Genomic DNA, 72,089 nt, shown 5'->3' on the forward strand with positions numbered 1-72,089 from the left:
AAAGTACATAACTGGACTCCACCACAACCCAAACGGTGCGCTAGCTAAGACTTTTTAAGTTTTTATCCTTGAGCCACATTTGAGAGTTCTTGCAATGTTCGTCCACGTACGATTCTAACCCGGAGAAGAGTACTTCGTAGTCAATAAGTAGGGCCCACGTGGGCATGGAAGAACCAAAGCCCAGAGGAACATGTGGAACTAAATTTTGATTGCACCATTAAGGTATCTGAAATATGTGTGATGATGTTATGGCCACATTCCATCTCAACACTGTTGGAAAGGCACTCCTCGAGTTCCTTACAATGAACCTGTGCCCTTTAAGCTTATCAGGTCACCACAGTCACGTGGTCACCATTTTTTGGATTACCACAATAACACATAATAACACCGTTTATTTGTTAATTTTGGTCCTGTGTTTTTCTAATAATGATGATCCATAAATTTAAAAAAAATACTTATTTTAAACTTTAAAATTATTATGGTACATCACATTGATTCTTAATTTATGGAACATAATAAATTGGTTTTTTTAAATGATAAATTGATATCATCTTAAAAATTACTACTATTATTTTTTATATAAACCACATATACTTTTTTTATGAAAAATAATCTTATTCTTCAACTTATATGTGATTATTTCATTTTAATCGGTAGTTTCCAAGAGATTGATCTGACATTTTTGTATGTGAATGTAAATTATTTTCCTCAAAACTATTCATTAAACTAAAATAAACACTTACAAATTAATTATACAATTAATATTTTACGAGTTAATAAAAAAAACAAACTTAGTGACACTCTATTTTTATAAAGGGCAACAAAGTTTAATTATATAACACACAAATAAACAATATAAATATAAATATTTAATATTTTATATTAGCAGTTGAATAAGTCTCCCCTCTCGCGGTGGACCTCTTTCCTTTCATCCCCTGTCATGACGAAAGGGGATCCATTCCACTTTTTGTACAATATTTTATGCATTAAATACTTAGAATTATATACATAATAACAGTATATTATATATATATATATATATATATATATATATATATATATATATATATATATATTGACAGACCTATATGCGTTAGAGGTGGATAAATGTATCTCTTTATTTTAATAAAATTACATATATTTATCTTAAAATTATATAATTTATACCACTAATGGATGTTTGAACTTGTTATTGTTAGAACAAATCTCTTTTAACCTGTGATATTACAAACTACAAAGAAACACAGGTTATTAATAAAATGCGAAAATTACAGATCAAAACATACCTCCAGCCATTGCTATGAAGAGTTTCTTGTTTTGGTTCTTCCAAGCTCTCTCTCTTCCACTCTCTAGATGGTGTATAAGACTGAATTCGAAGGGATGAGCTCAGGGACCAAATTCATGTGCTTATATAGGCATTCTACCATCAAGAATGCATTTATCAGCCATTACCACTCATTATTGGCTGTTACAATTCTTTATTGGCCATTATCATCCATTAACAACCATTCAAAATGGCTTTCAAAACTGATGAGCGTTACAAAATTTCAAAATGTTATGACCAGGAATTATTACATTCTCCCACTTGGTCCAAACATTTTGACTTAATGCTCAATCTTCTTAAGAAATGAATATATGAATCATAGTGATAGTTCCTCTTATAACGAGTAATATCATCTATGTATTACAATATACTCAATTTCCCAAGCAGTATACTTAAAGTGGTAATAAAACTTCATGAATAAACCCAATGTTTATTCTTGGTCCAAAACATAATTTTTCTCAAATAAATCAATGTGCACCAAAATATGAGAAAATATCATAATATAAAAGTTTCAATTTTTACATATATGTATACAATCATAAATTGGAACCAAGTCCCATTCTTTCTACATGATCCTTAAATTTAAACGGTGGCATGCCTTTAGTTAAAGGATCAGCGATCATCAACTCAGTGCTTATATGCTCAATGACCACTTTCTTGTCTTTTACTCTTTCTCTAATGGCTAAGTACTTAATGTCGATGTGCTTACTTCGACTTCCACTTTTGTTATTCTTAGCCATAAAGACAGCAGCTGAGTTATCGCAAAAAATTCTTAAAGGCCTTGAAATAGTATCAATTATCTTCAGCCCAGAAATGAAACTTTTAAGCCATACACCATGTGATGTAGCCTCAAAACAAGAGACAAACTCAGCTTCCATGGTAGAAGTAGCAGTCAAAGACTGCTTAACACTCCTCCATGAAATAGCTCCACCAGCCATCATGAAAATGTACCCAGATGTTGATCTACGAGAGTCAACACAACCAGCAAAGTCTGAGTCTGAATAACCAATCGCATCTAGATTGTCTGTCTGTCTATACATAAGCATGTAATCTTTGGTCCCTTGAAGGTACCTCAACACTTTCTTAGCAGCTCTCCAGTGGTCAATACCTGGATTACTCTGATATCTTCCTAACATTCCAACTGCAAAAGCAATGTCAGGCCTTGTGCATACTTGAGTATACATGAGGCTTCCAACAACTGAAGCATAAGGAATGTTTTTCATTTGTTCCCTCTCAAAGTCATTCTTTGGACATTGGTTCAAATTAAACCTATCACCCTTCACAATGGGAGCAACACTTGGTGAACAATCTTTCATCCGAAATCTCTCTAGAATTTTGTTAATATAGGTTTCCTGTGATAGACCCAAAATACCTCGAGATCTATCTCTATGAATCTTAATGCCGATGACATAAGATGCATCACCCATATCCTTCATGTCAAAATTCTTAGAGAGAAATTGTTTCACCTCATGTAGCAAACCCCGATCATTGGCTGCAAGTAAAATATCATCTACATATAAAACAAGAAAACATATTTTACTCCCACTAACCTTGTGGTATATGCATTGATCCATGGGGTTTTCATCAAAACCAAATGAAGAAATTATCCCATGAAACTTAAGGTACCACTGACGGGAAGCTTGTTTTAAACCATATATAGATTTATTAAGCTTGCAAACCAAATGCTCACCACTATTAGAGGAGAAACCTTCAGGTTGTTTCATATAAACCTCCTCCTCTAAATCACCATTAAGAAAAGCTGTTTTCACATCCATTTGTTGCAACTCAAGGTCAAAATGAGCAACTAATGCCAAGATTATACGAAGAGAATCTTTCTTAGATACTGGAGAAAAAGTCTCTTTATAATCTATTCCTTCCTTTTGAGTAAATCCCTTAGCAACAAGTCTTGCCTTGTATCTCTCAATGTTGCCTAATGAATCCTTTTTGGTCTTAAAGACCCATTTACATCCAATGGCCTTCGCCCCATTAGGCAACTCTACAAGGTTCCAAACTTTGTTACTCTGCATGGAACTCATCTCATCCTTCATGGCATCATACCATAAATTTGACTCTTTACAACTCATGGCTTGATCAAAAGTTTCAGGATCATTTTCAGCTCCAATATTATAGTCAGATTCTTGCAAATATACAATATAATCACTAGGAATAGCTGATTTTCTTACTCTAGTAGACCTCCTTAATGTTGCATCAACATTTTCTTGGGGATCATGTTGTTCAACTGGTTGTTCATCATTTTCATGAATTTGATGATCAACTTGATCTACTGGATTATCAACAACAGTTTGTGGAATGCCAATCATGTGTTGTTCATCATCCCTTTGAACTTGAGGGGTATGAATTACAACCAATCTTTCATTTGACGTGGAAGGTTGAGATTCTATATAATCAATTTCAGAACCTAAGTCCCTCAATTGATCACTCCCACTGATCAAATCATTTTCAATAAATTTGGCATTTCTTGATTCCACAATCCTAGTAATATGATGTGGACAATAAAACCTATAACCTTTAGACCTTTCGGCATATCCAATGAAATACCCACTAATGGTCCTCGGGTCAAGTTTCTTCTCTTGTGGGTTATATATTCTCACCTCAGACAGACAACCCCAAACGCGCATATGTTTCAAACTCGGTTTCCAACCTTTAAATAACTCAAAAGGTGTCTTTGGGACAGCCTTGGTTGGAACACGATTTAATATATACGCTGCCGTCTTTAGTGCTTCAGCCCACAAGGATTTAGGAAGATTGGAGTTGCTAAGCATACTCCGCACCATGTCCAATAATGTTCGGTTCCTTCTTTCTGCCACACCATTCTGATTCGGAGAACCAGGCATAGTGTATTGGGCAACAATCCCATGTTCTTGAAGGAACTTTGCAAAGGGACCAGGTGCTTGTCCATTCTCAGTATACCTGCCATAGTATTCTCCACCTCTATCTGATCTCACTATTTTTATTTGCTTGCCACATTGGTTCTCAACTTCAGCCTTAAAGACTTTGAAGACATCCAATGCTTCGTATTTGTTATGAAGCAAATAAACATTCATATATCGTGAATAATCATCTATAAAGGTGATAAAATATTTCTGACCATGTGCATCCATATCTGGACAACAAATATCAGTATGAATTATTTCTAATATGCTTGAACTCCTATTAGCACCTTTCTTAGACATGTTGGTCTGCTTACCCTTAATGCAGTCCATACAAGTCTTAAAGTCAGCAAAATCTAGAGTATTGAGTACCCCATCTTTCACTAACCTTTTAATCCTCTCAATGGAGATATGTCCTAATCTCCGGTGCCATAACATAGAGGAATTCTCATTAATATTACACCTTTTAATACCAGTTTGAACATGCATAGAACTATAAGTGGCATTATTTTGTAAACCAAGAAGATAAAGACCATCAGACAATATACCATTCCCAACACATTCAGAATTATAAAATAACTCAAATGATGTGTCTTTGAAATTAAAGGAATATCCAAACGGTACAAGCCTTGAAATAGAAATCAAGTTTCGGGAAAAACTTGGTACATAAAAAGTCCTTTCTAATTTTAAAATAAAGCCACTACTTAAAGTCAAAATGCAAGTTCCAATGGCCTCCACATGTGAGCCTAGCTTATTGCCTGATAAAATGCTTTGCTCACTTCCCACTGGTTTCCTTAGGTTTTGCATACCCTGTAAAGAATTTGCAATATGAATAGTAGATCCAGAATCAATCCACCAGGTGTTAATATTAACACTAACCATATTAGATTCATAACATACTAATGAGATTGATTTACCTTTCTTCTCAAGCCATTTCTGGAATCCGGGGCAATTCTTTTTCATGTGTCCCTTCTTCTTGCAAAAGAAACACTTTGCCACCTTCTTAATATCAGCTTGAGGTGGTATTTTACCATTCCCCTTCTGATAAGCTTGAGACTTAATTGCTTTGTTCTTCCCATAAGCAGTAGTCAGTAGTGCACTCTCACCCATCTCCATTACAAGCCTTTCTTCTTCCTGAACACACATGGTCATTAATTCATTGATAGACCATTTATCTTTATGTGTGTTGTAGGAAATCTTAAATGGCCCATATTCATGCGGAAGGGTGTTCAAAATGAAATGCACTAGGAAGGACTCAGACATATCAACCTCTAGTTTCTTAAGTTGAGCTGAAATATCTCGCATTTTCATGATGTACTCACGCACACCTTTCACACTGGTGAGCCGAAGAGAAGAAAACTTCATGATCAAGGTGCTTGCTAAAGTCTTATCTGAAGTGATGAACTGGTCATCAATAGCCTTAAGCAAGTCTCGGACCTTTTCATGCTGGTCAACAGAACCACGTATCCCAGCCGAGATTTTAGTCTTAATGAACATCACGCTGAGCCGGTTGGATCGTTCCCACCGCTCATATAGCGCAACGTCAGCTGGGCTACTTTCATTTGTGATTGCAGGTGGTTCGTCTTTCCTTATAGCATAATCTATGTCCATCCACCCCAATTGTAAAAGAATTCTCTCCTTCCATATCTTATAGTTATCTCCTTTGAGTTCGGGAACATCACATTGAATATCAGAAAAATTAATAGTTTGAGAAGCTGCAAAATTCAAAGGCTTATGTCAAAATTTGAGGCATACTAATCTTAATTGTATCTTTTACCAATGTAAACATACCATAAAATTGAATCTTGTGACATAAAAATTGCCTGTGGGCTAAATTTTTAATTCAATAAGAAACAATTAAACCTTATGATAGAATAATCAAATTATTTGCTTAATATTCATGCTTTACGGGTACAATATGAAAATAATTTAATTTCTATCGTAAATTTTTACTTTATGATAAAATCGACAAATTATCCATACATCATGATGCCTGTGGGTAAATCATGAAAAATAATACGTCATTTTATCCCAATTAATTATACAGATATAATAAAAATTCTTGTGAGATAAAATTCATTATATAAGTATAATTAATTACAATATTATGTCTAATTCCTTATATGATCTTTAACCAACTTAATATATAATTTTAATCAAATATAGATGCTGTGGCTAATCCATAATTAATCAAAATCATAAAGATCACTTAGACATAAAAATTTATTATATGAGAATAAATAGTATTTTGCATTTCAAAATCAAGATACAATATAATTATGAATAAGATTCTCATATAATTTTATAATTGAAATATAATATTATGCATTTGATTTCATATATATATGCATAGAATAAAATGTTCTAGAATATATTCATGCATAAATTAAATCAAAATTCAAAAAACTGTAAAGCACAATGTGTATATAACGTATTAAAAACGACAACATATCAGAAAAGCCTTATTGGTTTAGTGGTCTGCACATACATTAGTGTTTTCGGAGTCAAGGGTTCGATACCCAGCTAGCACAAAACGTAGGAGTTTTTGTCTTTTTTTTTTTTTTTTTTTAAAACACTGTTCATCATCTTCAACCTTTAGCGGGTCAAACCCGACCCATACGCAGACCCGTTCGTTTTTCATTCATTCGGACACCATTTTTCACGATTCAAAAGCCAAAATTAAGGAAATCAAACGAAATACATATTTCTAATTTTATTTTTTAAGAAACAAGGCCCTTCATACCATAAACAAAATCAAATCGGAAAATACCGAAAAACGAAAATGGACAAGGCAGAGGCAATTCTTGCTCTGATACCAAATGTTAGAACAAATCTCTTTTAACCTGTGATATTACAAACTACAAAGAAACACAGGTTATTAATAAAATGCGAAAATTACAGATCAAAACATACCTCCAGCCATTGCTATGAAGAGTTTCTTGTTTTGGTTCTTCCAAGCTCTCTCTCTTCCACTCTCTAGATGGTGTATAAGACTGAATTCGAAGGGATGAGCTCAGAGACCAAATTCATGTGCTTATATAGGCATTCTACCATCAAGAATGCATTTATCAGCCATTACCACTCATTATTGGCTGTTACAATTCTTTATTGGCCATTATCATCCATTAACAACCATTCAAAATGGCTTTCAAAACTGATGAGCGTTACAAAATTTCAAAATGTTATGACCATGAATTATTACAGTTATTAGGGGTATTTTTATTTTTGAGACAATTTATATGGCGGTGACAGTATGAATTTGCCTAGGGCTTTTTTATTCGATTTTGAGTATTTCAATCTATTATGAGTTTCAATTAGACATTTCAATAAAAAGTTATGATTATCTGAATTTTTTTCAGACTTCATTGTTTTTATTTCAAGCGTTTTGTGTGAGAATAAATAAACACACCCATTTATTTTAATAAAATTATATATATATATATATATAATGCTAGAATTACTAGGGACTTAGTCCAATTTAATTACTAATAGTTTTTACTTGTCTCGAACTTGCATTGAGATCATTAATATGATATTCCAATAAGCAATCCATTAGACTAGATTGAAGACAAGCATTATAAAAATTGATTAAACTTTTGTTGTTGATATCTATCTACAAAAAGTTTACAGTAATTTACTGAAGCAAAAATCTATTGCAATTCTCTCTGTAAATGGTTAGTAACGACTCCATATATAAGCCTAGTAAAAAAAGCGACTATATATAATAAAAAAATTGTAATTTTATAATAGATTTTTTATCCATTGAAAAGCTTAATGTAATATGAAAAGCCCTGTAATGCCTTTATAATTCTGATGGAAAAGTTATATGCAATGTACTTGTGTAAAGATTATTGCAATCCATTTGTATTATGTAAGGCTAGGGATCTTAAAGTAGGTTAATTTTGGCGAATCAATATGTTTAGTACATGTCTTTTTCACATCCACATAAAATTTCATGTGTTAACTGAAAGCTAGCTAGACATTGTAGCTTATGCATAAAACATTCAATTTTACCTGATTTTTTCACGAGATATGTTAACCCACAAAAATTAGTTGGGTGATTTAACTCGCATAACGCAACCTACATATATAATTCTGCCAGTAGACAGTTTGGATTTTTTTTTTTTTACATTTTTTTATAAATTATTTAGTGAAATATATTTTTATTAGACATTATTTTACAAAGTGTTGTTGATTCATGTTATTTTTGTTATTTTACCTTATACTTACTAGTTGAAAGAGAGGCAGTGCCTTTGTCTTTATTTTTAAAAATAAACATAAAAAATAAAAAGTAGCTAAAGAAAGTAATTGTAATAGTTTTTTTTTAAGAAAAATGATCACTGTTGCATTTTTGAAGTTTATGAAGAAAATAAAAATAATTATATATATTAAAATGATAATTTAGGAATAAAAAATGTCAACATCAAAGAAGATTATGGTCTTTATTAGTAATTATAGATTTAACTCATAATAACAATTTCTAAAAAGAATTTGTGCTAAGAAAATGTAAGACAATATTTTTGCAAATGTGACGTTATATTTAAATTATTTATATAGATACCTATATATTTGATTGATCAACGAGTCATTTATTTTTTTCTTTTTTCCTTTAAAAAAAAAAAGAATTTAGGTGAGTCAATCCAACTTAACCCACAATCCACCATGGGTGACTTGGGTTGAGACTCTTAAAAGTTAAAACAAATTCACTCCAACTTAACCTATTTTTTGTCTGGCTAAAGGCAGTTCAATTGAGTTTGTTATTAGTTGAATCATTTGACATTCATAGATATACGGTATCAAGGCTTAATATAATTAGACATTATAATAATAGTAAAAAGTATGTACATGCAAGCCTGATTCAGTGATGAATGAAATCTGGAAAGATTTTTTTTTACTTTTAAATGAGAAAGTTATATTTTGGACATTTGGGTCAACATATAACATTTTTACTTTATAAAAAATCACAATAAATATTTATTTTTTATTGGTAGATTTAAAGCATAAATTTTAATAACCTTGTTCTTGAGCCGGTCCATGTATACAGATATAATCTAGAAGTTGCATCTTATCTCGACGTAAACAGTTTGAAGTGACATTTAACATCTTGAATAGAATGTTTGGCTTAAAATATATCAAGTTATCAACAATAATGATGTAACTGTGTGAAACTCTTAATTTTGGGATATCTCATGAGACCAATAACAAAAAACGTGGAACGACACTAATCACACTATGTAGGCATAGTCAACTAGAGCGTGAGGGATAGGGTAAGCAAATGGTTACAAAGGATTTTTGAGAAGGGCATCTGGTAGGGTGCACTTTATGATCGATTTCTGTTTTCTATCCGGTTTTTAGTAGTACATCCACGTTACATCATTTTCATTGTCGCTCATGATCACTTGCGTGAAGCTTTGTGATGAAAATGGATAAATATGCAAAATAATAAGCATGGTTTCAAGTTAAGGGCGTTTCAAAGGCCTCATCGCAACCCCTCACAACCACAAGTTCATGTTGCGCCAACAACAGTTATTGGCGTGATCAATTGATCATCTCTTGCCTCTTGTCAACTTTCATAGGTCATTGCCTCAAAATGTAGGCAAGTTCTTTCCTACCCGTAACAAAGAAAGTGAATGCTTTTGTTGGCTTTTCCACTAAAAGGAAAAACATGTTTTGCATTTAGTCTTTACTACTCTAGCTACTAATAAATCAAAACCACATATGCAAGTATGATTGTAGATGGAATCAATCTTAATTAGCTTAAAGATTAAGAAGAAAGCTGTGGCTTATATTGCAATTGGTTAGAGAAAACTATTGTCTTATGTTTGATTTAGGAAATTCTAATTATGTAGTTATCCCATAATCAACCCTTGTTTATCCAAAATAGAGTGGTGGGTTTCTATTAGACACAAATACTTGGCATATAATGAGTCCAAAAACTTAGGATTAGGGGATCGATCGAGAAATCAACATAGTTGCAATTATAGGTAGTATATCAGCGTACTACGATAGCATAGAATGAAAATATTTTGTCCAGTTTCTATTTCTTTCCTTTTCCAACAGTATTTTTTCTCTTAATTACTACAACGTACCCTGCAAGAAAAACTTTTCTTTCACGTGCCAATATATATATATATATATATATATATATATATATATTGGATTTGTTTTTTTCTGAAATGAAATAAATGCACTTTAATTAAAAAAATTAAGTGTAGCCAAAAAAATTAGAAAATTAAGGATATATTATAATTAACTTGAGATTTTGTTATATATATATATATATATATATATATATATATATATATATATATATATATTATAATTTTATCAATAATAATAAATTTACTTTATTACTCTTTATAATACAACTCCCTGTAAAAGAGTCAAATCATTATATGCTTTCTACACTTACCAATTCATCTAGTTTAATTACCACCTATTAAATAGTTAAAGGGTATCAATCTTATGTGCAAAAATAAGGAGAATATTGCATGATTCCATTCGTATTAAAAATTCATACAACATTAATGTATTAAACAGGTAAAATACTACCAAAATTTATGAATGTTTTTGAAGGAAAATATAAATACAAATTTTACTTGGAAATATCTATTTCCATTTTGCAATCCATCTCCATTAGTGCTTTACAGCTTTTTTATACATAGTGAAAATTCTGATGAAGCAACTATGTTATATATAATTGCTTGTTTGGGACAAAATGGTTAGTAAGAGAATAAACGTAGTGAATGAAAACAAAAGGAAATGAAAATTGACAGAAACAAAATGCTGGTCTACAATACAGATTCTATCTTGTGCATAGTCGGAAGGGTAGCTTGATGAAGTAAAAGGAGAATAATCCTTCCTTCATATTTAACGTAAAAATATAATTACAGGCAATAAAATCATGTTCTTATGCGTGGTTTAGCTTGGCATACATATGGCCTCATGGGACACGTACTTGATCTCCATAAGTTTTAGATAAGGCCGAAGAAGAACTTTTGTATAGTCTTAATTATTACGTGATGAAACAACTAGTGGTAATACATCGTTATGGAATTCTAGTGGTTCGTCGGTTTCCTCAATATAAGATTATAAGATTTAATTAATTTGATTATTAATTATAAGATTTTTTCAGCTAATTTACGAATCTTAAAAAGAAAAATACTTTTTCCAATCCTAATTGAAAGACTTTTTTTTTTTCAAAATTTATTCTTTTTTATAAGATTTTTTTTTCTAATTTCTGGGTACATTAATTATTTTTTCTACATATTCTTACTTAATTATTATTTCTCCAAATATTAATAAAAAATAATTAAGTGAATAAAAAGATAAAAAAAAATGATAATTTTAGAATGATAGTATAATTAATTGACAGATTTAATGTAATTAATTAAATTAATTACTTTATTTGTTCCTATTCATAAGATTCTTTCAACTAATTCATATTTTTTAAAAAAGAAAATAATTAATTTAGTTAATCACATTAAATATGTCAATTATTTCTATTATCATTTCAAAATCATTTTTTTCTTATCTCTCTATTCATTAATTATTTTTTATTAATGTTTAGAGAGAGAATAATTAAATAAAAATATATAGGAAAAAATTAATACATCTAGAAATTAAAAAAAAAGCCTTATACAAAGAGAAAAATAAATTTCTAAAAATAGTCTTATAATTATAATTAAGGAGAGAGGGAGAGGAAGTAGATTAATCCATGCTATTTTTTTTATAATTGCCACAACCGAGATTTAAACCTAAATTAAACGATTCTACAATATTGATAAGAAATTATTATTTTTTTCTAAAATAAGCAACTTACTTTTCAAGATAAAGTAAATAATGTAAGAATATAATTAATGGTCAACATTAATTACATGTGTACATGTATAATACATTATGAATATATAAAAAATAATAACTGTTCATTTTTTTATCAACATTTTATATTATATTAAACTATTACTTACATGGACAGATTTATGTTGACATTTGATTTGTTCTAATTTTAAAACTTTTAATTTTAAAGTTTAAAATATGTATGATATAGCCTTTTTCTATCCATTTCACTCACAATATGCTTAAAGTTTTCAAGATTTTTTCCTTTGATACGAGTTTCCTCCCTCCAACGAGGTTATGATACCAAAAGTTTCATCAGTTTCCAATATTCAGGGTTCCATAAACACGAAACATTATTGTCCCTTTTATACTCCATAAATGCAGATTCACCCATAAAATATCATAAATCTCCATTTGAGTTTAGAATTGAGGCATATACTTGATTGGAACTTCAGGATCGTTCTTATCACGCACACATTTTATTTCTAAAAGATGCCCTTTAAGGTTGTGCCATAGATTCCCCATTGGGCTGGCTGTTAAGCCATGATACCGTAGCGCTAAATTGGATCGGTTAAGACACACCAGTTTTCTCCGAATAATTTTCCATTTTTGTCAGCTCCATGTAGCCATTAAAAGTTTTAGATTGTTTAATTATAAATGTTCCAATAATCTTTAGGAGACAACGAATTTGTCTTAACTTTCTTTTGCCAAAGTTTATAGATCTTACATGCTTTCTAACGGGCTTCTAAATGATCATGGAGCTCAAGAACGATAGAAACTTCACTTAACTCTAGTCAGAATGACAACTAATCCCAATCTTTTTGGGCTTCACATTAAAATTTCCAACGTAAGTCCAAAAGCCTCCTTGAATCCAAAAGAAAACCCTAAGCATTCAAATTTAGTATGTAAATCTTCTTTCTAACTACTCCTTGATAACTACTTTTCTGCATAATTCTTTCTGAAAATCAATCCATCATATTATTGGGTAATTAACGCTCCCATAAATAAAATTATTCACACTCACAAAAGATCGTGAGAACATAACAAAAATTACACCGTAGTAAAAATAATAACAAATACAAAAATTTAATGTGGTCGACATCTCTTGCCTATGTCCATGAAATCGTCTCAAAAAAGTATTTTATTATCACAAAAATGATTACAAGATTGTTAATTATCTCAAATAGTGTATCACTCTACAAACACGAGTACCCTCACTTAATGGTTACAAGAAATGATAACACTCTCACACAAAGACACTTTTCTCTCAACAAAGTGACTTTTTTTCTCACACATTCTCTTCATGTGTTATGTTTTTCCACTAATTCTCTTTTATGTTTATAGTGAAGATTTCACCAACTATAATAAATAAGCTCTCTTGGAAGTTGAAACAAAAATAATTTCCATTCTATCTATTCAAATAATCTTCATCTAGTAAAATATAATATTTCACTTTGCATTTAAGTCACGTAAATGTTAGTGATAAAAATCTAATTCCTAATATGCATGCACCTTATCTTTTACCTTGAAACTCTACACATATTTCTATAACTATTTTCACAACATGTAGCCAACAAGTAAAATATAAGAAAAAGTATTGATACCAGAAGTAATGTAGGCATTCTTCAATCGTTTTCCAATAGTTGGGGTCCTGATGGACACAAAAGCACTATTTATCCATTTTTCGTCCAACAATGTACATCAAGCCACTGACATTCATAGGTTTCCTGTTGGGTCTTAATCTGCACATATTTTTGTAGGGCACTCGTTCGGGAGCCATTGCCTTTGTAGGATATCATTATTCGAAGTCCATAGACACTTTATTTCTACGAATTCCCCTATAGGGTTTTACCATATAATCTCCTCCTGGTGAGCATTCAACAACTGATATTTGTTGGTAGTGCTCAACTAGACTAACCAATTTTCTTTATATATTCCATCATAGCGATCATCTCTATAGGGATAAGTGTTTTGATAAATTATTAATCTAATAAAAGTTTTATTTGATGCACATGTATTTATTGGATGAACATTAACTTTCAAAGTTTTCCCCTTCATCCATCTTTGACTCCATTGTTATTGATAGAGTAAAATTCGATAGATACAAAATCATGAGCTTTAAAATACTTTGGGTCTATTTGAGTTGTTAAAAAATATGTTGCATAACAACACTATTATAACTGTTCTATGTTTTATTTGTAAAAAATCATTGGACAAGACAAATAAAATAACGATGGATAGAAAAAAAATTGTTACTCAAAAAATTATAGGACAACTTTTGGTCCCAAAAACAAAACACTCAAAACACAAAAGTAATTCATTTTTCACTTAATAATTATATTTTCTCAATTTTGTCTCTTACTCACCACTAATGTTGTTACCATGACTACCAGTATCATCATTGTCATTGTCATCATTATCACAACCACCATAATTTTTGTTTCGTAACCACAATTACCATAGGAAGTTCACCACTATTACCATTTCATTATTGTCATTGTCGTCACTCCAACACCATTGATATCATATTACTACAAATATTATGGTATTAAGATAATTAATATAAATTGTATTAATATAATATTAAAAGTTATTATGGATTGTCCACCAAACAATGTATACAATAAAAAATTATTTTGTAATTTAACCATTTGTCATATTATTCTTATAATACAATACTATATATTAGGGGTGGAGGCAGGTCAAAGGTGACAAGGGGATGCCATGGTCACCCTCAAAATTTGTAAACTCCTTTAAAATTCTTATACAAAATATATTAATTATGGCACCCCTAAAAAAAGAAAAAAAAAGGTTTGATCTTGGCCCCCCTAATCCAAATGTTGCCTCTGCCACTATTGTGTACTGTATATTAAATGTAAATTATTTTTGGGCGCCGAGGGTTTATTATGATATTGGTGTGAAATATTTTATGAGTTTTTCTATTGTTAACCTTTGTTGAAAAACTTAGTTGATCGATCATCTTTAGTTAAATATTCCTTAATTATATTTTTCTTTTCATTCACAGGACTCATATAAAATTTTGCTTAAAGAATTTGAGTCCAATGCTACTCAAATCAATAACATGTTAATAACCCTTTGTTTCTGCATGTGAAACAAGAGATATATCTATTTATTTTCATGCGTCACAATGGAAAATTAGTTATGAAATTTCAAAATATTTGTTATGATAATATGTTCTTGGACATAATATAACATATAAGGATTTGTCACTCAAAATTAAATCATCCTATCCAATCCAAATTGTATTTTTATTAAATAAGATTGAATCAATTTTTTTTAAGAAATCAATCCAAACCAAATTGTTCTAGATTGGTTGGGTCTGTTTGGTGAACAAAAAAGAAAAAATGAAACATTATTTTTTTATAAGTTGAAATCAATTTATGCATAAGTTAGAAAAATGAAAAAACTAATATGAAACAACTTCCACATATTAAATTAGCTTCTCCAATCTTTTGTTTTTTAACTTAAGGATAAACTAATTTTAATTTATAGATAAATTTTTTTTCTTTTTATTTTATTTTCCTATAAGTATTTGTAGAAAATTTTATCTAAAGGTACATCTTTTGATCAAATAGTTTTTTTTGTTTGTTTGGAAACGAATAAAAACAAATCCATGAACACCTCCACCACGATCCCTTTCAATTGCGTGCGTGACCAGAAATCAGAATGCATTTCTATATTAATATAAATATCAGTCTAGATATTTTTTTTGGATGTTAAGAATAGACTAAAATTATCCACACCACTGTTACTCTTATGCTGGGGGACATAGCATCAATCACTATTCTGAAGAATAAAAGACCAAAAGCTTCTTCAGAAACACTAAAAAAAGTTGTTAGTAACTTCAGATAGTTTGTTTGGGCAAGAATGAATCAAAATTAAAATTAAAAAAAAAAAGGATTTCTTGCGATTAAAAAGTGGGTTGTTTAGGAATCTAATCATTAGGGATTAGGGGTGAGTTTGTTTAAGATTAAAAAAAGTACTTAAAAAAGTGATTTATTTTTAAGTGATTTTTATATAAGCAAAAATTGTTTTATGTTTGGTTATAATTATAAAAAGTATTTTTTAATTAAAAGTGATTTTTAACTTGTTTGTGTGTGACTGTTGTATAAGTGAATTTTTCATCTCAAATTTACATAAAAGACCTTATAAGCATCCAATACATTGTACATCCAAAAGAATAGAACATTCAATTTGATGAGATAACCTTTCACCTAATACGTTTATTTGGAAATAAAAGCATGCTTAGTTAATCCGCTACTATGTTCCCTACTCTTTTGTAAAAGTTACTTGACTATTTACAAAAAAATGGCATTGAGCTTTGCAATCTTCCAGCAAGCATCAACTCCTTGTTTCCATTCATTGAACACTTGCAAATTATCAGTTACAAATATGACATACTGAAAGCACATCTAGATCGTCACTCTATTTTGCTTCTGCAACATTCACACAAAATGCCAGAGTAATGAATTCACATTTACAATTCAGTTTAGCAAACAAATGGAAAGCTTACAAAGAAGTCATCCTCATCTTGGGGTCTTTAACGATACTTCATTAAGAGCAAAAATACTATTAGATCAAATTAGCACAACAAAAGATACATATGACTGTCTCAGCGTAGATGATTAGATGGGGCGTTTTACAATTCATATTAGTCACCCATCCATTTTTGTTTTCAATTCCAATTTCAGTCACAAAATCTTGATTTTTTATTTTTAGTAGAGAAGCAAAATGAAATTGATTAAAAACCAGTAGTTAGGGATGAAGCACAAGGTGTGCCTTACCCCAAACCACCCAAGAGTACAAAAGGAAGCACAAACTCACAGTAATTTGAATAAAATCCACACAAAAACGTCTAACAGAGCAATTCAATTAAGCAAGAAACAACAACGTCTCACAATCTCCAATACTTCTAACAAAAAACCAAACAGTCTCCAATTAAAGCCTTACACATAAACCCAAAGACCCATAATCAACACTTGATACAACATAAACCACACCTGAAGAACAACACTTTTGCGGAGGAAAGCCTGGAGCTAGGTCACGATGAGAAAGGAGGAAGGTCACAAAATGAGGGTTTTCGATGAGTGAGGGCATTCAATGCTCTGCCATGGGAAGGACAATTTGTGATCTCCGAAATTTGGGGGGAAATACGAATGAATTTGAAATCAAATTTTCTCTTAAGGATGGCCATCATACACATGTAAACTTAAGCTTCTCTCTTAAGGAGGGGGTAGTCTCGTCCAAAATTTTCATTAACCCACCATCATATTTTTCAAATTCATGCTTCAGTACCAGCTTATTTGGATAAGTCATTCCAAGTAGTCAAGTAGCTTATCCAAATAAGTTATTTTTAGTTTATTTCCAGCTTCTTTTTTTAAAATAAATTTAAACAAATATTTAAACTTTTGTAATAAACGCTTTTTTATATAAAATGTGTTTTTTTTTCTATATATATAAAAAAAGCTTAATCAAACTCACCCTAGATTAACATTAGTGCTCTTTGACTAGAAACGAAACATGGGAACGAAAAAACCATAGTTAAGACTTCAGTTTACACCTAAAACGCGGGTCAGGCAGCAGATAGTATTTGTTAGTATGTTGAGATGTGAAATCGAATTATTGCTTAGGTCATAAAACACACTAATCAAGCAGAGGGATTCATTCTCAATATTCACTTGGTTTGAAATATGTACCCAAACCTACGCCTTCTTGTTCTTATTATTCCTCTTTTGCCCAATAATACAAATATAATCCTTCTTCTTGTTCTTAAATTCTATTTTTCAGGTTACTATAGATATCAACTATTTATAAATTTTATCCATAAATAATTTTTATTGGAAAATTTGATTGATCACCTTTAATAGGATCTCTCTTCTCAATAAAATTCTTTTTCATCCACAAGATTTAAATTAGAGACATTACTTATAAAGATCAAACCTACTTTTTATCGATATTTAAATTTTATTTATTACTTAAATTATATATAATACGCACGAAGTGATTACTTAATTATTAAGTAATATAAATCCTGAAATTATCACTTAAAAATTATCTAATCATTATTTTCTATCTAAAATTGCACAAACAATTAAATCCTAGCAAATTGATCATATAATTAAAAACAAAAAGTAATAATGATGGGCCAGCACCATGGTCCCAATCCCAGCCCAGGCCTATGTGGAGTCCATTTGTTGGGCACGAGTATAGTAGTAGGCCACAAGAATTTGTTTTAGTTGTGGTCTTGAAAGAATTATGGGTTAATCTTCCTACATAGTTTAAGTTTTTTCTACACCTAATATATTTTAAAATTTCAAATTTTATCATTTTTTATTTCTTTTTTTTTCCTTCTTTTTCTTTTCTTCATATAGTCTATGGATTGACAATCCATTTGGGCTTATAGATTCCGTAAGTCTCATATGAATTCATAAGAAGTTTACGGATTAAAAATCCGTAAATATCATACGAATTGTCAATCCATACGAGCTTATGCAATCCATACGAGCTTATGGAAAATCTGTAAGTCTCGTATTAATTGCCAATTTATATGAATTATACGTAAATGTATTTTTGGTTTTTCCCTCTCAGCCGGGTGTATTGGAAAAATGGTAGGTGCAAAAACAAAATCGCAAGAATCATTCAACTCCCCCATTGCAGGTTAGGACTTCTGTCACGTTATAATTATTTTTATTATTACTGGGAGAAGAGAGGCACCATGTGTCTTTTTATATTTTGCAAATTAAAAAGAAAAAGAAAAAGATAATGAAGATCAAAAAGTAGTAGCTAGTGGGTAGTTTGCATAGTACAATTGAAAGTTGTGAGTGGTTTGGACTTTGGAGAGTGTAATGTGATTCATGGAGAAGTAGAGCAAAATTAAATAAAAATTAAATAATGAAAGAGAAATAGTTCTTTACGAAAAATATTTTAAATAATAAATTGTATAATTTATTGATTAATTTTTTATATTTATTTAATAAAACTATTATTTTTAATAAAATATTAATTTTTATCATACTTTTTCTAAACTCATGTATAAGTAAAAAAATTGTTTTTATATCTTAGACTTAAATATAAATAAATCTAACTAATTTTACCTTTATTTATTTAATGATATCATTCTTAAAACATCTTTCATTTAATTATAAGTCTATTTTTAATAACTCTATTTAAATTTTAATGATATACATTTTTAGAATAAATTTATTTATTTTACTTGAAACTAGTAAAATTATTCAACTAACGTTCATAATCAATGTTTTTTGTTTATATATGTGTCCACAAAAAATATATAATATGGTATTTATATTATGATTCACCTAAGTTCAACCAGTTAGTTAGTGATCTATGTAGTGAACGAAAAGGTGAAAAATATATGTTGAAATCTTTCCTTGATTACTTTTACAATTTTATAAATTATAAATTTTCTTCAAAGACTAAAATCATGTAATTAAAAACAAAGGACTCAAATCCTTAATTAAGTATTATCTGGATAAAAAAATAATAATTTAATCTAAATATTAATTGCTACATAATTTATTTAATATCATATCATTGCTTACGTTATAATTTTAGTGGTAACCAACAATAATTAATGGCCGGACTAAAATGATGTATTTTACATTATTGAAAGACTAAGTATGTAGAATTATTTCATTAGTATTTTTATCTGATTCGAACATGATTATTTCTTGTAGGGAGGATATATGAGGTTTAGACAAAAAAAAAATTGTAAAATTAAAAATTAACATAAAAATTATAAATTAAGAATTATAAAGATATTAAAGTGCAATTTAGTTAAATAAATATAGAAACCAAAATAGATTATTCATTTATTATTGTTATAAATTATTAGGCGACTTCTTTGCACCTTCACGATTCCTTCTTTAGGTCTTATAACTACAAATATAAAGTGAAAAGTGAAAGGGAATCACTGATCAGGGGATGTTCCTATATCAAACAGATTTGGGGGGGTTGCGAGAGAAGGGGATAGTAAATCTTTCTGGTCTTTCATTCTCATAACTTTCTCGGGACACTAAGCTGAGTGGCATATAAAGTTATAATTATATGGTTGATTTTGTATATCATTTTTGAATTATAACTAATTAGTCAATGGTGTCTTAACATTCTAGAAGTAACTATCCTTTTCTTCCCACGAGAAAAAGACGGAGCTAATTACTAATCTAGAACTTGCATAAGTCAATAAAAGACAGTTTTAAGAACCGACACAAGACCCTTCAAAGAAATCAATATATATAGTAATAACAACATAATTACATTGCATTGTTATCGTGGGCTATTCCCTTTGATTGTAAGTTGTAACAATGATTTGCGACAAACATGTAACTAGTATGGGCGCATTACCCGTTTATTAACGCTTTTAGAATAACTGCTAGTAGATAGATTAAGAAAATTAGTTAGGTGTGTATAAAAAAATATTCACGAAAGTGAGAGATTTTACCTCTTAGATAAGTTTGGATTGAAATCCGGATTTCTTTTTTAAAATTTTATAGAGATGAGTGTAAAATATGGATTCTTTATTATTCAATTTGCATCATACCTACATGTTATTTAATAGTATAAAATTTATATAAAAATAAACATTACACTTATAATCTTACAGTTTTATGATCAGAACTCACAAATCGTATCTTAATGAAAATGAGAAATTATTATTACTCTTTATTGTCAACTTTGTTGACATTTTCGAGACAGTGGCTCATTATTGTTATGAATTCGTACTTTAAGTTTATTGGTCGAGAAATATTGTTAGTCTATTGTATAATTAAGAGCTTCATTTTTTTTATAATCAGACCATGAAACCAAAGGGAATTAGATATAGGGAAAGGAATTAATCTTATATGAGAAATCAAGGTTTAAATCTCTTAATTATGAGAAAATATTTAGTGTGTGATAATATCCCTAATAAAATTTCTTTTAGAGGAAGATACCTGTAGAGATTTAAAAAAAATAGAATATGAAATACTAATTTTGTTTAATCAAAATGTGAATAATGAGTCTAATTAAGTATGGATATTACATACCTAAAACTAAAATTGTTACTTATCTAAGTATAATTTCGAGAAAAGATATTTTTTTAAAAATATATAGAAACGGGTAGTTATTAAAAAATTTAATCAAATTCTGTAAAAAAAACAAAATCAAATAAAGCACGTAGTATTATTTTTGTTATTTTCATTCACAAGTTTCAACACCTTGACCCCTTTCAGATCATATAGTGAGTTTCAAGTACCCAAAATTCAATGCGTCAATTATCAAAGATATCATCTAAGCTGCTGGCATGGGTTGACCCTTCAAATGTTGCTTTCGTCCCCAACTTCACCTCAATTATCGCATGAAGTTTTGCTACTCAACAATTGCAACAATTAATGTTCCCTATTCAGCATAAAATATAGTACGAAGATATTTTGTTCTTCGTTTTCTCTTCTCAGCACTAGCACCAACATCATTATCATTATACAAAGAAGTCCAAAATCTAGAGACAGGATCTGGTCTAAGTTTAAGACGTTTACTTTTATTATCAGAATGTTACAATAAAGTCCAAATTTTGGAAGAAGCCAAAGCTAAATATATAGCTCATATCATTGATCATTAGAAAGTTTTGTGTGTGGCTTTCCTAATTGTAGTGGAATAATATTTTAATTTAAAACTAAATCAGATTACTAAGTACAGAAAAGCGGCACTTCTAATCTATTAATCGTTTTCTTGCTCTCCAAAAAGAAAATATTTTCTAATATTTTGAGACATGTTTTAAACATACCTATCATGTTTAATATGTTTACTTTCGAATCATTATGTTACTGAGAAATTTAGCGTGTTTTCTGAGACACACAAAGCAACTGGCAGAGTGATGAGAAACGCGAATATCTTTGAAGCAAAACTCTACTAAAATTATAGGACAACTGATTTAAGTTTTCGTTTGTTTATTCTTTGTTATGAAAAGTTATATTGTATTTGAGCTTTACTATATATTCACTCATTGAGTGTTATTGAATACTTGTATTCATTCAAACAAGTGTTTGTGAAAGACATGAATGATTTAGTGTTAAACAATACTTGTATAACCATAAATAATAGGTCAGAATACTTATTTTATAATCAAGTTTTAATTAGTAGAACTCTTTAAAGGAGAACTGCACGTATCTCGGGTTTAGTGAATTAGTAAAAATCGAGTTATTTTAATTCCTATAAAAAAAACCATAAATTAGAGGTAACGTGTTATTTCCTTGCAAATATTCAATATAAAATCATTCATGAATAGCAACTAACAACGATCAAGCTTGGCCTTATTAAAACTTGTTTTCTTTTCCGTAAACGACTTACCATACATATACATATCAATCTATATATGTGTTAAAAGTTTTAAAATTTTATTATCTTTGATTAACACACTATTCAACTCCATTTTTAGTGTGATTGTTGTTATTTCAATTTCTATTGTGCATATATAAAAAAAATGCATAACATGTACACTCCTATTACATGATGCATTATGTTGTAATGTCGTTTTGTCTCTAAGATAGAAAGAAAATGATAGCTTGTACCAGGGCTTAGGAATGTAAACGGGCAGAGTTGAGCATTGGAAATTTGGGTTTGACAGGTGAAAAAAGAATGGTTCAAACTTGATTCATTTATTGAAATGAGCCTAACTAGAAGTTTGGGCTTGAATTATTTTAAAAGAGACTAGAAGTTTAGCTTGTCTTGGTTAACCCAATTATAACTTAATTATTCTTTTTTTTGAAAATTTTTCTTAATTTTTTTAACTTTATCAATTTAGTATTTAACAAAATATTTTAATATTGTACTAACAAGTTATTAATATGAGTGGAATTGAATTCGATTTCTTTAAATAAGGTCTCAGATTTTAGTCTTGTAGATAAAAAAATATGATTTGGAATAAAGATCCTACTAAAGGTGGTTAACTAGATTCTTTAATAAAAATTAGTGGATACTCTGCATCAATTTTAGGATGACCCAAAAACTATAATAATTTACAAATAGATGGAATTTTGTGCTAAAACATATGATATGATATTGTTAAATCTATTAATTATACAAAATTAAAATGGAAAACTTAAATTTAAATGCTTAAGAATATATATATAGAGAGAGAGGGGGGGGGGGGGGTTGTATGCGTGCCAACATGTGTAATTGATTAATTTTTACATAACTCGTAATTATGTTAGTTTATAAAAAAATTAATAATGTATCATATAAAAATTGGTTTATGCCACATGATTTCATATTATTTTAAATCATGTAATAATGGGTCCATTTGTTAAATTTATTTGTTGAAAAAAGTGTTTATTTTAATAAAATAAGTAATTATATATTTTTTAATGTATTTGTCTAAAATATTTTTACTTAAAAAAAATAATTTTCTACTTATTTTAAGAAATAAATTATATCTGGTTATTAAAAGAATGATCGAGTTTTTAAAAAAATGCTAATTTTTTTTTATAATTTTAAACAAGGTGACACAATTTCTCTCTGGAAAGAGAGGAATAAAAAGAAAGAATAGCTTTAAAAAATATGTATAATTAATGCATGTGATGATTTTTTTTATGAAGGTCGGGGCTTAAAAGCCCAGACTTATGCATGTGATGAATGATATAATAACAAAATAAAAAAAATTAAATTTATAATAACCCTTCCATAAAATAAAATAGCATTTTCACACTTGATATTTAATTATTGTTGAGAATTTTTTTTTTATCATAACTTAGAACTTAATCAAACACCCAACAACAACCTGGACACAAGAAACTCAAACACAGATTTCATTGGGTAAAAGCAATGCCGGTAAATGGCACCCAAATAATGCACTTCATCAACAATAACTTTCTTTTTTGTTTACCTTATAAAGTTAATTTGCGAAGTCCAAAATTTGTTGGCACATTTTGGCAAAGCATACAGCACCTCACAACAAGGACACCACCCCAAAACGTAAAAACCTTTACATTCTGGTTAAGTCTACAACTTTTGACAGTTGAAATGAAAAACGAAACCCTAGCTATTACTCTATTTGCTGCTGCGTAGTGCACTTCCTGAAAAAGTCAATGCGGCGTTCTCCAAGCTTCATAGAATAGGTGACTTTCTTGTATTCAGCCCAAGTGAATGGCTTGAAGAGGAGGGAGGGCCTCTTGGATGTAACCATAACTGGGGGAGCAACAATGCATGCATCAAGTGGTGGACCACCAAAATATGCCACCGACATTCTAGACTTGTGTGAGTTGGTCATGGCCCTGTGTCTCACGCTCAAAAATCTCCCATTTGTCATAACCTTAATTTGGAGGACAACAACAATAATTAATAAATCAATATCACTTCCATTTTTGTACCATCTCTTACACACATCATTGAAAGCCAATTCGTCACCAAGCCTTAATTGTCCAACCTAGCTTATATCCCAAATGCTCCGCTATTCATTTTCATTCCCATCCAATTCTTAAGATGTTTGTTCATAACATGTTGGTTTGTCCTGTGTAACATGTCATATGTCTGTCTATGTTTTTCTTAATTTTTTTAAATAAATAAAATTTATCTCAAGAAAAAGTGAGATATTCACATCCATTACAACTTAGCACCAACTATTTTTTTTTTCACTTGTATCTTTTCTTAAAGACAATTATATATAAGAGAGGGTCAGAGATTAAATATAAATACTTATATTTGATGAACTTTGGTTTGCCACCTTGCAAGCAAGAAAGGATCTAGCTTATGAGTAATGGGAACAGTTGCCCTCACTAAATTTTAATTTTTCTTAATATAATATATATAGTTATAATTTGAAACATAATTAAAATATAATAATATATAACATAAATACTGCTCCCACTAATTTATATATAAGTATTGTTCCCATAATTTAATATATTTTTGAATCCGTCACTCTTGCCTGAACTAATTTTTTCCACTAGACTCAAATCCAAGTTGGTGGCGTGTACTATTATATGTTTTTTTTTTTGTGTGTGTGTGTATGTGTATACATCTATGCAAAACCTACCACAACCCCAGTTCAATATTTATCTGGTGGCTCTGGATGGATCTTGAGATAAATAAATCTTCAAGATATTGAATACAAAAATTGCTGTCACTTTGTAGCGATTGTTATTCCCATGTCATTTCACTTTTTCTTATCAACTTGAACATTAAGCTTTTTCTTTCAAGATATGTATGTGGGAGGTATTATTAGACCCAACCCAAACCCAAGCAAACACAGACCCAGCCCCCCCTTCCCTACCCTGACTGCACTGTTGTGTTGTGCTCAGGAAAATGAAAGGCAAATTTACCAAGGGGGTCTTATTTTACAAACTATTTACGTATAAGGGTTTGTTTTAAAACTAATGACGGAGGGGGTTGGTTTTTAGGCGGAAAACGCCATTGCCACTGGCGGCAAGGCTCAACCCGCCATTGCCAGTGGCGGCAAAGCAGGAGAGAGGGGTGTATCGCCCCTGCTAGTGGCGACATAGGCCACGTAGGAGTGAGAAGTGGGACTCGCCCATCGCAATGGCGAGATAGGGCTACAGGCTTGCCGCCAGAAGGGCTGGCGGGATTGGCAGTGCAGTGGGTCTCGCCCAGGGTGCTGGCGAGACAGCCATGTCAGTGCAGGACTCGCCCAAGGTGCTGGCGAGACAGCCATGTCACGTGAACTTTTCAGGCTTGCAGGGCTTGTTTCTGCTCTCCATTGTATAGGGATGCAGCATAGGGTTTAGGGATACAGAGAGCTTTTGACCATTGTATACGCTTTTTTCCTATAAAATAAGTTGAACGTAAACTTTGGATTCACATTTCTTTTCTTCTACTACCTTTCTTTTCTCCATTCTTGAGTGTTCTGCGTGCTTGCTGTTGGTGCTTGCTCTTGCTGAGTTTTTTTCTTCCATAGTTCATAATTTCTAATTGGCTGGTAAGTGATTTTCTTAAATAACAGGTTAGCTAGATAAGTGATTTATATATTCTGTTTGTTAATATTTTTAAAATAATAGGTTAGCTAGATAAGTATTGTAAGTTTAGGTTAATTAAGATTAATAGGTATTGTAAGGTTAGGTTAGTTAGTATTATTAATAAATTAATAAGTATGCTGTTATTTGTTATTAATTTTTATGTAGTAACAGATATTTGAAGAGTAGGTTAGGTTAGTTAGTATAAAAATATTATTTAGTTTGTAGTATATATTTTTAGATTTGTAATATATATTTGAAGATTAGTTTGTATAAAAATAAGTATGCTGTTATTAGTTTGTAGTATATATTTGAAGGTTAGTTTGTAGTATATATATGATATTTTAGTAAGCCACAGCCAAACGTTCCGACACACTTAATATTAGCCTTAGAAATATTAGGCACACACTTAATATTAGATAAGGTAGAAATATTATGTATAAATTAATATTAGCATACATATTTATAAATTTTAGGTAGACATAAATTTTTAGTTTTTATAATATTAAGCATGTTACACGTAAATAAATAATTCTAATATTAGAGATGCGTAAATTTGTTTTATTAGTGTTATATTTTTGTGTCTTATATATTTTTGTATGTTATATATAGATAGTATAGTTTTAAATAAATGAATTAATAAGTTAATATTGTTTGAGTTAATAATTTTTAGTTTTTAGATTTTAGTTATATATATATATATATGATCACTGTTAGTTTTAGTTTGTAGGTTAATATTAATTGTTTTAGAAAATTTATGTTATTAAATATATGATAGATTGTACATTATTATAATTTTTGTATATATATTTTTAAATAATTTTTTGCATTTCAATATTTGTTTGTATTATAAATAATTTGTTAGTCCATATTTTATTAAATTATTTTTTTTAATTGTAGAAAAAAAATTATTTATTTAAAGTTTTGTTCACATGTATTTTAATTTATGTATAGAATATATTAAAAATTGGCGAGTTTGATTTTTTTCAAATTTATTGTTAGATATTTAATAATGTTTTTATAAATGTGTGTAGTTTAATTTAATTTATATTATCTACAAATAATGTATTATATTTTTTTTTTGTAGTAGCAATGGCATCTTCATCATCATCTTCATCACATGTTAACATTAAGTCTGGTCCCATCGATGCTGATGTATTATGGATGCAACCTAAACATGTTTCAGAACATGTTTGGAATGGGGAAGAAGATAGGAAATTACATATCAGACGAGCTGTCCCCACGTATCAAGGGGAAGAACAAATTCCTGAGCAAATTTTTCCTTTTCTTCTACAATCTGGTTTCGCCTGGATTATCAAGATGGGGTACTTAAAAATAAATGCCTCATTAATTAGTGCTCTGATTGAAAGATGGAGGCCAGAAACACATACCTTTCACATGAGATGCGGAGAATGTACTATTACTCTCCAAGACGTCTCTGTATTGTTAGGTATAAGTGTGGATGGTTTACCATTAATCGGTCCAACAAATCTTGATTGGGCTGATTTATGTGAGGAATTATTGGGAGTCAGACCACAAGAAGATGAAATTAGAGGTAGTGTGGTTAAATTAAGTTGGCTGGCTCACCATTTTGCCCAAATAAATAATGACGACGACGAAGAACAAGTACGAAGGTTTGCCCGTGCATGGATATTGAGATTCATTGGAGGTGTCTTGTTCGTTGATAAAAGCAGTAACAAAGTTTCGCTAAGATACCTTCAATTTTTACGTGACTTTGAAGAATGTGGCAGATATGCATGGGGAGCTGCCGTACTTGGTTTTCTATACAGAGAGATGTGCAATGCCACCGATTATAAAACTAAATCAATCGGAGGTATGTGCATCTTACTACAAATGTGGGCATGGGAACGATGTCCAACCTTGGCTCCAAAGAGGACTCCTTCCCAAGTAGAAAATACACCACTGGGGCATAGGTTAGTAATTTTTAGTAGCGTCTTTCATTTCAATAGAATAAATGGTTTTAGCATATATTAAATTTTAATCTTTGTAGGTGGCTGCGACGTGGAAACCAACATATCGGCAATGATGATGTGAGAGTTTTTCGTCGCAAGTTAGATATTATGAAACGTCATGAGGTAAGAAGATGTTATTCTATTTGTAAAATAAAAAATTATATGTGTTATTTTACTAAAATGTTCATAACTATGTTGTTATATGCAGTTTGTGTGGGAGCCGTACCCATCAACCGTAATATCACTGTTGCCTCCCGTTTGTTTAGTCGGAAGTCTCGCGTGGTACGCGGTGGTGCCACTAATTTGTTTCCAAGTTATTGAGTGGCACCAACCGGACAGAGTATTGAGACAATTTGGGATGCAACAGCCAATTCCAGAGTCTCCTTCACAACCCTTAAACATTCATGGCATAACATTGAAAGGGAAACATGACGAAAATTGGGGGCAATTGTTCGCCCCAATGATTGATCAGTGGAATAATCGCCATGCATTTAGGGTCGACGCTTATCCCCGACAAGAAGGCCTATTGAGTTTTAACTCGGACTACATGGTCTGGTATAGGCGAAAGACAAAGATGTTTGTTGACCCAGCAAATGCAAAGACGGCTACATTGGTATTTTTAAATTTTTTTCAAATTTTAACTTGAACTTTTATTTAATGATGGCCATTAATTTTCTTACCCTTATAAATGCAGGGTGAAGTTGCGGAGGCATTACAATACATGGTGTCTCCTCAAGGGAGGAATACATGCACATTTGATGATCTCGTGCCTTATGTGGAAAAAATTACAATTTTATCCGAAGAGCAAGAGAGAGTCACTGAGCCAGTGTCACATGGTCCCGCATCAGAGCGTCAATTTCCTGCACAACAGTTTCACATGCTTCAGTCAAGTATTGAAACTCAGGGGATAGACAGAAGAAGGGACATTGTTGAAGCGGAAGAATATTCCCAACAAATGGCGGAGCGTGGCCATGGAATGTATTACACGCCACAAACATTTGCTGAGTATCCGACCCAGATGTATCAATATCCTTTTCAGGGTCATCACACTGATACTTCTGCAAGCCAGCAATCGTTCGGTGGTGTTGCGGAAACACAAGCTCATTTTTCATGGCCCACAATGACCCCTTCACAGCAATATCATGGCCCAATTCCAACACCTAATGCCCCGTTAGGAACACAATGGAATGTACCGGGACCAATACCTAATACGGGTGACTTATTCGGTGTTGATTTGCGGCACGCATTTTCTGCGGAGGCTGACGAAGAAGAAGCGGGGAGGCATCGGGGCAGAAGAAATCCTGATCGCCAAGCACGAAGATGGGATCGACCATGTGGCACATCCTCACGACATCACGGACACCAAAATGAATGATTTGCATGTCTTCGTTTATTAAGCCTTTGTTGTATATTTGTAATTTGACATTCATGGCGTAATGTATGATATTCAGTTTATTAAGGCTTACTTATGGATAATATTTATGTCGCGTATCAAACTATAATAATCAATGAACCGTAAACCAAATAAAACTCAAAAACTAACCCCTAAAATAAAAAAACCTAACCCTAACCCTAAAAAATAAGAACTAACCCTAACCCCTAAAGTAAAAAACTAACCCTAACCCCTAACATGTTCAGAACTAAACCCTAACCCTAAAATAACAAACCTAACCCTAACAGTAAAAAATAAGATCTAACCCTAACCCCTAAAATAAAAATATAACCCTAACCCCTAACATGTTCAAAACTAAACCCTAACCCTAAAATAAAAAACCTAACCCTAACCCTAAACCCTAAAATAAAAAACCTAACCCTAACCCTAAAAAATAAGATCTAACCCTAACCCCTAAAATAAAAATATAACCCTAACCCCTAACATGTTCAGAACTAAACCCTAACCCTAAAATAAAAAACATAGCCATATATCCCTAACAAATAAGAACTAACCCTAACCCGTGTATAATGGAAATTAATTACTCTATTAATGTATCATTTATAAATATTAACCGATTATTAATGGTTGAAAAACTTAAGATGTGATACTTAATTAAAAGATTAAAATATATTTTTCTTATATATATCCAAAGTTTGTTGTTTGTTCTTGTAAAAAATTTCATTTGTTTTGTTTTTGTATAAAATTATAACATTGCTCCTTTTTTTATCTGAAGTTAGATTTGTTGGACATTTAACCTGAAAATATATTTAAAGGGAAAAACAATTTATAATTCTTAATAAATACCTTAATTTTATGTTTTCTATAATTTATTTATTTTTATTTTTTCTACAATAAAACAAAAATTTTATTGTGGTCCTATACACTTTTTTTTAGTTCCTTATAAACTAACAAATTTTATTTTTACTTTCTAGTAAAAGAAATTCATTTGTTATTATTTTTTTTTAAAAAAAATTAATAATAAATGAAAAAATTATCAAAAAATAAACACAAAATTTAATAATTTATTACGAGTTAAAAAATGTCAAAGAAAAAAATATATTATTTGATTAAAGACACAACAAAAAAAATTATTATAAAACAAATAAAAAATTAAATATTCATTGAGATCGAAAATATATTTTAGTAATTTTTCTTTAATGCCAATACATTGTAATGGCGGAAGTATAATAGTATGAACGTTTCGAATTCTCTTCCTCGTACTTCGCGAATCCAGTTTTACCTCCTGTTTTCACATTTCAGTACTCCACTTTATCCTTCTCCTTTTCTCCAGACACTTCCTTTTGCATTTTCATGCACAGATTCCTCATTCAACCCTCTATCCTTCCCTTCCTTCAGCAACTACTCTACAATGGAGTCATCAGAGGACCCCATCATCCAAGTCAAAGATGAACAACTCATGGTTTCACCATTATCCGGTGAAAACCCAGTTCACAGAACTGCTTATTTCATCAAACCTTGCGTGGAAGACTCGGCAACTCTTCCTCATTCCATGTTCTCTTCTGGAAGAACAGCCACTGTCAATTCGGACCACGCGAAGTTGCTTGAAGTAAGATACAAAGGGTGGCATTACCCAAGTGCAGAATGGAATACATGGGTCCAACAAATGCAACACAAGTATGAATGTGTGTGGATGAAAGCTGGGATAGACCAGGCAATCAAAGCTTCAACTTTTCAAATCCGTAGGAATGATGAGTTGATCATTGAGCTTGCACAAAGATGGTGTTCTAAGACCAACACGTTTGTGTTTCCTTGGGGAGAAGCAACGATAACATTGGAGGATATGAAAGTTTGTTGGGGTTACTCTGTTATGGGAGCTCCTATTTCTAGCCCTCTTGTGAGTGGTGAGGAAAGGGAAATAGAACAAAAACTTATAGGAGTTTTTAGGATGTTTTTCAAATCTAAGGCCAGAAGGGCGGATCATACTCCATGGATGAAGCATTTCATGAGTAACGAGAGCCGAGTGGAGCATGAGGCGTTCTTGTCTTTGTGGTTGTCGAGGTTTGTTTTCCCTGGTAGATCATATACAACCATTTTGCAAGAGGGCTTAAACTAGCACTTGCTCCTGCTGTCTTGGCCAGCATCTACAGGGATTTCAGTACTCCACTTTATCCTTCTCCTTTTCTCCAGACACTTCCTTTTGCATTTTCATGCACAGATTCCTCATTCAACCCTCTATCCTTCCCTACCCCCTACCCCCTCAAAAATAAGAACTAACCCCTAAAATAAAAAAAAATAACCATACACCCTAAAATAAAATGACTTAACCCTAACCCCTAAAATAAGAACTAAGCCTAACCCTAAAAAATAAGAACTAAACCCTTACCGTTTAAAAAAATAAATTTTATTTCAACTTCTAAATGTAATTTTATTTCATTAGAAGTACACATTAAAAAAAACAAATTTTATTTCAACTTCTAAATGTAATTTTATTTCATTAGAAGTACACATTAAAAAAACGAAATTTTATTTCAACTTCTAAATGTAATTTTATTTCATTAGAAGTACACATTAAAAAAAACAAATTTTATTTCAACTTCTAAATGTAATTTTATTTCATTAGAAGTACACATTAAAAAAACGAAATTTTATTTCAACTTCTAAATGTAATTTTATTTCATTAGAAGTACACATTAAAAAAAACAAATTTTATTTCAACTTCTAAATGTAATTTTATCTCATTACAAGTACACATTAAAAAAATAAACCCTAAACCCTAAAATAAGAAAACTTAGCCCTAACCCTATAATGTTCGGAAATACACCCTAACCCTAAATAAAAAAAATAAGCCTAACCCCTCCAAAATAAGAACTAACCCTAACCCTTCAAATAAAAAACTTAACCCTAACCCCTAAATCATAAAAAAACTTAGCCCTAACCCCTAAAAAATAAGAACTACACCCTAACCCTTCAAATAAAAAAATTAACCCTAACCACTAAAATAAAAAAATTCCCCCTAAACCCAAAAATAAACAACCTTAGCCCTAACCCCAACAAATAAAAAATAAGGCCTAACCCTACCCCATACAATTATAAAATTAACCCTAACCCTAAAATAAAAAACTTAGCCCTAACCATAAAATAAAAAGAACTTAGCCCTCACCCTTCAAATAAAAAACTAAGACAAAATACTTAGACACTAACGTTTCTAACTAACGATCAACACCAATGTCACTCAACCTCGATTGATCCACTCCATTTATTTCAACTTCTAAATGTAATTTTATTTCATTAGAAGCACACATTCAACAAAAAGTAACTGACGATTTCATTGAAGACCAACAAGTAAATACATTGAACAAAACCTAAAGCAATACAAGTCAGGCATGTAACATACATAAATCAATTAAATGAATTACTCCCACGGTCAGATTGCATTGGACATCGACGCCTATTGTGCCCTTCAGCTCCACATCTACTACATTTTTGTCGGTGGTCAGATGGTTCGACCCAATCCATCTCATTCCTTATCCTTGTTGATTTTGGCCGACCTTTCGCACGAATTGTAGTTGGGTCAGGGATTAGTGTCCATGCCTCATCAGAAGGAGGAATTGCCGCTTCATTCCCAAGAGGCCACCACTGTGCGGAGTATGCTTTTAAGATGTGCTCATTGGTGTAAACAACATCTATATATTGGTAGTAGTTCATGCTCACGTAACCACAAGCTGCAATAATGTGTGAACATGGATAGTGAAGCGCAGAATACCTTCCGCATTGACAGTAATGGCCATTCAAGTTAACTGCCCATTTTTGTCCGCCACGTTGCGTTATAGGATTGAAGGTCTCCTCTACTTCAAACCTTGTCGAGTGGATATCATACACGCGAACGATGTGCGAACAAGCTTGTTCTTGATTTTTCCTAAGTTCTGTAACAAGCTTAGAACAATAAACTTGGCCTTCTCTTAATTGTCTTTGGGCTTGGCGACCACGATCAATAAAGTACTTTCGGCACCTACTATATGTTGACTTCACCAACGCTGTTATTGGAATGCTGCGACAATCTTTCAACACCTTATTCACACATTCTGATAAGTTGGTTGTCATGTGACCATATCGTCGTCCAGATGTATCGTAAGCCATGCTCCATTTTTCCTTTGAGATTCGATCAATCCATCTTGCTATAGCTGGACTCAATTGACGAAATTTTTCTAAGTTTTGATCAAACACATGCTTGCAAGGAGTGTACGCTGCATCAAATTTGTTATCATCAACAGTTGTACGTAGACATGAAACTCAAATTAAATTAATGTATAAAATAAACCTTACCCAATTTCTTGAACATCTCTTTTTGTTTCGCGTTGTTGAATTTGCGATTGAAATTGCTGGCTATGTGTCGGACGCAGTACACATGATAGCCGTGGGGAGGTTGCCAACCAAGTGCTTCATTAGCGACAGCAGACTTTATACTCGCGTGACGATCAGATATTAGACAAATTCCATTCTTATCTGTGACGTGTTCACGCAAGTGGGCCAAAAACCATGACCATGCTGTTAGCGTCTCGCCTTCGACCACGGCGAATGCTAGAGGAAGAACACCACCATTTCCATCTTGCGATGTGGCCATTAATAGGGTCCCACGGTATTTTCCGTATAAATGTGTGCCGTCAACTTGTATGATTGGCTTACAGTACTTAAAAGCCTCCTTGCATTGACCAAATGTCCAAAATACTCTATGAAATTGACGATGTTCGCGACTCACCCTATTGCCAACAATAAAATCGTCATGTAGTATTTGAAAGTAAGAGCCAGGAGAATGATTTTGCATGTGTGTTAGCCATGACGAGAGTTTCGCATACGACTCTTCCCAATCGCCATATTCAATTGCAATCGCCTTTTGTTTGGCCATCCATGCTTTTCTGTATGAAACCTTATAGGAAAATTCACTATTTATCCTTTCTTGAATCAAAGAAATTTTTATTGATGGATCTTCTCTGATCATGCCTGTAATTCAAATAAGTAAATAAAATTACAAATTAAAATAACAAATAACACAAAAGTAGGATACTATGAACATAAAAAACGTACCTACTACGCAAGTCGCAATTAAATTTGAATCAAGCTTCTCATGGTCTTGTGTCATAGTCATATTTAGACATGTGTGCGGTCCACCCCATTGTGTCACTTTCCATGCATCAGTTTTTTTGGATAAAATTGCCCTCATATAAAAAGGGCAAGGAGACTCTTCGGTGTTGTTGGGGCAACAAACGATATATTTGTGTGATTTCGTTTCAACAACCTTAAAACTTTGATGCACCTTCATCACATATTGTTTGAGTGCATTTTTGACTGCATCTTTACTGTCAAAATCCATGCCAACATATAATTCTTGTCCAACATTAAAAGTCGTTGGCATGTCTAGACCACAAATGTCCTCCTCGTCCGGATGACTCCAGTTGATATTATTATAATGGCTAGCATCATTCCAAAATGGATTTTGAATTTCTGGTACACCTAATAATTTATAAAATAAAATCACGTCAACAAACTACTCCTATTTAATTACCATTAAATACAATTCTCATAAAAAGATAGATGTATTCAACTAATTTTGTATTTCACAAACATTTACCTTCGCTTGGGTGAACAATTGAAACTGGTTCAACGATGTCAGTGACTTCATCGTCTGTATGAGATATTCCATCATCACTATCATCTTCATCGAAAGACTCTTCAACGTATGAGTTAGATGCAAGATAATCATCATCATCATCATCATCATCTTCATCAACATGTAAATTGCTTATATTTTTTGGCAGTTCCGACTCATAATGAGATACATTACGTCCACATGACGTAACAGAATTTGCAGCATGAAACATAGAACCACCAGCAACATCCTTTTCTACGTACAACTCTAGAACTGACATTTGTTGTTGTTGTTGAAAACTTTCGATCATAGTTTCAACATCTTCGTCATCACAAATTTGCAACGCAACATATTTTCCTGAAACTAAAAATCTACAACTTATAGTAGAAATAATTTCATTATTTTCTAACTTTACCTTATCTCCAATTTTTTTTTTCAAAGCATTGAAACTAATTCCGCGTTTAATCTGAATGGCCTTTTTACTGCCTTCAAATATTACACCATCATTGTCTTCAAATACTCTTCCGTTGAAATACAACACTGTAATAATTGAATTCATGATATACCTACATCAACAAAATTCAAAATAAATAATCATAACAACAGTCTTTTTAAAATAAATAAGTGTATCTGCTTGCTGCATCTACTAAACTTAAACTTGGGATACAAATTAAAATAAGTAAACATTATTAAAAAATTACTTCAACGTAAAAAACCTAATTACAAATTGGCTTAAACTTCACGTGTTAAAATTTGTTTCTAAATAAAACAATTATTACTTCAATTAACTATTTTGTGAATCATAAAAATAAAAAAATTTATTTGCTTCTTCTAGTAAACTTAAATAAACATTGAGACGTCATTCTAACAAAAAAAAAAACAAAATTACTCATACGTCAAATTAAATAATTCAAAAAAAATTCCTTCAAAAACTTAAAGACTCACATATAATATTTATAACCGGAAGGGTCACAAGTCAAATTTCTTCTAAGCCACAAAAACCATGAACAAAGAGGATTACAAATAATTAGTCATACTAATTTTAAAAAAAAAATTCTAATTAAAAAAAATTCACTTAAACTTTACCTTCAAATTTTAGTCTAACAAATCAAATTATTATTTCAATTAAATATTTGTCAATGATACAAATATAAACTATTTATTTGCTTGCTCTATTAAACTTAAACTACACATTCATACTTTATTCTAAAAAAAATTAATCTAATTAAATAATTTATGAAAAATTCTTCAACTTTACCAAAAATTTCAGACACAAAATAAAAGGATTATAAATGAAAGGATTACACTTAAAAAAATTTTAGACGGAACATAATTAAAATTACAATTTTTTACACGGAACATAATTAAAATTACAAATTTTTTATTAACTTATACTATATTTTATAATTAAAATTACAATTTTTTTGTTGTTAACTTATACTATATTTTATCACAAGTAAAATGAAACTTCGTTTTTAACTCTAAACAAACCAGAAAATAGTTAAGAAATAGCATCTAATTAGTTTTTGTCTTAAATTAAATTATATTTCAAATAATACCAAAACAATTCTATATGTCAAATACGGAAATTAAATTCATTCACAAAAACAGTTAAAAAAAGGCTTACAAATAATTACTGCTAATAATTTCTAAATTAAAAATCTAATTTACAAAATTAATGCAATTTGACCTCCAAATTTTATTACTTCAAAATAAAAAATTTATACATGACAAATAAACAAAACTAAATAAGACTTATTTAAATAAATATAAAATACTTACTATACAATCAGCAAATTTCAAACTTCAAACGAACCTCTTTCTTCCTCTCTTCAGTTTCTTACTCTCTTTCAGTATGAAATTTTGCAAGTATTCAATGTCATTGCAAGTGTTCTATTTAAACAAAATTTACAAGAAGAAAGCTGAAGCTATCTCTTAATTTACACGCCATTAAACTGTATGCATGTGAATATGGTGTAGCATCTCTGAACCCCTAACCTGTGAACATTTACAGCTAGTTATAAGCCCTATTTCAGACCTTATGTTTAGTCTCATCATGAACAAGGAGAGCATGCGCAACCTACAGCTAGCTTTGAACCCTATTTCAGACCTTATGTTTAGTCTCATCATGAACAAGAAGAGCATCTGCAACTTCATACGTTGAGTATCATGCAACTGCTTTATTTAAACAAAATTTACAACAACAAAGCAATGCATGTGCCTCTTAATGAACAGCGCCAATCCCGCCAGAAGGGCTAGCGGCACCAGTCAACAGGGAGCATCTCGCCAATGCTAACGGCGAGATTGCCCTTGCCCTATCTCGCCATCACGGTCAGCGAGTCCCAGCCTCTCTCCACCTATATCGCCACTACCAGTAACGATACCAGCCTCTCTCCACCTTTGCCGCCATTGGCAATGGCGGGTTACACCCAAGAACAGACCCCCTCCGTCATTAGTTTTAAAACAAACCCCAATCCGTAAATAGTTTTTAAAATAAGCCCCCTTACGTAAATTTGCCGAAAATGAAACCATGCCAGGTTGTGGGGCTGGAAAATTAAAAAAAATAGATGTGTAGGATAGATAAGAACATATATATACCTGTAAGAGATCACCCACATTAACACAGAAAGCTGAGGGGTCAGGGGCAACTGGGTTCCACACGCCATCTTGAAGAGAGATTTGGAGGCCAGGTACGTCGTTGGATCTGAGGATGGTAAGAATCTGAGGGTCAGAATGCTCCCCAAAGCCAATGACCTTGGTGTGGTTGTGGTTGTCCTTGAAGCAGTCTTTGTTAAGTATAATAGGTGGGTAGTGATTGAACCTCAGGACTGAGTCACTGTCAACCTCCCTGATCAACCTGCTGAAAAACCATGTATCCGGGACCCCCAGACCCTCTGCCATTAGCTCCAAAATCTCACATGCCAGCTCCCTCACACCTTCTGTGTATGCACTCACACTAGAGCTGTCATGTACAATTACCACAGTCACACTCCTCTCAGCCTATAACCAGCTATTTGTTTTTGCTATTTTTGCATATATAAAATGCTGCTTTTAATAAATGCTATGCTCCCTCAAGTAAGAAGGATTCACATAATATCATAGTTTACACATGAGCAAACATTAACAATTAAACAAGCTAATTAATTAACACTAAGGTGTCTCACTTAATTGATTAAATAATATGTTGTTATAAACACTAAGGTGTTTCGCTTAGTTAATTAAATAATATGTAAGTTGTTATACATCTTTGATTAAATAATATGTAAGTTGCATTTGACTATATGCACAATTTTACACGGATAAGAGCATCTTTAATAATTTGTATGAATAATAAGACTCGTGTTATTGAAGGTATGAATTGAGTAACATGTAGTTAACTAAGCTTAATCAGTAAAATCAAGATTAAGTTCTGAATATTTAATTATGTTAAATTCTTAAAAAAATGTTTTGAAATATTTACGAATTATAATAATTTTAATAACTCAAATAAAATTATTTTCAATAAAAAAAATATATAATTTATAAAAAGAAAACTATTACATCAATTCTACAGCTAGGGAACAGTGAAGTGAAGATGTCAATGGTAGAAGTAGCAGAGCAGGTTTTAATCTGCACCATGGCGGTCCCCATGGGTCTGATTAACCGGACACGGCACTGACACCATAGGCTTTATATTTCATTTTTCTGAGATTGATTGTTTTGGAAGAAAATTAATTAATAACGAACTTGTTGATAACAATTTGGGGATTTCATTTTCAACTCATTAAAGTAAAGTTCACCTTTTGGTTTTGATTTGATTGGACGTTGTAGATTTATTTGAGTCTTGAGATACATATGTGTCAATCTGAAACCCCAATGTTTTTATCCAGCAGAACTTTTTTCTGACCTTTCCTATTTGATTTCCCTCCTTTTCCCCAAATTAATCATAACCATGAGTAAATAAATCACAACCACGCACCACAGATAAGTGTTGACGTGACAAAGACAGGAATGTCATTAGAGTAGAAAGAGGTAAAGTGAGTATCTGACATACAATCCCACCTCTTAGGACTACCTACTCCTTTTCCATAGTCCCATGTGCATCATGAATGACTTCAAATCTCACGTGCATCCCCATTTTTTTTTAATGAAAAGTAAAAAAATTACTATTTCTAATTACAAAATCTTCTTTAAAAATCTATTTCTTTCTTTTTATAAATTTTTTTTTCTAATTTTTAGATATATTTTTTTCTTTGTATATACTTTCATTTAATTATTCTCTCTTCAAACATTAATGAAAAATAATTAAATGAATTAAAAAATAAAAAAAAATAATTTTAAAATAATAATATAATTTAAGTAATTAATTAAATTAATTCATTTTCTTAAGAGACATAAATTATTTGAAATGATGTTATAATCAGGGATGGAGGATTATTGTAATATAAAATAATGGTATAATAAAAATATAAATTATAAAAATAAAAATAAAAATAAATTATAAAAATGTTATAGAAATTGTGTAAAAATAATAGAAACCCTTTTTCAATACCTTTGCTTTTCTCCTTCTATGCCTAGTATGTGAGAAAGTGAGAGAACGGAAGATGAATAAAAACATTAAATGAGTCTTAGATTGTTTAATTTGATAAAAAAAATTAATTTTATTAAATATTTTTTAATATAAAGACATTTTCGTAATCCATATTTATTTTTATGTGAAAAGTAAAATTTTTGAACTTCCAGAAAAAGAAAATCTCACTTTCTTTGCTGTGATTAATTTGGTAAGTCACATTTTATTTTCTATTTTCTTTTCTCATCTAATTCGCTACTTTCTTTCTTCTTTTTCCCCACCCCACTTTTATCAAACCAATCATAACATTCTTGAACCAATGGTCTTGTTTAAGTCACAAGGACTCAAATTCTCATAGCATTGATCTGCAGACAACGAAGTCATATATGTTAATATGTGGTGTGTTTTAAACAGTAGGACACTTCAAACCATTTTAATAAGTATAGATTTTACTGCATTATGAGTTTCATATTAATGGGACGTTTTAAAGTAAATTTTTCTTTGCTTAAATTAGTTTATTAGTTTTTCAATTTATTTTTTAAGGTTCGATTTGATTTTCTATTTTTTAAATTTAATTTAATCCTTTAATTTTTAAAATCAATTAAATTTAATCTTCTTATCTAAATTGTATCGTTGATGTTAAGAAATCATATTTTGTAGTTGCTTAGAATCACTTCCTAATGATTTTAAAGTGGTACATAATACATATTTAGAGGGAATGATTAAATTTAAATGATTACTTAAATTAATTTAGATGGTGAGACCAAATTAAACTGATTTTAAAAAATAGAGAATCAAATTAAACAAATTTTAAAAATTAGAGTCAAATTAAATAAAAAATAAAGGATCAAAATAAACGTTAAAAATAAATTAAAAGAAAAAAAAATAATTTAATTTTTTTTCTTTTACAGGAAACTCATGATATATTTTATCAAGTGATTTAAATTACTTCAAAAAATTACTGAGTTTTATATATATTCTTTATACAATAAATATTCTCTGTTCTAATAATTAGAGTTATCGTATGTCTATTGACATATTAGACAAATCCTTTAAAATATATAAAATACATACTCTCTAACTCATATTCTCTATCATTTAACGTAATGTACGTATCTTAAAAATATTAATTACATAGATTAATTATTATGATAAAATTTATTTCTTTAATTAAATTATACCTTTTTTTATCACTTATTAAATGAATTAGGGGATACTTCATATATACGTTTCTTTTTATTTATCACTTAATTTAATAATATATTTTATCATTAAATAATCTGTATTCTAATTGACACAATCTCTCTCTTTTCAATTTTTTTTTATTTTCATAATAAAAAAATTATGTTAAGAAAAGATAATGAAGTACAAATTATTAAAGAAGATTGCATTTGCATTTCCTTTTTTTTTTTTTTCAAATTACACACTATATTGAATCCATAGAAAGTTTTACCATGAGCAGACTGTATTGATTGAGCAAATATAGGTTCAATCAAAGATTTGTTTCTGAGGAGTACCGAAAGCAAGCCTGACATCATTATGGACATAAATCCGAGAGTATAAAACCCCAAAAAAGGTTAGCCCAACTTAAATGAGATATGATAGCTTCTTTATGGTCTAACATTCTTGTTAAGACATTATCTAATACTATTCTTTTTCTGTATAATTAACTCCCTTAATGTTAAAAAATATTATGCTGATATCCCTTGTATATTACATTACTAACCTCCTGTTTGAAAATATTAAAATGACACTCCCATATAAGAAAGGTGGTTGTAAACATTAAACAAGAAAGAACATGTAATTCTAAAAAATCTTAGGGGATGCTAATTTAATTTAGTCTTTTAATTAATATAAAGATATTTTTAAATTATTTATTTATTGTTTATTTTCTTTTCACTTTGACCAAGTTAGTAGAAGGAAATTTCTTTGCTAGCTTCTTTCTCATTTCTATATATTCATCCAAACAAAATAATATGTTTCGCTTAAAACAATCTTTATTAGCTTATGGTCTCACTTCACCCCACGTCATTTGTTATTTGGAAAAATCACATTCACACCTATTTTTTGGTATCTTGTTGTAGTTATAAATTATTATTTATTAATTTTATTAATAACTAATTTTTATCATAAATCTCTACGTGCGACACATCTTTTAGTAGAATATTCCTTGGTAATCACATTTTTCTATCCATAAAGTTTGAAGCTCAGATTTTACTTAAAAGGAATTCAAACCTAGTTGAACCAACTTGTTGGTCACACCCATTTAATGGTTAAATGAAATTTTATTCAATGCTTTTTATTTTACCTAAATTTTTCTACTTATATTTTAACACAATGTCGTATATCTTTCTTCTTAACATATATTTTAATTCTTTATGCAGTTATATAAATTTCAAAAATTTAAAATAATGTAAATAAAAATAAAAGTTCATCCTTACTATTTCGAAGTTAGAGTTCCAAATAGAGCGAGGGACAAGCTCAAATTGTGGCATTTCTCTTGTAGCATAATGCAGATGCAAGGACCACTAGCAACGTGCTGGTCTATAAAGAATGGTTGGCACAGTGCCATCACTCACAGAGGGAATAACGTTGAAACCACATTCTCTCTCCGTTCTTTGTTGGTCAGATACAACTCATAGGGAGGTACGTAATTTCAAGCCAGGAAAATAATAAATCGTACACTCCATTTTGCATGGAAAGATAAAGAGATAAGAAAATAAAAATAAAAGAAAATTAATAAATAATAGTGCAATAAGTTGTGTAATAAAATATATATAAAAAAATATCACACTAAGTCTTTAAATCAGGCGTTATAAGTACTGAGGTGGTCACTACTTAAGCTGGCAAGAACTTACTAGCTAGCATGGTCCATGTACCAACAACAAATATCCTACGAATAAGAATTAATTTATCTGATCACTCTGGTGCTTCCCGTGCAAGTTAATTTTTTATTTCATTTATGATATTAATATTTATATTCTTGTCTAAATTACATTTTTGATGTTGTTATATAAGTAAGGTGATATACATATTTCAGAATACGATTTTTTTTTTTTACTTAATAAAGCATCTTGCATGTTTCCACATGAATAATGATAAATGTTATATGCAAAAAATATTTATAAAAATAATCTAGAATTTAGTAATTTGCAATAAAATATTATATCATTGCTTAATACATGAAATGCTACCCCACTTGTAAAAAAAATATTTATAATATTGTTGTTGAATAATGGTAATTACACATAAATCCCCCTTGGCAAATAATTCCAATCCATAAATGGGGGACAGAAAAATTTAGTGCGTGTAATGTAAAGTAACCTAGGCGAAATCATAGCCCCACATCTTATTTTATTGCGAGGATTATGTAAAGAGAGACGTGTGTATCCATCGTTAATTATTCATATCCTATTTATTCATGAGTCACGACCTTGTCATCCCCCAACTGTTACTTTTCTTATACAGCAGTTCTTGTCCATCGTTTGGCCACACCATCACAAAAAGTGCCATGTAGCAAAACTTAACTTTTATAATCTCTGAAATCTAAGATATCCAAGTTATTTTTAATTTATAAAAAAATAATTTCATTTTATTAATTTTTATTTATTTTTATATGTAGAAGTTAATAGAATTTATAACGCATCAAGACAGATATATAGTCATTAACATACATAACAGAAAACAAAACCAAAAAAAGATCAGCTATCAATCAACAGAGGAAGATTATTACTTAGAAAATGTAAAAGTATTGGACAATGACAGGAACGTACGTAGAAAATGAGTGCACGTACCTGAAGTTTGATGGCACATTGGAGATGTTTTTTAAGTGAGCAACAGAGGGAGGAGTAGCACTGAGGAGAAGGTACTCGACCTCACCCATGTCTCCATTGAAGCCTATGTTCTTGCAGCCATAAAGGGCAACTTGTTTCTTTTGGGCCATTGGTTTGGCAAAGAAATCAAAAGCTGCTTCTTCCATTTTGGCTATGGTGTCGCGGGGGACGCCATGGTTAATCACGTTGAAGAAACCATACTCCTCACAAGCCTTCACAATGAGTTTTTTCACCATTGATCTTTCCCCGGTTAGGTCCACCATGGGAAGGTCAATGGGTGAAATCTTTTCGCTTCGAATCGAGATTGGGGAAGCTGCTACCATATCTGCTTCTATAGGGGGATACAAAGAGTGAGGAATTAATGGGAACACAAGGTGTTGAAAGAAGAAAATTAAGGTGGTTATTGAGTTGGTAAATGGTGGGTTATTGTATGAGAAAAGAAGATTAGAGAGAATGAGAAAGATGATGAAGCAGGGAAGGAAGGTGGGGAATTCTAACAACTATATGAGGTATTTATAAGGAAGGTGTGAGAGAAGTGCATTTTAGTTGTATAAATTATATAAATAGTTAATAAAATTAAAATTAATTAAATTAATTTTTATTATCTATGTAATTATATTGTTTTATAAGATATGTACCATAAAGAAACAGTAGAGTCATACTATTTTTATGAACAGCTGAACACTTTTCATATATATTGTTATTTTATAATTTATAGTTTTATCTTTCCTTTTATAACGTTTCTTATTTTATTTTATATTTTTCGTTATCTGTTTTTTATTTTTTTTTAATTGTAGAAAAAAGTGTAGGGATATTTTTTTTCAATGCAGGAAAAAGAATCTACATGAAAGAAGAAATTTGAATTAAAATATAAAATGCAATGATAAGGATGTTACTATTATAATATGATTATATATAAAAAAAAATCTTTATTCTTGTTCGTGTTTTTTGAATAAAAAATAAAGATTCACAAAATTATGTATAATATAATATTTTTAATAGTGAATTCAATTTTTATTTATTTTGGTGTTACAACATTATATAGCTAGTTTACTTTAAAAATTGTTATTGAATTGTTTCTTAAATGTGTATTCAAAAGAAATCGTAATTTTTTTTCAAATTTCTAAAGAAGCTTTCTAAACAGATTAATAATTACAACTTTAATTTACAACAATTTTAATATTCAAGAAATTATTTTAATAATAAAATATTTAAGAAAATAGTTTAATAATAAAATATTTTTGGATAAATTCTTTTAAACTTCAATATCATTACATACAGGACTTAATAGAGGGTTTATTCTAATTTTAAAATATATTTATTGTTATTTGCCATACACTGCGTCACATGAACGGATGCAATTAATTTACCCGACCTATGGTGACTATGTCTATGTCATAAGTGTGACCATCTCTCAGATTATGGATTCTCCATTTCTCTTTCTTTCCCTCTTACGCTATATGTGCCTGCTTTTCATGCCATTACATATCCAACCGTTTAGAATGACTCTATTTTTTTAAACCACATATATTATTTACTTTCTAGTTTTTTTTATTCTTAGGTAACAAAGACATATAAGAGAGATTAATTATAATAATTTATACACATTACTTAACCAATTATATCATTGTCAAAGACAAATATAAAAGATATTATAATAATCTATATACATTATTCAACTAATTAAATTATATCCTCTAAACTAAAAGTTGAAATAATTGGTACAAAATAAAAAGTTCAAAAGATTGTCGTCAATTTAAATTTATGTATCGTATCTTAAAAATAAGTTTAACATGACATATTTCATTTACATTTATGTACAATATTTGAAGCTTCAACTCTATATTTTGAAGTTTCAAGTCTTTTCAATATAGGTTATGTTTGAGAATATCAATTTAAAAGCTGGCTAATAGTCAAAAGTAAATTGTTAAAAGCTATTAAACTAGTTTATTAAAATATAAATGTAAAATATAAAATAATAAAATAGATATATTTATATTATATTTTTATTTAAATTTTATTTTATGGATAAAAAATACATTTTGAGGTGTTATAATTTATGAAAATTATGTTGGTACTTTTAAGGAATTAAATGATTAAAAAATCAAACTTAATAAATTATATTATATATTTTCTCAATAAAATTTATAAATTTTATTATTGACAAATCAATCTAGCAATTGCCTTCACAAGATTTTTTTTTAAAATGGATATATATAATAGTATTTATTTTTTGTCGTCATAAAAAATTAGTTTTGCCCCATAAAATATTTTTCTTTAAATTCCTGTAAAATGTTATAAGAAATAAAAGAGAAAATAAATTCGTATTAATTTTGTTATATTACCTTTTCAAATTTTTTATAATATTAACAATGAAAAAATCATACGATATTTTTAAAATATGAAAATGCATAAAGATTAATTATAATTTGTAAAAACATGAGTATTTTAGTTTTTTTTTTTTGGCCTACACATTGTGTATTTTACTTTGTAAAAATTTGTAATATTTTTTTCTATGAAAATATTAAAAAAATTACCCCACTAGAAATTTTTTTTGGATCCACCAGTGTGGAGAACCATCTTGTTACTTGTTAGTGTGTGACATCAATTAATGTACATTTTTTAATCATTTCATTAAATTTAATGCACCTTATTATATTTTGGAAATACGCAACTGAACATTATTTTTTTAAATTATTTTCTTTTTATTATTCTAATCATATATATATATATATAAAGTAAACTTCACTTGAAATGGGAGCCATTGATTAAATAATCAATTTTATAATAACCATTAGATCATTTTTCATTAATTTTTAATAACTGTATTCAATGAAAAATTAAATTGCTCAAATTAATGCTATTAAGTATACAATTTTAATAACTAAAAATTAAGTTTTATAATTTTATATTAATTAATGACATGTTATTTATTATATAATTTTAAGAAATAATCCATTTTGATAATTTTGATATTTAGTAGTGAAATTAAATATTATATTTGTACCTATGCACATTTTAAATTTTTTACTTTAAAATATATTATAAGAAAAGTTATAATTTAAATTAATAATTTTACAAATACATAATTAATTTTAAAATAATTTATAATATGTAATAATTAAGGATATAACAATATTGTAAAGTAATGAGAGTAGTTGATGAATACTTGAGTTAATTTATTCAAATCATAATTATTATTATAGATGTTATAACAATAATATTATATTTATTTTAAAATAATGATATATTTATTATTTTTTATATTTATATCTATCTATACTATATATTTAATAAACTTTACTTGAAATTTTTTTAGTCGTTGAATCAATCATTCAACTTGACCATAGCTGTCGGATTTAAGTGAATTTAATGTTCCTAAATGCATCTAATGAAGAAAGTTATTTACAATAATATTATTTATATGTATAAGTTTGACGATTTAAATATTAGGTAGTAATATTCTATTTAAGATATAATTTTCTTTTAAATTAATAATTAAGGATATAAGTTAAATAATAATTTATTATACATATATAGGTATACTCATATACATATTTTTCTTTTCAAATCTTAAATACTATAATAATAATTTTATTATTATTATTATTAACATAATAATAATAATGTATATACTATTAATTTTTTCTTATCAATAACTAGTTTTCAAATGAAAATATATTTAACTTTTATTATATTATTTTATTAAAATCCTAAATATTTTATAGGTATACAAATATTATAATAATAACATTAAATATTATAGTAATACTTTTTATTGACGTTCTCATCTTTATTATATTTTTAAAAATAGGTACTTTAAAATATATTTTATAAAAAATAATAATTAAAATGACTAATTTTATTGTTATTCAATTTATTTAATAAAATATATTTTATGAACAATTGAAATTTGTCATATATATTTAGATAATTTAACATAATATTTAAACAAACGTAATAGAAAATTATATATATATATATATATATATATATATATATATATATATATATATTATAATACTTCACTTTAGATTTATGTTTTTATAGAGAATTACAATAACTATATTAATAATAATTATATATGTTTTACAATCATAAATTAATAACAATAAATAGAGTTCTTTTGAATACATATATAAAAGTTAATTTTAATATTATATTTTTAACTTATAAATTCAGAGAATTTTATTTTTGTTACATTATAAATCAGGAGTATAAAATATTAAATATTCATTACGTATAATAAATATGAAATATTTGTAAAGTATGCATTAATATTATAATTATTATTATAATTAATAATGTTTTCTTTTTGAATTTAATGAAAAATGTTAACATAAGAAAACTAACATGTAAAAATATTAAAAAAACAATAACATAAATCAACAATATTTCTTATAGATAAATAATATGTATAACAATTAAATTATAAGATATAAAATTTTGATCTCAAATTATAAATAAACATATTTTTCTATGCAACTATAAATTAATAACTTTAAAATATAGCAAGTAATGAAATTAAAATAAATAATAATAGTAAAAATAGTAATAGTAGTAGTAATAATAAAAAAACACATTGCATTGACAAAGAATATTTAATTTAAGCTATAATAAGGTTAACCAATTTAAAACTTTAACAATATCACATTATTAAAATAAATATCTTCAAAATGATTAAAATATTATTTATAAATAAAATTTTGTTTTTTTGCAATAAAAACATTTATACAAAATTCAAGTACATATAAACAGTATTCATAGTAACAAAATAAATACTACAATTTAAATAACTATATATATATATATATATATATATATATATATTATTTTTTAATTTATACTCTTCATATAAGTATTACATTACTATTATTAATTGAAAATATAACAAATCAAAGTGAATTTCATTAGGCTTAATATTTTTTAAGACAACGTCTTCTCAATTAAAAATATAATTAATTATTTTTCTCAATTTAATATGCTACTAAATATTTCAAAAATTAATTTTATTAATATACATATATATTATAAATACTAAATGTAAATATAAAAATATATAATTTAACCGAACCCATACATCCCACATATTGAAAATCTGGTATTATTTTAAAACTTTAGTAGGACAAGCATTTAAATACTTTTTTTTTTCTCAATAAAAGGCATTTAACTCTAATGCATTAAGAAATAACGAAAGGGTTTGTGTGAAATTTAATACGTAGAATTTTGTGTCATTACCCAAAACTTGAATGAATTTAGCGTGTTGTTAATTTCTACCTAAAGAAGCTAAAATGTAATTTTGATTATCCTATCCTATTTTACTCTATCTGTAATTTTATAAATATAATTTTGGCCTCCTATTTTGTTGAATCGGCAATTTTGATTTTTTCTGGTTTAAAATAAAGAGTTTGAATCTACAATTTTAGTTGTCATATTTTAAAATAAAGACATTTAATTTTTTATTTTAAAAAATTTATAATTTTGGTTCCATGTTTATAAAAATATGTAATTTTGATTAATCTTCAATTATGTTTTATTTCTATTATTTCTTATATTATAATTAATTAAATATTTTTTTGATTATACCTTATGATTAGAATTCAACTGGATTAAAATAAAAGAAATAAAATATTAACAAACTTAAAAATTTTATAAAATAGAAGAACCAAAAACTTCTATCACGAAATAGGAAATTAAAATTATAAAATTTTTAAAATAGATAAATCAAATGTCTTTATTTAAAAATAAGGGAAACAAAATTACAGATAGAGCAAGCCAAAATTAATTTAAGCCATTATAAAAATCTTGCAGAAGATACCTATGATCCCACAAGGCTCGAACTGACAAAAAATAAAAAACTCAAACAAGATTACTTGTGAACGAAACCTTGTGACCTATAAAAAAAACACCTTGATAATTTTATTAATAAACTAAAATTACATAATTAAAATTGTTAAAGAATCAAATTTAGGAAAAAAGTTGGACGGATCAAATTTATTAAACGAAGTGAATAAAATATAAAATAAAAGTGTTTTTAAAATTTGATTATATATATTTCTTCCGTATCATCCCATAGACATGTTTCTTCTGTTTATGCCAATTCATTTTATTTTGTGCCTTCAGAGCACTTCCAGCGGTGTTAATTAAATATACGAAAAAAATACTTTTTTTTCTCAAATATCTTATCTAATGTTATTATTTCCAAAATATTATTCATTTAATTAAGGTATTAATTTAATTACTTTTTTTTATTTCTAATATCAAATTTTAATTAAAAAAATAAATTATAAAAAGATTACCTTTTAATTAAAATTAATATAATTAAATGCAGTTAAATAATTTTTTTAGTTAGCATGAATTTATATATATATAATTGAGACAAGAGGGAGTATACAACTACTTAGCCCTCCACCTCTTAAATAATCGACTTGCCGTTCCCACAAATTGGACATTTGAGGTCCAAGCTTTGCTGGTTATGGTCATTTTTACAATCCCACACGTCCCTCTCAAACAGTAGTGAGTTCTCACATCTCTTTAAAGTAACATTTCAAATTGAAATCCACACCTCCTCCTGCTGATCATGAAAACCCTTTAAGTGTTGCTTACACTTCATTTTCTTCAATTCCTTACCCATTTTGTGCCCAAATATGCTAAAGCATTTGCATCCTTGCATATATATATATATGCTATCTTAGCATTCATGCATGCATAATGCGCGCAAGTGTGTTCTTGCTTCCTCTTCGAATATATTAATTGATTTCATGCAATTGCCATGTGAGTGTAATGTAAGTACTTGGTGATGATAGTGATCGATTAGTGAAGCATGCAAGTTGTATGTATATATAGGCCCCATATTCCGAAACAGTTACACTATTGATGAATTGTCATTCCAGCAAGGCTCCTATTTTGTTCTGGCATTAGTCTTTTGATTGACGTCAATGTATCGGCTTTCTTTATTATTAGTATAGGAAGTTATTTATTCATTTGAATTTTCGAATTTTTATTTTTATAAACAAATTTTTTATTAAGAAATGCACATAGTACACACGACTATTGAAGTTTTGCAAGGTCATATTAATAGAATAAATTTAGACAAGTTACATGATCAGTTCACCAATCATAAAAGAGCATTGAGCTCTACTTGTTTTGGTCTTAAAGTATGTCTATGATTATCTAAGTTTAATCAAATTCAAACACTATTGAACGGTTGAAGTCAGTATTGTTATGCATATTGCAAGTAAACCATACCTGCCAAAAAAAGATAACGAACATAATTTTGTTTTTAAAAGAGAACTATATTAGATGTAATGATGAGAAACAGACATATGCAAGATCACAAAAAAACACAAGCCAATCAAAAATTGCATTCAGAATTTTGCAACCAGACACGATAGAAAAAGGTGAAGAGAATCTTTCTCAAAGGAGAAACAAAATAAACTCCACCGAGAACAATTTATACAAATTAACTCAACTTAGCAACCTATTCAAAATAATCCACAAAGTTATTGTTAACTCAAAATTTTCCTTCTAACACACAAGGTAAATTTAACGGTGGAATTTGTTAATATACACTAATTAATTTTTTATTTGTATTACGTTATAGAGCGATACTATCAATGTGTTTTAAGAAAATCCGTATTTATAATTTGTTAATGTATTTCAATTAAAAAAATATTTAAATTACGTTTATTTTATTTTTCATTCTTATAATGTTTTAGATAATACTTTTCTTACTGTTAAAAATGTTATTTAAAGTGTTTTAAGAACTAAAAACCAAAAAACATCATTTGCAAGGACCAAAATAAAAAAAATACTAAATTACAATAACTAAAAAAATATTTAAACCATTAAAAATAAGCATGTACGTTAGCAAACTCCACAAACATTTATTAAAATACACGCTTGTTTTCATTAAGGAAACATTAGTAAATTACAATATTGATATATTTTAAGAGAATACTCCCTTCTTTTTAGATTACGGGTAAGTTTGTTTAAATTTAAAAATAGTAACTTTAAAATAAATATTTTTTATATTAGTATTTTTTAAAGAAGTAGATAGGATTTATTTTTAAAAATAAGCTAAAATTTACTTTTTAAAATCAAAAGTAATTTAAACAAATACATTAAAAAATAGAAAATCACTTATTTTATTAAAATAACGTTACTTCAACAAATAAGTTTAAACAAACTGATATATGATGTTTTAGTTAAAAAAAAATCAATGTTACATTAAATACCTTTTTTCAAGACTATTCTTGATCAATATTTAGTAGGAATAGTGGATAAAAAGAGTAAATGAGTTATAAATTATATAGATAAATGGTATATTAGAAAGTTATTTAATATTTTTTTTGAAATTTAATAAATTAGTTGTATTTTTTAATACTTGTGTCAAAACCTTAATCGTTGTATATTTTGAAACATATTCAAAATATCTAATTGTGACTTAGGAGCCTACTCCAATTATAAAAAAAATAAAAATATGTTAACAAATCCATATATATTAAAAATACCTCCTAATTATCATATTGTATTCATTATTATCATAAGTTTCAAATCTTCAAGATAAAAATTATTTTACCAATAAATATTAATTGTTAATCATCAATTTTTCAGTAGGAATATTGGAACTCATGACCTTCCTCACTCCTTTTAGTTTCTTCCTTGAATACTAAACCAATCTTATAATTTCTTCATGTAAGAATTATATAAGTTAAATAATTTTATTAAATAAAAAAATTAAATGTAAGTCTGCGTTGATTGGGGACACAAAAATGATTGAATAACTATATTTTGATGATTTTTATTGAAATGATTGATTACAAAATATTTTTCATTTACTGGGGACAGAAAAGAAATGTTAACTGCAATATTAAAAAATTGTTAACTTGTAAGTTATTAAAAGTTAAAAAATGCATTATAAGATATTTTTCATGTACATAAGATTTAGTTACAATGAATGATTGTGTATATTCAATAATTCAATTAAAGCAGGAGATCTCCCCATAGACCCTTTATTATTTATTGTTATTTCTAGCTGCAATAAAAAGAGTGAATGAAACAAATAATTGGTAATGATTTAAATTTAAATTTATATGATCATGAATAATAAAATATTATATCACTAACACCAGGTGTATTATTATATATTTTCTTAAGAGTTTATTTTCAAGAAAAAAAAACTTTACCTTATTAAGCTGGTATGTGTAATTTTTAAAGTAATTATCATAAAATTTAATAAATTAATTTTATATGATAATTTATGATCAAATAATAATAAAAAAACTCTTTACATTATTAGTACATACATAAGTTATGTTTGACAAAATTAGTTAAAAAGTTAGCTGAAAGTTGATGGAATTATGAGGGTATGGTAAAATTAGTTGAAATAATTGAAAAGTGTAAAGTGATACAAAAATAATAAAATAATAATTTATTTAAAAATGATAACTAGTAAATTGGATAAATATATTAAAAATAAAAATAAAAATATAAAAAGATAAAAGTTAGAAAGTAACATTTTAAAAAGTAATGTTAAAAAAATGTTAAAAACTACTAAAAAACTTATTTATCAAACTGTCAACCTAATTTTTCAGCTAGTAAAAAAATTTAAAAATTAACTAAAATATTTTATCAAACATAATCATAAGCTATTAAAATATATAAGCATTTTTTTAATTATTTAAGATTAATTTTTTAGTTTTTATCATTAATTATTTATTAAAATAAAATATTATCAATGTTTTAAATTTAACTATGTATTTATAAAACGACAAAACCTAGATGTAATACCATAGGCTAGATGTTGTTGGTACTATTTTTTAATCATATTTGAAGTTTCATCTTGATAATCTGCTTAATAAAGAATTTCCTTAAATGTCATCATGTATTACTAAGAAATATATTTAAGTTTTGTCCTTAATAATTATTTCTTTCAATTATTATTATTTAGTGAAATATTTTAAAGTAACCAACCTAAAAAATAAGTAAATTTTAACATAATTATTAATATAATATTTAATGTTATTATTATAATATTTTTAAAGAAACATTGAGTAACCATATAACTTGAAAGAGAAAAGGAAAACTAAATAAATATGCAAGAATACGAAAGTTGATGATAAATTAAGATTTATCTAAAAATTATTTAATCATAATCGATCATGTATGGTAAATTTATTCATTTTAAAATAATTTAAATGATAAAATGTGATTGACTAATAATATAAAATTATTTTATATTGTTAGTGTATAAACATTAATTTTTTTTTAATCATGTTAATTCACACAACTCATGAATTTTTTGCAAGGTGTGCAACAACTAAGGGAAAAGACGCCGGAATTGAATTGTAGCTGTAGCAAGAAATCAAGGTGTGGTCAAACAAGTATCACTAACTCTATCTCTATGCATGTAATTTTGTCTCACTCCAACATGTAGCTCGCGATTTTCCCTTACCACCTATTAGACAATGCCAATTATAAAGTTTGACCAATTTTTAGCTATCAAAGTATGGAATGTGAGAAAGAAAATTCAACAAACAAAACTAGATTGCAAGCATAAATGATCAAGGAATGAGCCAATAAATCAACCTTTAAAGCTTAATATTTCAATTTCAGATAGACTTCTTCAAAAGTATACGATCTGCAACCAACAAACGTGCTGGTTAAAGAAATTTCAATCCTAGATACCAAATCTGCAAACCAAATGTGCATAAACGTAGGAGAGATAATAGAGATAATAGACAAAGAGAGATTGACCACAACATACACCAAATGCAATTCGATCAACTTATATACATCAATTCTTAAGCAAAACAGTGGAAGACACCTTAAAATATTCAATTCTTAAACAAAAGCGTGGAAGACAACTTGCTGAAATACCCAAACATGTGCAAAGCTTGCTGAAATCATGTTGAAATAATAGTAAACATGCGTCTAGTAAGAAGGAATCCAAAACCAAACACACATTGAATATTATATAATTGTTGAAGTATAATTGTGAGTTGAAATCATATATTAGATAAAAATAAGAAAATTAAACATTATATAAGTGAGAAAAAGACTAATAAACTTAATTTTAAGATTTTAGGTTGAAATGTAGTTTAAGTTCACATATATAATTAGTGTAAATCTTTCCTTTACATTTTTCTTTGTCCCTTCATCCATCAATGCAAGACTTGTTTTTAAAAATCCTTCGTTTGTATTAATTGGAAGGGAAGTGATAAATAGCATTACCAATATATACTAGACAAATTTTACATGGGAGTATTTAATATAACTGGCTTAATTTGCATTTGCCTATGCACTAGAAAATCCTATGCTTCAGTGCCAAATGTTTTTCTTCACCAAAGAAAATTAGACACAAAAAAAAAGGATAAGCGCTTTGCAGTTGAACATTAACTGGAGAGAAGGTTCTTCCATATCGATATATCGTCCTCCATACAAAGAACAATACGATGATTACCTTCTCTTAGAATACATGTTCAAGTCGAACACTCCACTTCCTTAGCCATAACAGATTGGATAATAAATGCATATAGATGCGTATTAGGCTGTGGATATGCAAGATCAAATGGAGTGCATGCAATGGTGGGGACTAGCAAATAACTTAGCGAACTCCCAAGTCTCACGTTAGCTTAAGTTTATTTTTTTATCTATAAGAATCAAAGAAATATATTAAAAGATTAAATCAACTGAATTGAATCCCATAGTCTCACATTAACTAATATTAATGTCTACGCATATACAAGAATGAGCTAACAGTTTTTAACCCTTTTAATTCTCTTCGACATAAAAGACCTCATAAGAAGAACTGATTATTTTTTAGATATATCCGTCACGTACTGTTCGTATAAATGTGAAGAACTAAACCAAGGATAGTAGTCCATTAACAATAGTCACCACAAATCAAGGGAATTGACTCAAAGGCACCTCCCTCACATCATATCACACGAGAAACACCACCATGACACGCTAGGAGCCTTAAGTGCATGTGAACACACTCTAATTCAATGCACTTTATTACCAGCAAACATACACGAGCACTGAAATTCGGGCAAAAACTATACCTGAGTTTAACTTGCAGAAGACGGCAAAAAAAATTAATATCCATTCAGGTATACCTCGTCTTGAACTGGTTCCAAACAATACTTTTGTCAATTATTTTACACAAAATTTGACGAGGGTTTTAATCAAATTTCTGCATAACTTATCGACAAACATAAATTTAGCAATCAGCTCGCGGCTTTTGACACTTTCTTCACTTTTCATATAAGACTTTTAATTTGTGTTAATTAAATAAAATTTCTGATCAAGTAATTGGCCAAAATGCAACTAATTAATTTACCGTATTTTTTCTTCTTCCTTTCCTTTTCTATTAAAATCATCAATATCGGTTCTTGGCATACACCATCAAAACGCAAGATGGAGTATCAAGAAAGTCTATGGATAATGTAACCTTGATAATTAAAAACAAGTTACATTAAAATCAGCATGACATAACTAACATAAAGTATATAAAAATTATGTATATAAATGTAAGTTTGTGCACATCAGCCTTCATAAAACTATTGTTTGAATGTAGATAACATGTTGATCAGAATGAAAATTAAGGTGAAGTAATATAAGTGTACAAAACTGACCAGGCACTATGTATCTTTTTTTTACTTCTCATTCATTAACAATAACAGAACTGATACAAGAAGGAATTGAATATGCTCAAAAACTTGAGGACAAGAAAAAGATCGAGAAATCCTAGCTAAGTTGTGAGCGATTTGACTGCCTTGTCTTCAGATTAAACTCAGTGAAGAGTTTCTACAGGCACTATGTATCTAACAACAATAAATAATTTCTTAATATTCATGGGCAAATAATGTTTCGTTCACCATCTATTGAATTAAATAAGGTATACTCTTTCAAAAACTCATCTATTATTTATCTGATAGACAATGTAAACAAAATACGAACAGGTAATCTGATGAATGACCTTCACATACAGTATGGTTAGGTGAGCCAACTTTTTATTGGTGAACGACCCGAGAATCTAAGAGTCAAATAAATTAAATCAATATATTAATTTCATTATTCAATGTAAGTCGAAAGCTTTTATATTTCCCTTCATAGACACCATGTATTGTCATGAAATTCGCATTGGGATGGCAATATATATTGTTTCAATATTAAAATTTGACATTGAGAGGGATGGTACACTAGCTAGCTGTTGATTCCTTCTAAATTTCTAATGTATGACAAAAAACTACACATCCAAATAAAACCCCCATGCTTGTATATGCTGTATCTGATGCTGATTTTGGTGAGAAAACATTAGAAAATAAGGAATCAAATTCTTTTTAAATTTGTAGTATAAATACAATAATGGATGGAGGATGAGCTCATATATATGGAAATACACTGACTATGGTAATTATTCTGTGAAATCTGAATTTCAAGTGGCATGTAACAGGTGTAATGGGGTGGTATCAACAAGCAGAATACAAGGTTCGTTCTGGAAAAATTTGTGGAATATCTCCCATGCATCTCAACCAAAATGTATAAGAACTTCAAAAATATTGTGCCAGTTAATTTTCCCAAACTTATTAAAGACGAGAAAGGTGGATTTATGAGCTATATGCCCTGTTTGTGCTGGAGAGAAGGAGACAATTGAACATGCTTTGCTCACTTGCAATGAATGAACCGAGTCGTGTATGCATGGTTTGCATCAGTTTTGGCAATTGGTACACATGATTTGAATGGAACTCGTAGGGGAATGGATGGTGGAATCAACTTTATGACAAATTTGATGATTGTTATGTTTTGAGTGATGAGTTTTCATTATATCTCACTCATTTTTACTACAAGAATGAGTAATAGAGTTACCCGTGAATTTGTTGGATTGACTTTTCTTTTTCATGAAAAATGTTGGATTGAAGAAGTTTTTCAACAAGTAGAACATCTAGATAAAAAAGATTTCAAGTACTATTTTTTATATTTTTTAATTCAATTTAATTTTTTGCCTCAATATGTTAATTTTTAATGTGAATTTTTATTATACAAATTATTGAAATGAAATTCTAACTTTGATAGAAGAAAAAGCTACATTTATATTTTGTCTATACCGATAGTTAGTAAAATTACAACAACAAAAAAAACAGTACTATTAAATATGTTATCAAAAAACCATCATAAAATAAAATGCTTATATTTAAAAGACAACCTCACCCTCACTATCAGATATTAATAAATAAAAAAATTCTAATCATTAAGTCAAGTAATACAGTATTGAACAAAGTGTCAGTATTAACTCAATTAAGTATTATCAAAATCGACTATTTGAGTGATTAAAAAGTTGGATAGCAAGTTACCAACATAAGAGAAACAAGTGTTGTTTGATGTTATAATATTATATTATTTATTTAGTAGTAGCAAATATGTTATATCAGTTAAGTGTTTTAATGGTTCTTATGCGTCTTGATTCATTTTTGTAAAATACAGATTGTCTTAAAATTCTGAACCAACACTTCTGCTTTTGATCATGAGATCTAAATCCATCTCAGTTGGTCTCACAGGCAGCCCACATCTCCGTCCACAAATACTACCTCAGCTAAATGATATTCATGAAAAATAAGAGTTAACTGGGATGTAGTTAGCACAAAATATTTGGGAAATAATCGCTAACTTCACCAAAAAATAAATAATACAAACAAACAAAGCATAATTACCTCAAATATATCAAAGAATGGCTTTTATATTTTAGGGCTAGTATATGTATTTAGAATATTTACTTGTTTTCAAGATATATCTTCACTCAAAGATAATTTTTTATCCAAAACATGGATACTAAATGTGAATATTTCTTTTCTTGAGAATTCAAACATTGGTTCATCACATTATGAGAAACTAGTCTCTTCCACTAAACACAAACCTTGTTTTAAACTTAACAATTTATACTCAAAAGCTAATTTGTTGGAAGAAATTTGGATTAAAACATATTTCCAAAAAATGCAACAGAAAGCATGCACCTATTCATCGAGTTAGCAATTGGCAACTAGACTTGCACATGATCTTCACATATGGATTACCCAACCATCTAATCTAATCGCCAACACTTTTTAGAACTGGGCGCTTAGAGTCTAACTGTAAATTGTTTGACAGAAGACTATGGAGTATGGACTGTCCAATGGGAAGGTCATGCCTTGCTTCCTGCACTTATATTCCGGGTTAATCTTTCCGGAATGTAACTTTTTACATTCTAGAAAAATTAATCCTACATTCCGGATTAGATGCAGGAAGCAACTGCCGATCAATCCTTAGTTACAGAACTAACAAGATCCTTAGTGACAGAACTAACTAAACGATTTCTTAACCCATACAAACCACTAGTGAGGAGTCGCTTATGAACCATGAGGAGTTCACGAGCCGCCTGGTATAATGGTGTTTCTAGATCATTCTTGCAAATTTAGCTATGGTGATATACTCACCCCCTCTGATAAAGGCAAGAACAATTAAAGAGGACACAGAATAAAAAAGCACGACCAACCATGGTCACACAATGCAGAACTCACTAAATTCGCGAGTTAACACCAAACATTAGGAGTTTCCAAAGTGAATTCTCTAGATGAACAGAATATGTGCAAAAACTGCAATGATTTAATTTAACCTGTTATTCTCAAATGGTGAAATTTCAGCGCGACCGAAGAATGATATTGAATGTATACCAAAAAAATAAATGATATTGGAATGTACTTTTTGTCCTAAAGAAGGAAATCATAATTTATATGAATAGGTACATACAGAAAAACTATTCTGGATTTGATTTCATGTTACACTGAAAGACACCTCGAAAGAAATCACGGTCCAACAAACAAGTGGAGGCTTTCTCCAACCCATTCCTGGCAGCTTCCATCTTCTCAATGATATTCTTGAAAATTCGTACCCATTTGTATACTGCTCGCTTCAATCGAACACTCTGGCCTCTACCAGACACAAACTTGATGCAGTCCTTAAATAGCTTTAGAAGTTCTAAGCCATTGATAACAAAAATATACTGGAAAAGAAAAATGTGATGTTATTAAATTAGACGTGGTGCATGCATCCTATCAACCTTCTTAATACAAAAAAATTGTCTAAGGTAATCAAATATCATCACAAATTTTGCATATGAATATATTCAAGCTCAACCACCTCATGCATTATAAGTACTTCAGAAAGTATTTCTTGGTACCAGTTGTTTATTCCAATGCAAGTTATATTTACAGTCATCTTCCATTAAGTATATTAACTACCATTGTTAGCTTAGCAACATCACTTCAAGCTTTAACTTCATTTTTCACAGTAAATAAAGAAATCTTAAGACTAATAAGTGGACTTGGAAGGACTTGTGCATACACACAATTCATGTAGAGAGAGAGAGAGAGAGAGTTTACCATTAATATAAAGGAAACTGATGCTAAAACAACTTGAAGAGTTTCATTTGACATCCCATCTGATCCACCAGAGCTGCTGTCACTACCACCACCACCACCTCGTCCTCCCGGAGGCTTGCCCCCACTCCCGCCCTTTTCCATTTGCTGTCGCAATATATCCTCTATTGACTGTCCCTTCCATTGTCCCATAGCTTCCTGAAGAGATTTGCTTTGGAAATCCTAATTATGTTACTAGTACATAGTAACTGAAGAACAACTCAAATCCAAAATACAAAACCACAAATATATATCAAGAGCGTCTAAGCAACTCTAATTCCTCAACTCACATCCCTTAGAAGCAAAGATTCACAGTTGGATGAAAACTTGAGAGTCATTTAAAGTAAGGGTTTTGGTGAAAATTTTGCCTCATAAAAATAAATTAACCCCACATCTCTACCAAATGATCTCAATGCTTCTCAACATAACAACGGTAGTGACAATAACAATAAAAATATTCTCACATGGAGCAACATATTTAATAATTAATAACCTCAGTAAGCAAATATCAAAAAGGGTTCAAGTACTCATTTAATTCCTATATCTACACAATCCTTACATTTTAGTCTCTACACCTAAAAATTAATCATTTTAGTCTTCACACGTATTCTTTTTAATCTGTTTTAGTCTCTGGCTTACAAAATAACAGGAATTAAAACCGATTAAAATGTAAAGATCGTGCAAGGATGACAGATACCAAATGAGTAATTAAACCTATCAAAAACTTTTCTCGAGCATCTAAAGCAAACACTTACAAAAAAGCGAAATGCGACAGTGCAACACAAACAAAGGTGTATCATCATGTATGATTACCCTGTTATTTTCCATCATTCCTTGTCCACTGGCGGCAAAACAAACGAGGAGAGGTCGCCGTGATTTAAGGGCAGGCTGGCATTGCAAGCGAGGCGAAGGTTCGGCTCTGAGGCTCAGGGAAGCCACAGAGAGAGGGTCAAACCCCATCATCGGCAATGAACGCGGTCTTGAGTTAAAATCGCGGCGGCGTAACTGAGACGATGTAATTGGGGAGGCATAAACCCCAGGAAGACATGGAGAAACTCGGATAACGCTCATTTTCATCAAACGGAACACAACCACCTCAAAATTCACACATCAATCACATGTCTGCAGTGCATTTGACACACACAAAAAAAGTGCAATGGTTATGTTCGAATTAATGGAAATATACATGCTACTATCGGAAATTAACAGGCCAATACATATATAATCCTATCGAGAATTGATTTCAGCGGCACAAGAATAAATCTTAGAGGAAATAATAAGAGAGCATGCGAGAAAGAAAGGAACGCGAAACGATGCGAGGGAAATCACTTACCGGTTTGAAGGGTTACGACGGTGCAATCAAAGAGCGGAGAAAGACGATGCTATTTCTCCTTCAAATTGGTGAATTGTTAGGCTACGCTTGATTTCGAGAGTTTCTTTTTTGGTTCAGATCCGACGCTGGGGAAGGGATCCACTTTTCTTATCAAATATCAGCCGTTGGATCAAATAATTATAGAGTGTATCAGAGAAATTTATGAAACATTTTTAAGCAATTGAAGGGTATGATAGAAATTACACCAAAACTTTAAAAAAATTAAAAGGAAAAAAGAAACTTGCAGTGCAAGAGAAGGAAAATTCGGAAGAAAACGAAAGTTTTGAATGAAAAAAGGATCCATCCGTCAGCTATGTTTAAATTTATTTGTTAAAAAATAAATTATTTTATGTTTTTTTAATGTGTTTGCTTCGAGTGTTAGTATTTAAAAAATATTTTTTACTTTTTAATAAGAAAATTCTTATGAAAAAGATATTTATTTAAAAAGTACTTATTAAAAAAAATTATTCATCCTTATGTTGATTTGGATAACATTTAGGTTGTGCTTCATATAAAGGGGGAAAAGAGAATAGAAAAAAAAAAGTACACGCAGATGAGAAATAAAGTGAAAAGTATATGTTTTATATTTAATAGAAATAGAAAAGAGCGAGACATGAGAGAGATAGAAATAATAGTAGGAATAGATAAATAAATAAAAATAGAACAAGTGGATCCTATCAATTTTGAAATTATTTCTTACTTATATCATATATAACTAACAACCTTTATTATTTTCATTTTCTCAAATTATTTTCATCTCTCAAAACAAACAGAGTTATGATTTATGACTAGAATTGAACCTTGAAAGTAAAAATTTAGTTTTAAATTATATATAATTTCTAATTTTCTCTAATTATAAACAATCATTTTTACATTTAAAAAATAATTATAAAAATAATAGTAACTATTTATTTAATAAAAAAATTGTCGAAATCAAAATTAGTTGATGTTACAAAATTATTATTTATTGTTTCAGTATTCATAAAAATGCATTAATAAAATATTGTCTAAAAATCTTATTAAATAATAATATTGAATAAAGTTGTAATAATAGAAAGAGTAAATTATATTCTTTTTTTTACATGAGTATATTATATTCATATCCCTTCATAAATATGAGTGTTAATTATAAAATTATTAACTTTGACAATTGTAAATGGTCTTTCAAAAATAATTTATATTCCTAAGATATTAATCTTTACTAGTGATTCTATTAATAAATAAATATTTAAGTGTGAAACATAAAATTCATTGTTGATTGTAAGTTCTTTTTCGTGTCGAACAAGTAATTATAATTTTTAACTTAAGAAAATTGCTTAATAATTTGAAAAGATAGTGATAGTAATTTCTATAATAATATCCATTAATACTAATAGTTGTTTTGTGTAAAAGTAGTTTATAGAGTAAGGATTTTCGATAGTAGTCTTTTTTGGATAGTAGTTCTAATCGTGCAATATATAATGAATTCAATTATAATTAAGCAAAGAAAATTGGATAAAAATAGAGTTTAAAGAAAAAATGGAGATTGAAAAGAGTAAAAAGTTTAGAAAGATGCATAAAGTAAATAAAACATAAATTTATTAAAAGTGAGATGAATACATATACTATGACCTTCAAACTAAGAATCATTTTCAAGTGAGCAGCATTAATGATATATGAGAATTTAAGTGGTAGTGATTCAATCCAACGAATTAAGTGGTCTTGATTTATAAACTTCTTCTATTAACAGTCGAATTATAGTTTTTCGACACATGTATAACAGGTTTCTAATGACTTAAATCTAACAACGTCTCCTGTTTATGGGTAATCCTTTTTTGCTCAATAGTCTAACTTCTAACTTGAATTAGAATTCAAACTTATTGTTTGAACATTTCATTCTTCCACATGTATAGTACTTTTATCAAAATCATCTTGGTTGAAATAAATTTTTTTGAATGTGTAAGACAATATCAAAACATTTTTCTTCATATGCACACTTCCTCGTCAAAATATCCTCATAAAATATGAACTCAATTTTCCATAACTTAGAAATTTTCTCAAATGGAGATAACAATTACACTCTTTTCTTTTGAAAGAAATTTTTTTTAATCAAAGTTTCGAATTCAAGTAGATAAAAAAAAATGTGATTGGAAAAAGAGATTTCATTAAAAATGATCAACCAAAATCATCAACAAAAATTAGTTCTCTACAACAATATCATGCTGACCTAAATATTTCAATATTAAAATAATTATTTTTACTTATAGTCTAGTTATAGAGATAATTATATTCAGGTGAACTTTTTTTTTATAAAGTATTTTATTCTCTTTATATAGTATTTATTTTAAAAATAATGTTTTTTTTTTCTTTTTAGACAAATATTTCGTTTCACCTTTAATGTGGAGACAATTGTATTCTTGTCATTTTAACTAAAATCTTTGAATATCATTTTTGTATTTTTTTAATGAATTATTGTTATTTTAATGATTATAAATGATTACATATAAAATAAATTAAATTTATGAATTTTTCATTTATATTGATTTGATAATTATAGATTATTTATTATTAACCTTTACTAATAAGACAACCTTATGAACAAAGGGATTGTCCACTGGAACTTTAAGATACACAAACAAATATTCTTTATTTCTATCAATTTTTTTGGTATATTCATTTTCTTCCTTTTTTCTTTTACTCTAATACTTGTTCTTTTTGACATTGTGAAACTCTAACATACTTTTTGGCTTCGAGTGCATGTCCAAGGACACTACTATGTAAAACTTGAAAAAACAAACTAATATTGTGTTGCAATCGTAGGTCATCAAGCTCCTGTTCAAAACAATAATCATTGCCACAGCACAACATTCTTTTATTTTACATTCTAACAATCTAAAAACAAATTCTTTATCAATGATTATAGGCTACTATTGTAAAACTATAAAAACAATAAGATTTGAAACTGCTGATTGGCATTTGTAACCTTAAGTCCTTTAAAAAGGATGTTTCATTTATAATGTAAATATTTTTTATTATTATACCCTATATGAAATCTAATATGTTGTCATATCACAAATCAAGAATAATAATTGTTTTAATATGATGTAAATAAATATTAAGATTTAAAGTTGTATTGGATGTAACTAAAATTAAGATTTATATAAAAATATCATATAAATATATTTATTTTTGTTATTTTACATCTTTTATTTATTTTAATAGATAATTTATCTAACACTTATAATTTAATAAAAAATAATTTAAAAGTTTTCAACTACAAACTTTTGGCTTCTAACTTTTAGCTTTAAGTTTGTTTAGACAAACATAGCCTTAGTGAATCTCACATAATTATTTATATATATATATATATATATATATATATATATATATATATATATATATATATATATATATATATATATATATATATATACTGTTACCATTGTTGCAAGGTACCAATCTGTTTGGTCAAGCTTTTTGTCGGTGAGAATTCAAGCTCAAGGCCGCTCATGGTCGAAATTGAGCAGCAATAGCAGTAACGAAGATGAAATTTTAAAGGCGGATAAACGTTTTCTCTTTTTAGTCATATACGATTTTATCATCACATTTGGTTAAGATAAGATTAAGGTCCGTTTGTTCGAATCTTTTAGAGGAAAAATGCTTTTTAAGTAATAAATACGTTCAAAGAAATATATTGAAAAAACTACAATATATATATATATAAAGAAACTATTAATGTCCTTGCTCCCAAGTCACTAAGAAATTAAGAGAAGGCCCATTTATATTATTACCGGGGCTTCTTTTCTGCAATCCCTTTTTTTCCAACCCCCTCCCCCCATCATTTTCTTTTTTAAAATTTTCTTTCCTTTTTACCGTTCACTCTACTCGCGTATATTCACCCCTTAATCCCTTACTAGTGCATGATGCATGGGAAAAAAATGTGTGGGAGATAAATTTTTTATAATTAAAAAATAAATAAAACTTGAAAAGAATAACAAATTAAATATATTTTTATAAAAAATCATATGATAATACACCACAAATTTGTTTTAGCTTCTCGTGGTTGAGTAACCTCTAACTCTAAGAATATTTGTTATCTAAAATTTTCTTTATTTTCCCAAACCCCCTCTTCTAACCTCAAGGTGGGTATGAGGGTGGAGTTTACATACTCCCCAAACCTAACGCTTCTTTCTAAGTAAGGGAAAACTCAAACCTCACTCAAGGTCAAAGTTGGGGGCAGAATTGAACACTCGTGAGTTCAAATTTTTATTGTCATGTCTAGATGAACATTTTTTTATCTCCCTCTCCTCCTTCTAATAGGTATATATATGTGATGTCCTTTTCTTTCTCTTCATTTTTATTTCAAAAGCTTGATGCTTGATTCATAAAGGTATGATCTTTGTGGTGTTTGGTTGGAGTTAAAAGACTTAAGCAAGCAATTTTATTGGAGGTGTGGGGATATGAAGGCATAATGAAATCTTTATTTTGTTCAATTATAAAATATCTAAATGATGGAAAAATATTTTTATTTCACTCCATCTTATTATATTCAAATCCATCTTATTTTATTCTTTAATAGTACAACCTTAAAAATTTCTCTAACAAAAACAGCAATAATATGAAAATGACCTCATATCTTACACATTCTAGGATCCTTTTTCAAATATACTCATACTTTGATCTTAAGAGTATAGACAATCGTGTTTAAAGGACTAACTTAAATTGAATGAGGCTTTGATAATAAAGTCTCTATATATATATATGTGTGTGTGTTAAACACATTAATAAAAAATTCCCTTTACAATGTCATTTAATTTTTCAGCAAAAAGTAAAATTCTATGGCCTCCTTGCCGTGCTACAAATGTAATAAATAAGTTTTGTAGCCCTAATAATTGTACAACAAAAAATTCTTTATTTATGTTAAATTTGGTATTTTCCCTCTGATCATACCCTCTTACTTGGTGGAAAAGCAGCATTGATTTGTTTATTTATTTATTTCTGTTTTTCCATCAAAGCATTATTGAGATGTCATTCCCTTACTTTCCAAAGGTCTTGAATGGAATGATATTGATCAAAAAGTAAAACCTAATGAAAGAGCCATGTTCGCATGTAACCTAAAGGTGGAAAAAGGCTTGACCAAGATGGGGCCAATGCTGGTAGTACCTAATACCAAATGGCCTCAAAAGTAATACGTTAATTGTATATCGTGACTGTAACTTAATTCAAGCTCAGCCTTTATGTTGTCACTCTCTCATTGCCACAAACTACAAACAGAGGAAAGAAAAGGGGACCATAAGTGGGGTGGGGGTAAATAGTTACTAACTCATACCCTCGGGAAAGGCATTTAACTTTTCAATGTCCATTCATAGACATCATCATTTTGTGCAAGAAGTCACCTACCTTTAGTGGCTTGTTTACCTTCATCATATAATTACCTTTGACAGTTCCATATAATCGGAGTCAAACTTTTCATTCATTCTATGCGCTACATATTACGGATTGAATGAAGATTTTACATTTATTTTGCTGAATATATAGGAATTGGGTTTAGTTTCGTGCATGATGATTCTAAAGGTTTTCACATGGTCAGTAAAAAATCATCTCAGGTTTTATAAAAACACATAAATTATCATAATATGTAATTAAATGATAATATAAAAAGTGAATTTAACGATTATGTATTGACCGTGAAAATTTTACACAGTCATTTTATTATAAATTATTATTTAATTATTTTAAAAATTAATAAACTTATTATATATATAGTTGTGATTAGATAACTATGTTTGTTTTATACTGTCCGTAGATAACATAGTTTGTCCCCTAATATTGTAACTAACAAAATTGTATAAGAAAATTATGGATAAATACAGTTGTGATACAATGGTAAGTTTTAACAACCTTAAAAAGTTTTCTGTTTTAGAGCAAAAGACATCTTAAAAGTAAAAACCGCAATATATTACGATAGAATGTGAACTGCAATTTAAAGTCTAAGGTACGCAATTTAAGTAATAAATGATTAAAATATGTTTTTTTTCCTTATAAATATTGTTTTATTTGTAATTTGTTTTTATAAAATTTTGAGTATTTTTTTTGCGATATTTTGACTCAAAATTAAATTTAAGAGATTCGATCCTATGTATTAATGTCAAATCCTTATCATGTGTTAAAATTTGACGTGTTGATTCGTTGAATCAATATATTACACATATATCACACATTTACATTTTAAAATTTCACAAGAATGAATTTTAAATATTTTAATATTTATAAAAAATATATATTTTAATCTTAATAAATTTCTAGCCAAAAGCTATCCGTAGTTGATGTGTGACAATTTCTCTTTCTTTCCCCAGACTTGCATAAGCATAACCACCACACAATGCGTGTCCATACACTAAATTTTATGCATCCATTTTGGAATATACTGCATACAGTATGTATACAGAGACAAAAAAAAATCTGTCTACGCTAGTCATTTTAATAGGTTGGGCTACCACGTGCCATGATTGATGGAAACAATATGTTAGGCAGCTGAAATTGATATATGGTTAAAAACACATCAATTCCACCCCACCCCTATTTATTATTTTTTAAAAAAACATTGATCTTGACATATTTGATATTTTCCTATGTACAAAATGAATTGAAGGAGAAGGAAGTAATTTCCAATCTATTATTCTTCACTATTTGAGGCTGGTAGGTGTCTGTGGCAGCCCCGTAAAAAAACATTGAGGGTGTAATATTCCTTATGAGCTCAGGTTGTATTCTATCCCAAATTGCTTGTCCTTGTCCTTCTATGTGATAGGAATGGCTGAAGCACCCTTCCAAATAAAGAGAGGGATAGGAAAAATAGTGTTTTGAACATAAAAAATGCAGCCACCTCACTTGGTTGGAAAGTTATCATATCACACATTCACATTTTGTTATGTGGGGTAGATAATTAATTAAATTGAACTTGATGTTTGCAATTCAACTTACAGTAGGAAATATAAGGTAAATTAAATGATTAAGGGAAAAGGAAAAAAAAGTTACGAATTTGATTTCCTCTACTAACATTTACAAATAAAAAAAAAAAGAAAAAAACTTTCAGTAAAAAAATAAAATAAAATAAAAGAGAAAGATAGGACCAGTGCTAATGAGCAAGAGAATGGTCATTCTAATTAGTAATATTGTTGAATTGGACAGAGTGAATTTAATGCCTTTGAGTCCTATGCATTGGATGGAGAGATGGGGCTCTAGCAGCCTAGGACACATGTAGTGCCAAATTGAGATTGCTCATGACATTTTATCTTACTTGTCTTGCATAAAAGAAGAAAACAAATCAACAAGATAGGGAAAGATCAGGGAACTATCTCTCTCTGTTTCTCTCTCTACTTTCATTCTGGGTTTTTGTTTGCTTCTTTGAGCATTTACTAATTCAATTCTCCTTTTGGGGTGAAGCTCTATGATTATGTTGGGGGAGGTAAAAAAAAAACTATAAACAGCAACCAACTTTTATTGTTTGTTTAATACTACTATATGATATGATGAGGCTAGCTGAGCTTGGATATTATTTTCAGCTTTTTTAAATAAAGAAATTATTAAAGAAAAAGAAATGAAATGGGCACAAATTAAGCTTCTGAATTTTCTGAGAGAGAGAGAGAGAAAAGAGATAACTCCAATAATACAGTGGATATTTGTACATTGGAGCAATCACGAGGGAAACTCTTGCTTAGATCTAAAAGAATATGTATGCAGTTGTTGCACACTTTCTCAGCCAAACATCATATAAAACAACGAAACAGATGTTCTGCAACACAGCATAAATATTCTGCACACAATGATACAAGCGAAATTGATTGCCTTAACAGAAATATCATATAGGTTGGATTTTGAATTTCCTCTGAATACTAGCAACATTGATTTATTAACTATGGCCACTCTTTACAACTAACCATACATACCTTAAGGGCCATGCTGCTGCACGAACTACTTTGATTTCTCACCAAGATAAATATATATATATATATATAAAAAACAATAAAATAAAATAATATACCCCAATTGTTGTACTCTCTTGGAAGCCATGGTCTCCAAATTGCTTGCACATTTGAACAAGCCCCATTGAGAGAGGTTCTAAGGTCAAGGTATTAAGATAAGGTCCTGAATTAGTTTCTTTGAAGCCATACCATATATATGATACCATAGTGTGGCATAATATTACATTAAATTGTTGCATGATGATAGGCCAAATTAAACTGGAACAGCTCAGGAGGGATAGACAAGGAAGGAAAGTATGAGTTGGGTGGTAACGGGGAAAGCAGGAGATCAAACTCTACATCAGTGGATAGTGATATAGGGTCTTCCCCAAAAGCAAAAATAAAGAGAAGAGATAGGGTGTGAGGTCTTACAAGGTCAAGAAAAGGTCTTACAAGGTCAAGAAGACTCCAAGGGAAAAACAAAGATAGTGTGGTAGAAATTAGATGAAGAAAGGGTAGAAGTAAAAAGCTCAGATAGGATAGCACCAGATTAGAATGAAGCTGCTCCAGCAGGAGAATTGTCAGCTCCAATTTCAGAGCCACTAATGGATTCATTTTGGTCACACCTCCCAATTCTCCTCAAAGGGTTGACCATGGTCATGGTCACCTTGCAGTTGTTGCTGCTAGTCACATGCATGAGAAACCCTCCCTTATAGGGACCTGCATCGTGTATCATGCTCTTAAATTAGTGCAGAGAATAATGAAGAAGAATGGCAGAAGCAGAAGCAGGAGCCAGCTTTAGATTAGATGAAAAAGTAGGGGAGGATAGAAAAGGTGAACATGAAAACAATTAAAATAATACAAGAGAATATCTTCGTTACCATAAAGTAAATAGTTCAGTCAGTCACACAGAATAATTATCTTATAGCATAAGCTAGTACAAACACATATATGAATTACACATATTAAAAAAAGGTTCAAAATAACTGCGCAGCGCAAGCTATATATGACTCTATATGATGCAAATTTTATTTTACAAGTTCAACACACACACTTGTACACTAGTATTAGTATATTACCTTTATAAAAAAACCCGTCTTTTGGTCTCATCTTTGAGACCTTTTTTTCTCCCTACTCTATTATTTTAAGAGGGTGAAAGGAGAAAGAGAAAGAGAAGCACAGAAAAAAGTGAGAGACTGAAAGGGAGAGAGAGGGAACTTTTTGTTATGGTAAGATAGGAGGGAATGGAAGAAATGAAGAGGTGTTTATATTGAGGAAAAAAGGAAACATGAGTGCATGAGGTGGCCAGTGGGCTTTTCCAATGGACCTGATTGGGACAGGTCCAAGGCCCATAAAGATCTAAATGGACCTGATAACGTCAGTAGGGCCCAGGTGAGAGAAAAGTATAAACCAAAAAAAAAATGTTAAATGTTGGAAATGTAGTTTTCTATGACCGAACTAGCAAGGAAAAAGGATGAAATAATTTTGTTGTGTTTTGAAAAAAATTTCTTTGCTTTTCAACAATTTTTGTTTCTCTCCAACATTATTAAGCAATTATGATGATAACTTTGTTAAAAATAAACATTGCTAAAGTATAAAAGTGGAGAACATTGAGCCTGTGAATCAGAACAGTATTACTAATACAAATATTAACCCGTAAAGTTTTACTCATAAATAATATTAGAATTATTTAATTATTCGGCGCAGTGCTACAGTTGATGTCCGTACTCATAGAGGACAAAAGGGTCTTCAGGCTTTGTGTACGCCATGTGGCTAGCTGTTGTGTCCCAGTGTTGCTCGTGTGCTTTCCCAAAACTCTCATTTTTCTGAGTGCAAGTTGAAATTCACCATAGCAGATTGCTACTTCTAAAACTTATGAAGCATTTGCAATTCGTTTAAAACACAATTCTTAATATTTCAAATATTGAACTAAAATTTGCTTTTTAAAATTTTTACTTTTTTAATATATCACCATTTAAAAAATAACACATCATAATTTTTTTGATAAAATCCATTTTAAATACTTTTAAATTATTTATAAATATTTTGATTTTTATTATTTTTCCTTTTCATCCCATTCATTTTAAATTTTATTTTGATTGTAAACCTTTTTGGTATAATTATAAACATTTTATCTTAATAATATTATTTTATATATTTTTCTATATTAAAAAAACATTTGTTGTAATCTTTACCAAATTTTAATATAGTTGTACCTAAAAGCGTGAATCTATGTAATATTGATACTCTAATTGCTTCACACAAATAGAAAATATGTTTTTAAGGTCGTTATTTTAACATTAATTTTATAAAAATAGATGTTAAAAAAATATGATGATATATAATTATAAATAAGTTAAATTTTTTAGCATTAATTTTAAAAAAATTGATATTGTGTGTCAATATTATCATCAGTTTGTATAAAACTGATCTTGTTTGATCAATTATTAATATTATTTTTTTAAAAATGATATTATATATCTATATTATCATCGGTTTTCATAAAAAAATGATGTTAATAATCAATAAAACAATATCAGTTTTATAAAAACCTATGTTGTCTTCTTCCCATATTAAAATCTCAATATCTCTACATCAGACTGTTGTCATTCTCACTTTCACTCTCGTGACGCTAGTTGCTCACTTTCACCACTCTCACTCTCATGATCCTCCTCATTCTCACCGCTTACACTCTCACTTTCGCGACCCTCTTTTAGTCGGTGGTGTCGTTGTCGTCGTCGCTGCCTATCATCATTGTTCTCGTGCCCATCATTGTCATGGGATCTGGACTTCAACTTTAAGCACATCAGTGACTGGCTCTGACGAGGAAGCTAGCCAATCCTCATCGTCCTCCTTCTCCACCTTTCTTTTCAATTTCTCTTACGGAAACCC

At 29.2% G+C, this 72,089-nt stretch overlaps 3 protein-coding genes and 1 long non-coding RNA gene across 4 annotated transcripts; 1 reads left to right on the top strand and 3 right to left on the bottom strand.

Moving 5' to 3' along the window:
- Window positions 1-23,751: 23,751 nt before the first annotated feature.
- Window positions 23,752-43,929, bottom strand: LOC114387346 (gibberellin 2-beta-dioxygenase 4-like). Its single transcript, XM_028347519.1, has 3 exons — window positions 43,390-43,929; window positions 37,645-38,008; window positions 23,752-24,376 (listed from the first exon to the last, which is right to left on the bottom strand). Exons 1-3 carry the CDS (start codon window positions 43,749-43,751, stop codon window positions 24,110-24,112), a joined length of 993 nt encoding a protein of 330 aa, XP_028203320.1. The 5' UTR covers window positions 43,752-43,929; the 3' UTR covers window positions 23,752-24,109.
- Window positions 27,122-29,543, top strand: LOC114387345 (serine/threonine-protein phosphatase 7 long form homolog). Its single transcript, XM_028347518.1, has 4 exons — window positions 27,122-27,967; window positions 28,045-28,129; window positions 28,215-28,619; window positions 28,701-29,543. The coding sequence occupies exons 1-4, from the start codon at window positions 27,126-27,128 to the stop codon at window positions 29,379-29,381; spliced, it is 2,013 nt and encodes a 670-aa protein (XP_028203319.1). The 5' UTR covers window positions 27,122-27,125; the 3' UTR covers window positions 29,382-29,543.
- A 15,143-nt stretch (window positions 43,930-59,072) lies between the features above and the next one.
- On the bottom strand, window positions 59,073-61,361 carry LOC114386907. Its single transcript, XM_028346975.1, has 4 exons — window positions 61,219-61,361; window positions 60,699-61,007; window positions 59,850-60,044; window positions 59,073-59,470 (listed from the first exon to the last, which is right to left on the bottom strand). Exons 2-4 carry the CDS (start codon window positions 60,960-60,962, stop codon window positions 59,225-59,227), a joined length of 705 nt encoding a protein of 234 aa, XP_028202776.1. The 5' UTR covers window positions 60,963-61,007; window positions 61,219-61,361; the 3' UTR covers window positions 59,073-59,224.
- A 7,517-nt stretch (window positions 61,362-68,878) lies between these two features.
- Window positions 68,879-70,419, bottom strand: LOC114386927. The gene is made up of 2 exons (XR_003661202.1): window positions 70,277-70,419; window positions 68,879-69,917 (listed from the first exon to the last, which is right to left on the bottom strand). It is a non-coding gene; the product is annotated as an uncharacterized LOC114386927 (long non-coding RNA).
- Between the last annotated feature and the right edge of the window lie 1,670 nt (window positions 70,420-72,089).

Source organism: Glycine soja, chromosome 15 (assembly GCF_004193775.1).
Source record: "Glycine soja cultivar W05 chromosome 15, ASM419377v2, whole genome shotgun sequence".
Lineage (NCBI taxonomy): Eukaryota > Viridiplantae > Streptophyta > Magnoliopsida > Fabales > Fabaceae > Glycine > Glycine soja.

Coding starts and splice junctions, on each gene's coding strand:
- LOC114387345 (XM_028347518.1), top strand. CDS start 27,126: ATGGCATCTTCATCATCATCTTCATCACATGTTAACATTAAGTCTGGT. Junction 27,968..28,044: donor AATACACCACTGGGGCATAG/GTTAGTAATTTT, acceptor TAATCTTTGTAG/GTGGCTGCGACGTGGAAACC. Junction 28,620..28,700: donor ATGCAAAGACGGCTACATTG/GTATTTTTAAAT, acceptor TTATAAATGCAG/GGTGAAGTTGCGGAGGCATT.
- LOC114387346 (XM_028347519.1), bottom strand. CDS start 43,751: ATGGTAGCAGCTTCCCCAATCTCGATTCGAAGCGAAAAGATTTCACCC. Junction 38,009..43,389: donor AATGTGCCATCAAACTTCAG/GTACGTGCACTC, acceptor TGTACATGACAG/CTCTAGTGTGAGTGCATACA. Junction 24,377..37,644: donor ATGTGGGTGATCTCTTACAG/GTATATATATGT, acceptor CTCCAAATTAAG/GTTATGACAAATGGGAGATT.
- LOC114386907 (XM_028346975.1), bottom strand. CDS start 60,962: ATGAAAATGAGCGTTATCCGAGTTTCTCCATGTCTTCCTGGGGTTTAT. Junction 60,045..60,698: donor GAATGATGGAAAATAACAGG/GTAATCATACAT, acceptor AAATCTCTTCAG/GAAGCTATGGGACAATGGAA. Junction 59,471..59,849: donor CAGTTTCCTTTATATTAATG/GTAAACTCTCTC, acceptor TTTCTTTTCCAG/TATATTTTTGTTATCAATGG.